Below are 70,689 nucleotides of genomic sequence, written 5' to 3'. Positions count from 1 at the left end.
AATAAGTCCAAGCACAAGTCACAACACTTTGAACTCAGAACGAGCGCCGGTTTCAAACAGAGGATATGACAATGAAATTGTACTGTGGCATTCTTTTTCCACTGAAAAACATTTCAAGTTGGGGTTTAAGCTGGGTTTTTTTGTCTGTAGAATTTATTTATTTTATCTTCTGATGTAGTTTGCAGAGAAATAAACATGAATTAAGTAAAATAACTGCCTTATGAATTTGACATTTAAAACAGACATAAGAATGAAGTTTAATTTAAGAGAGATGTTAATGAATTGGTGGCCTTCGTTAACTACATCAAAGTAAAACACAAAGTTTGTTCCCCCTTACTTCGCTTTCAGTTTCTGGCCACCTGGAACCATTTCTCTTAGCTCTAGTCTAGTCCATTTCAAGTGTCCATTCTACTGCATATGGCACCATGAAAGACCTCTTTCATCCAAAAAGCCGCTTTGAACATGGAAAAATAACTTGGATCTTCAATTCTGATCATTGTTAAAACATCTGTTGGACCACAATTTATGTTGAAGTTTTTGACAAAAACTGGGACAGATAAATGGCCTTTGGTCTGGAGTTCTGTTGCCGGGGTGAGGGGTCTCGCTGCCGGTGCTATGTGTTTTCACCAGAGCATGTTCTCAGGGCAGAGAAGCACTAGTGCTCTTTGAAACTCCTGGGATGGAAAGGAAAGTGCAAAGTGGGGCCCTCGCTGCACGAACTGCCCCCATTATCGCCCCTTAATCTGCCTGAGCTCTCCAACTCATTAGCTGTCAATCACGTGTCTGTTGGACGGGACCGAACGGGTTTACGAGAAGGACTCCTCCCCTTGTCATATGGCTTTGCCAACAGGATATGGGAGTCAACCCTCATCTAATGTACCTGTTATTCTCTTCTCTGGAATCTATTACACCTCCATCACCTGCGAGGCAGAGCTCACGTCATCCGTGTTACGCTTTTGAGATGGATATGTGTTTCCAGAGCATTGTTCCTTCCAGGATCACATATCATGTTAAGCTCCTCAGGCGAGAGCCAGAATTTTGTTTTCTTTGTCATTTCTCCTTCTCCAGCGCTGCATTATGTTTCATACCACAGGGCCTGTTTTCTTCCCTCTCCTTCTCCTGCGAGGACATTACACCAACCTCAGGGTACACAGCAAGTTCCCAGTTTGAGAAAATCAAAACTGAAGCACTGTTCCTACATGGCTATTCACAGGCACAGGGCTCCAGTGTTTTCCACAAGCTTTTTCATGTCAACATCCCCGTCCAACGTCTCACCAAATGAGAAAACACAAACGAGAAAGTGAGAGAAATACATCCCCTGCCCGAGTGACCGGCTCTGCAGCGTCGCTGAGTCTGAGCGCCCGGCGCTCCAAAAAAGCCTCTCATGACTGATAAATGGACACTACTACAATGTGCGCCACTCCGGGTTTGGCAGCCGCTGATAGCCCTGCGGCTGCAGCGCATTAGAAAGAGGGATCTCCATGGCGTCGCGGGGGAAATGTGCCCTCTCGGCCTCCCGGGGGGACGTTCAGGCTGTGCCCACTGCACTCGTTCCCCTCGGAGTCCCCACGGCCAGTTCTCCCTGCCCGCACGCACCAGCACGTCGTGGGACCGGCGGGAATGAGATCTGCATTGCAAATGACACCGGCCCTCACATTCCCATGTAGCCCCGTTTTGTCAGAGTGGACGGTGTGACAGAGACCGTGGACAATGGTCAAGGAAGCAAAGGGGGAAGGAAAGGAAGATTGATAGACTGGTGGATGGATGGGTGGCTAAATGTATGACTGGATGGATGGATGGATGGATGGATGGATGAACGATGAACAAATGGATGGGTAAGTGGCGCATGCCTTCCTGCAGCTCCACCTCCACTCTGCTCTGGAGGGCTGCTGGCTGTGTTGTGCTGTGCTGTGCTGTGCTGTGTGGTGCTGTGCTGCTGATCAGTGAGCTCAGGGGCCTCCACACTTCCTGCCGGCGAGCACCAGGTTGCCCCGGCCCCAAAGAAAGCATTCAGCCACTGTGAAATATGGGCAAGGTATTAGTATGGGCCCGGGCACAATGGCGGAGGCCCGCACACAATGCTGGGAAGTTGTGCACAGTAGCGCGAGATGACACATCCGGCCCGGGCCGAAAGAACACATCATCCCATTGTGTGCTGTCATTGTGAGGCCATGGGGGCTCTCGGGGGAGCGGGAGGCAGCAGATCCCCTTTGTCTTTGTCAACTGACTGTCTTAATCCTTTCTCTTTTCACTGGGAAGCCCTGGTCACGGCTGGGCCCGTGGAGCGCAGTGGAGAGCAAGCAAGACACCAGCCACCACCAACCCCCTCTCCGCTTCTCCTCTCCAAAGTCCACTCACTCTCCTTCCCTCTCCCTCTCCTTCTTCCTCTCCCTCTCCTTCTCCCTCTCTCTCCTCTCCCCTCTCCCTCCTTTTCTTCCCCGTGTCTCCACCCCCTGCCCCCCTAAAGCACTGCATTGTGGGTCCTACTTTCACACTCTCCCCTCTGAAAGGGCCACAACCTTGGCAGCTCTCCAAAATCAGTTAGTGAACTCTGACCACTGGGCCAGATCCTCTGCTTACTCTGCCAGCTCCCCCCCCCATGGCTCTGCCTTTGAAGAGTCTTACTGTAAGCGCTTGTGTAAAGATCACAAGAGAGGTTGCAACAAATACAGTAATTTATTATTCTAAAGATAAATAAAATAACTAGTGTGTGATTCATAGACAGTAGGCTATGCAGTAACTAGGCAGTGATTGTAAAATGATCCAAATTTGGTATTACAGTTATTGATCAATGTGATGTTGCCAAGCAACCTTGTCCAAGTGCGGGAGCTGGCTGGAGGTGCTCTTTGTATCATTAGTGATGAGTGTGTCGGGCGGAGTTCTGCAGTCCAGAGACATTGCCTTGGCAGGCTGGACATGAACTGGGCTTTTAACCTGTCATCAGACGGTGTAGCTCATTAACATTGGGAGAGCCTGCCGCCAGCTAGGAACTGCTGAGGAGTGGGTTTAGTGAGGCCATGGATATTGAGTTTCAAGTCGCACAGGTGTAACCGCTTGTGGGCTTCTGCAGGCAGTGGAGCTGTGTGTGTGTGTGTGTGTGTGTGTGTGTGTGTGCGCGTGCGCATTCGTGTATGTGTTTGTGTGTGTGTGTGTGTGTGTGTGTGTGTGTGTGTGTGTGTGTGTGCGCGTGCGTGTGTGCGTGCGTGCATGCGTGTGTGCGTATGTTCGTGCTCAGTAAGACTATGCATCTGTGATGGCCATTTGTTTTCTGGAGTTGGACGAGACATTGTGGAATTGTGGGGGAATTGCATTAGCACATGTGAGTTTGTCTAGCGCTCAGGCCGCCTGCAGAGCCACGGAGGAAGCGCAATATAAACTCCTCTTCCTGACACACCACAGCGGCCCCCTGACCAACGGAGCAAATGTGCAGGAGGCTCCTCTTAAAACATCTCCCATGTTAAACAATGTCCAGAATGCTGAGTGCAGAAACGGGGGTGGATCGCTCCCAATGTTCAACAGAACATCCTGGCCATAAAGGAGAAATGTCGCTCAGAATAGCTCACGTTGATCTTTTTCCCTGCACCATACTTACATAAATGGCAGTGTTTTTGGGTGTGTTTTGAAGACCAAGTCTTCTCCCTGCAGCACACAGCACATCTCAGCCTCGGCGCACTGGCTGGGTCCTTCTCCCTGTAACTGGAAATGTCATTCCTAAAGCTCCAGGTCACAGCTAATGATGTCTTTGGACTCACTATCTGGCCTTGACGCAGCCTCTCAGCCTCGAGTCCCCAGCCTTCCCTCAGGTGACAGCCTCTTCTCGCTCTTTTTTCTCCGGTAATAAAGACAGGGGCTACTGGTGGTCTGACCGGTTTTCCACCGACCAGGCGGTCAAACTGAAGAAGTGGTAGAGCACTCAGCGGGGGGGGGGGGGGGGGGTAGAGAGACAGAGGGAGAAATTGGACCCATGAGACTGGCTTTGTGCTGCTGGCAAGCGACTGAGAGCCGTTATAGAAATAGCAACCTTCACTGAACTCATTAAGACTTCCAGACACAACCCAAATGGCTTTTAAAGGATGCTTGTAAGAATGTACAAGTGGTACAAGTGGTGTATCAGGTGTGTTGCTTACCTTGGAAACATACTTACGTTTAACATTATATTAGTACTACACAAATGAGAGGGCAGCTAGCATTTTATGTTTTGAGGGGTAATGTATAATTGACTAATCTATTTCAATTAATAATTAATAAATCTCAGTGAGATCTCTTTCATAAAAGAGACTGGGCCAAGATAGCAGTGGTACAGACTGCAGGCTAACAACACATATAATATAATAAACACAATGACCCTTTGCTGTCCCTTTCTTCACTGGTATCTCCAGTGTTTGCATTGCTGGCTGTGGTCATTGAGTCTGCATGTCCGGCCTCTTGCCGCGTGCAGGCGGGAGGCTTCTCTCCGGGCGGCAGGCAGTGAGGGGCTCCTGATCGCTGTCTCTGGACGGGCTCCACGGTCAGGCCGGGCTAGTCCGAGGCCACACCAGTAATAATAACAGGAGGGGTATTGATCTCTCTGAGGTCCTGTTTTCTTTCCTCTCCGAGGATCCTCTGACCCGCCGACGCAGCTGTGACAACACCGCAGGATCCAACGCATGATCTGAACGGCCAAACACCGAAACGTACTACGCAATGCATCATTTTCATCCACCCTGCGTGTCCCGGCTCGGCCTGTGGCTTTTGACTGGCATGTCCTAATGGCCATTAATTTTAGCAATAACAGATAAAGCACTTAGGGTGCTTTTGCAAAATGGGTGGGAGGAATAATTGGGTATGTGTAATTTGTTTGAGTGGAGAAAGCTCTTGTCTCAGCAGGTTCTGATTCATTTCATGTGCGGGCCAAACAGGCCTGGCCCACCCTGAGACAGACAGGCCCTTAATTGCTCCCTGGTGGGCCGGGAGCTTCTTCCTCTCAGCTGCAGGGGCTTTTCCCAGGAGGAATCTCCTCCATCATGACCCGCAGACTGATGACCCCCAAGCTTCCCTGCGCTCCTCTCTGCGTTCCAGTCCATACATGAAAGGGGCATTGCTGTTCTACCTCCCAAAAGGCCAAAGACTCGAGCCATCTGATCTTATCAATGCTCTTGCACTTGTTCATATTAACTGTATCAAGGTTCAAACTTATATGTGTTGCCACTCTTACTATTAAGGGAAAAAACATAATTCTGGGTGCATGGCAAAATGAGTCATTACCAGCTGCTGTAATGAAAAATCCTTGTAGCTGTTTACATTCAGATGATGTTGAACTCCACACATTGCTATCACACTTGTTTAGTTATTGTAGTAGATAGATAAAGCAGCAGGGTGATAGAGTTCTTATCTCACTTGTGCTGATGTGTGCTTGCAAGTACATCAGGGACTGCTGTGAATTATGGCCTTTACCCCCAAATATTTCTCCTTAGTGTCAGGTGCATATAGATAGTGTTGTAAGATTGGCAGGGCTATACGACTAATACTAAACATGTAGTGAACCATGGTGCTTGAAAAGCTTGTTAAGATATACAACAATAAATGAGGTGTAAAATCATCATGAGTGCTTGTATGTGTGCGCTCTGTGTGTATGCCTTTTCTTCATTTTCACCACGATCAGTGTGATATATTGGAGAACATATATTTTGCCTCCCTTTCCTCCCAGCTGTAAAAATATTTTCTCTGTCAAACATCTGTTGGAGGAATGTAGGGCCAGGGCAGCAGACTTCCTGTGAGTGTGTGTGAGAGACCGTGTGTGGGTTTTCTTCTCCGTTTTATGGGTGGTGGTGGTGGTGGGGGGGGGGTTGCGGAGTGGGACACCTACAGCTGCCAATCGGCACCAGGGCCCTGGACCATGATACAGCAGGAGCAGGAGGAAACAGGAGGAGGGAACTCAGACACACTGCAGATGAACTCTGCACTCTACATCTGTATGTGTGTGTGTGTGGGGGGGGGGGGGGGGGTGGGGGGTGTTGCAGGGACACTTCAGATGAACTCTGCACTCTGAATCACAAGCTGCTCATGTTTACACTTCATCCTCCACTGCTGTGACTCATCCGGCTGTATCAGTGCTTGGTGAACCCCAGCCTGGGCCTCTCAGTCACAGCCCTTCCCCTCCTTCCCTTTTTCTTCTCTTCCAAACGCAACTGCTTTTTGTCACTCTCACTCAGTGGTGCAGCAGCCGGCCGTGCCCCTGATGAGCTTCCTCTTGCAGAAGGGGACTCCGGCGAGACAGGCGTGGGGATCATGTTTGCTCGTCTGCGCGGCTCTGTGATTGGCAGGCGGGTGGTGAAGCTCCTGGCGTTTTTATTACTTTAGATCAATAGATGCATTTCTGCCCGTCAGCCCCCGTGACGTGCCGGCCATTACAGGGCAATCTCCTTCTCCACTTCATCGTTAAAACCCCCTCAGATTAGAGACGGTGGAACTGCTCCAAACCAAGACATCCCCGATGATGCTGAAATACCACACAGGCCAACGTGAATCATCCAGATCCCCAACATCCTCTCCACACTGATAACAAACAAAAACTGTATCAGCTGCAGCATGCACACACACATACACACACACACACACACACACACACACACACACATACACACACTCAGATACACACACACACACACACACAGATATACACACAATCACACACACACACACACACACAGACAGACAGACACAAAACACTTTCCCTGCTCGGCCTCTTGGCTCCACACACGGCCGCTCTGCAGTCGTCCGAGGCCTCAGAGCGCACTGGAAGGGCACCTCCAAGGTCAGGCGGGGCAGGAAGCAGATGGGCTAAGGGGGTCTGAGCAGCTCCGCTCATGCACCCCCCATACACACACACACACACACACACACACACACACACACACACACACACACACACCCTCAGCTGTGGCTGGCGGGCGGCCAGTTTGAGTGGCGAGGCGGGGAGACTGTTATCTGTGCTGACACTGAGGCCCTGCTGTTCGCCGGGGTTCTGCGGAGGCCAAGCGCCAGCAGCTGGCCCACCGCTCTGACCACTCTTTCTTCCCGTTTGGGTCTGGCCTGCTCGTGCCCTCGCCCGCGCCCCTCCGTGCCCTCGCACCCACACCACCGCGCCAGTCATGCCAAACACCTTCCTGCTGAAGGGCATCAGCAGCACTGCCCACTGCCAGGGGTGAGGATTCTCCGCCAGAGCGGGCCGTGGTGCCAACCGGTGTTCTTCTGCTTCTGTAACTGCTCTCAGAGAGGCTTGTGTCATTTTCACCATTTTCCCATGCTGGCGAGTATGAGTGTGTGGATCTGCACTGATATTGCTCTTTGTGTAGGTAGATGATTGGCGAGTATGAGGGTGTGTGGGGAAGGAAGCCAACAGAAGAGTAACGCCTACAAACCAGCAGAGCTGAACCGCACAGAGGATCCAAACACAAAACACAATAAATGCTTTTGTTAACAATACAGCAAATATTGTAATCTCCTGCTCCTTTGGCCAGTGTAGACTGTAATACAAACATTACATAATCTTACTATAAAACAGATTGTGTGGAATGTAGTTCTATTTGAGGATACTTGTTACTTGTTTCCTGAACATAATTTCTCCCTTTAACTCTTCAATTGCATTTGAACACTTAAGGAAAAGCCTATTTGATTAGCTATTTCTGTCCTGTCAATGATCATTCCAGTTGTTATGGTCATTCATTCTGATGACAAAGTTCCAATCAGGAACCGAAAAGCTTTAGTTCTTCCAGCCACTTCCCCTGGCATGGGCCAATTCCATCTGGACACCAGGGCGCCTAATCGGACGTAATCACTGTCCATCTTTACCCCCCCCGGTCCCACCTCTCCATTTCTTACTCCAGTGAGCGATAATAACCTCCACCCACCCTCCAGCCATGATGGGGGAATCCATCTTATCTAGCTGTGGTTAAAGAATAATCCCATTAGTAGGGCACTGAGCAGGGGAATTGCTTGTAGCAGGAACCCTTTACAGCAGCTAATCACAAGTGGAACCGGTTGGAGCGCTGCCATGACAGGATCGCCACTAATATTGTTTGAGTTTGAGTTTGAGTCCTTCACATTCTGTGGTCGGATCAGGGATCACTGGATGGAAAAGACATGCGGCAGTCTTATGATTTATGGGTTGTGATGATACATTAGTCCACCTGAGTGATGAGGGACTCATTCAAAGTGTCAAAGAGTGGTTTGGCAGGTTTTCTACCTGTAGCTGTTGGCAAAAAAGAGCTAAAAAATAAGAAATGCAATCTAAAGCCATTTAAGGTGGCATTTCTGTCGGCTTTGCAGAAAAGGTCATTTGGCTTTTTTATGCTTAATTAAAAGCTCTCTAGCATGCGGTAGTTGAACATCTCAAAGCTCAAGTGTGGTAATAGGCAACAGCTGTGGCCGTCTTAATCTGGCTCTAACGTAGGAGGGCGGCCCACGGAGCACTGCACAGCTCCAGGCCTCACACCCAGCTGCTGCACAATGTCACACGCAACGCCTTTATGTGCAGAGTCCAGACCTCACACACACACACACACCACACACACACACACACACACACACACACACACACACACACACACACACACCACACACACACACACACACACACACACCACACACACACACCACACACACACACACACACACACACACACACACACACACACACACTCACACAGAAGCCACAAGACAACACATCGAGGCCTGTGATTCAGATTTTAAAAAAAATGTTTGTGTGGGTGGTGTATGTGCTGTGTGTATCTGTGTGTGTGTGTGTGTGTGAGAGAGAGAAATATACTTGACAAAGTGCACGTCCTTTTGAATGCTAGAACTGTACATGGTAGTATTAGTGTATCATTCTCATGGTATAGTCTCTATGGTCCACATGGTATATAGCACATTCTCATTCAGTCTGACACTGTAGTTGCCTTGATTAGCAGGAGAATGTGGACCAAGGGGAAACACAGAGGTATATTGCAGTCAGCACAGGGCAGCTATTTGCCTCTTTACACACACACACATCAACACACATGCACATACACACACTCACAGTCATTAACAAGCAGTGAAAAGGCTTGCCAAACCAAAAGCAGCAGGGCTTTAGTGCATCTGGCATCCTTTCAAAACATATTTAATTGAATAATGGTTTCATAAATCGCTAAGCTGCATATTTTGTTGATGTTTCTTAATAATATCAACACTGCATGAATAAACGCCTGCTATGTATTTTCACAAAGTGTCTCGTTACACGACTAGAACTCCAGGGCGAAAAACAAGATGGTGGACAGGACTGGCACATAGCAGGGAAAAGGAGAAGGGGAGGGGGCTCATCTAGAGGGGAGGGGGAGTGAGGAGGAGAGTGTGCGGAGGCAAAGAGAGATATCATCAGTCCCAAGTTTCTGCCATCCATCCTCGGTCAGTAGCACCACGCTCGGTCCACGCTCGGTCCACTCCCGCCGCCCCTGGCGCACTCTGGTACTGGGCTGTTGTTGTCGGTGAGAGCCTGCTGGGAGCTCAGCGGTGGTGACCTACTGTAACTGCTCCCTCTGGAAGTCTCAGCAGACTCAGACTTTGTCCTGTGTGAAAGGGATACTCACCTCTCGCTTTTCACCAATAAGCCGAGTGGATTGGCCTCAGCGCTGCATGGGCTATTCAAAGCAGGGCCCGTGCTTTGTGAATCAGGTCTGGTTAATTGAATCGGACTTTGATGTCTCTTGCTATGCTGCACAGACACATCACAACAGACAATATTTCAAGCGGCAGACAAAGTGGTTCATCAGACCTGATGCTTTGCCCTCCTCTGTCTCATCTGCTCTCTGCTCTGCTGTGCTGCTCTGGGCTGTAATGAGGAGCCTGCTGTGACTGGCGTGGGCCGCACATACTGCTGTACGTCACGTCAGCTCTCACCTGGACCAGGGCCACACTGCTGTACGTACGTCACGTCAGCTCTCACCTGGACCAGGGGTGCACTGCTGTACGTACGTCACGTCAGCTCTCACCTGGACCAGGGCTGTACGTACGTCACGTCAGCTCTCACCTGGACCAGGGCTGCACTGCTGTACGTACGTCACGTCAGCTCTCACCTGGACCAGGGGCGCAGAGGAACTCAGCAGGCATATAGGGACACCAGCAGACACATAGAAGTCTTACATATACAGTAGGCACTGTTGTGTTGTGTGTGTGTGTGTGTATGTGTGTGTGCGTGTGTGTGCATGTGCGTGCGTGTTTGTGTGTGTGTCAGAGAGAGATATATTATATGTATTATATGTATATATATATATATATATATGTATTATATGTATTCACAGATTTTGTTTTATGACTGTTATTTAGTCTTGAGTTCTAGACACTGTATGCTTTGGCAACACTTCTTCACGAATTGTCATGCCAATAAAGCGTTTTGAATTTGAATTTGAGAGAGAGAGAGAGAGAGAGAAAGAGAGAGAGAGAAAGGGAGAGAGTTATAACAAGAGGCAGAGATAAAGAGACAGAGAAGAACATTGAAAGAATGTGTGTGTGTGTGTGTGTGTGTGTGTGTGTGTGTGTGTGTGTGTGTGTGTGTGTGTGTTGTGACAGGACAGGACAGGGCAGGGTTTCTCCGTGCTGATCAGTATTCCCCCTCTGTGCCAGTGAGTGGGGAGGGGACATGCTGGAGGAGATGTAATCTGTGCGTGCATGTCTGATGCAGGAAATGAACACGTACACAAGCCTGGGTTTGTTTTGGGTGGGTGCGCCTCACTGCATCTCATATTGACTTTGTTCCCTCGTTCTTGCTGATGTTTGTTGTTTCTCTCCCCTCTTCCTCCTCCTCCTCCTCCTCCTCCTCTAACGAATCTCCAAACAGGACATATCTGTGCAGACATGATTGATGAAACACATCAGCAATTCATATGATATGCTCCGCCATTCGTCATGGCCGCCTCTCCTCTCCTCTCCTCTCGCCCCAACCCTGACCTTCCCTCTGCTGGTCTCTGCGGTGGCACGGCTGGAATTGGACGGGAGTGACAATAAAATATGTATTTGTCATTACGTGTCACACACAGACAGCCGGAGCAAATCTCCAGACAGTTATGTGTGTGTGGCGGGCCGGAGCGCTGATTTACTGCAAAGGACGCGGGGTGGAGTGGCAGCTCTGATGCAGTCGCGGCGCTCCGGCGTGATCAAAGTGCAAATCGCGTGCCAACTGCCTGCGCAGTGGCAGCATGGGCTCTCTCATGGGCCCTCTCTGTCACTGATGTCACTTCCTTGCATGGGCTCTCTCATGGGCCCTCTCTGTCACTGATATCACTTCCTTACAGTTGTGGGGGGTTGTGGGAGCAGAGAGGAGCATGTGTGGCGGGCAGCAGATGAAACATCACCCTTACAAGCCTTCACACAATTGGTTGCTTGAAATATTTCCGCAAATTGGTCACGGTTACTTAAGGCTCCTCCTGAGGTTCCTTTGATGGCAGTTTCTACAGAGCGCCATACACTGTTAGTGCATCTGTTCTGCTAAATCCTTCACTTCTGACACGCAGGAGCACATTTCTAACAAGCCATTTGTGCCAGGCGTGCAGATGAATTTGCTCTGTCCACGGCAAGGCAGTGGTGTTTGCCAAGCAATTTCCGACTCCATTCATGAGGTCTGGGTTTATTAATGCTCCGGTAATGTGCCTATATTACCAGACATCATGTGCTGCCCTTTGCTGAATCAGCAGTGCTGCTGCCCAGGTTTTTATCGTGAGTAATGTTGGAAAAATAGGATTCTTAGCCATTCAGAATATGTTAGCTCTTTTTTGGGGGTGGGTTGCTGGCAGGGGTCCCATGCTGCAGCAAGTGGGAAACAATAGATGGAGAAAGGCTCCTTCTTTCTCCATCAGAAAGCCTTGCACTCTGGACGCCACCGCCATGGGCGAGCAAGTGAAAGCGAGAGCAGCGCTGCCACCTAGAGTGTCTGAGTGGCCACTGCAGGCTGGTGGGAATATGTGGGCCAGACACACCACTGTCTGCAGTGGCCAGAGAGACGCACATCACTGCAGGGTGCGCTCAGGCTGATGAGTCCAGGCCCGGCTATTTGTCTGATGAAGCGGCGCCAGGGGAGGGACACGCAGATGAGATTAGATGTCTGCCATGTATATTAGCACCAAATTGGAAGTAATAGATTGCCGTGTTGATTTGAACTGTGAGAATACAAATGACAGGGATTTAATGGGCTTGTTGATTAAATCTTTAATGAGTAATATGTCAGTGATGGTGGTTAACTCGACAACTCAGAATACATGTGCAGACAAATGGAATGCTAAACTAGAGAAGTGCAGTCCACAGGCCAACTTAGTTTTTATGGAACCCAACAACCTACACTTCAACTCAACTTGAATACAATATTTCTGTGGATAAACTGTGTATGTATAGACTATATGTATCAGCCTAGCAATTTTATTACCCTAAACAAGATACACATTATTTAAAAACAACGAAAACAGACTGTTCAGCAATACAATACAGAATAAGAAAAATGTATGAACTAGTTGAAGAGAAAGAGAGTGTGAGAGAAAGAAAGAGAGAGAGAGAATATGCCAGGCCATATTTTTAAACATGCCAGTAAGCGCTGCTATTCATTAATATTTGATGTGATAATGTGTGGAGTGGAGTAGCTTGCATTCTGGCCTGTGTGCATACGTCCCCCTAATGAGAACATTTAGTTTATAATGTATGCTATGGGATATGGCATGCATGCAGAGAGGTCTGTTTAATATGGCCCTGCTTCACAGCCAGGGCAGGATGATTACTGGGGTGGAAAAAATACCTCAGAGATGATGGAAAATAGGACTTCCTTCTGCCAATAATCGCTCAGCAATTTCAGAAAATCTTTTCCCTTCATATCTGTGAGCCTGCATGGAAAAGACATTACATTATATTGTATTACATCATATTATATTATAAATGTACTTATGTAAATGAGCATGCTATTTCAGAGTATAATTGTCTTACATAACACACACTACTTTGAGATAGCCTGATATATAAATAGCTATGATACTATCACCAGAGGCACACATGCAATAATATCTCACAGCAAGTGTTGGAATGACTAATGGTGATGTGGGTAAAAAGTTAAAGGTGCTCTAAGCGATGCCACGTGTTTTTTAGGCTAAAACATTTTATGTCACTTACTGCAAACATCACCTAACCAGCCGCTAGCTGTCTGTGTCCTGAATACACTGTAAAAAAACACGATCTCTGTGGACAGCCCAGGCTCTAAGAACGGCAACAACAACAACCAGGGCAAACCTAGCCCATGAAAACATAACAAACTGTTCCAGCAAATCACAGACGAGATGCGCATTTAGGAGAGTTTTAATTGCACGGGAGCAGCACGGAAGGGAGGGGAGGAAGTAGCGAGCTAGCTCTCTGTTTTGTTTGAAAGTCAACAGAAGTGACGTTACCCAGCATCGCTTAGAGCACCTTTAAGGGACGTTCCACTGATCTCCCAGCAGTGCCTCTGTGACATGTTCATTCATTTGACAAGAGGGGCCTGAACTGAATTACTCTCTAGCTGACCTTTCTTCAAAGAATGCGGAAAGTGGAGGAAACATTTTTCCCTCCATCAGAAATGTCTGTGTATGGGGGGTGCAGGAACTGACAGGTCCAGGGTGCAGTGGCAGCTCTCATCCAACCTGATCAGATATGGGGCATGATCAGTCACCTGACCTCCCACTGGTGGGCGCAGACAGTTTGATCATGTCAAGCACTGAGGGATGATTCCTGTTGCTTCAGGCTCATGATGCATATGAATGTCATGTGTCATTTGGTTCTCTTTGAAGGTATCCCTGTCTAATTTTGACTAAATCTAATCAAGATGCCTCAGATGTGAGTAGTTTGGCAAGTTCATATAAGTCCAGTAGAACAAGTTCATATAAGTCCAGTAGAACAGTGTATGTGTGTGAGAGCGAACAGTGAGGAACTCTGGCTTGTTTTCGAACCTCCCACTTTCTCCTGCTTCCAAGTGTTTTATAAAATGTATTATTTAGGCAGTGTTTGGACTTGAATTGCCTTTTGATATAAGGTACGATGGCCTTTCACTGGTGTATGTGCTACCCATAGCCTAGAGCTCAGAGCTTCCTCTCCGTCACACAACATAGCTAACTATATCTGTGTACACAGCATAGCTAACTATATCTGTGTACACAACATAGCTAACTATACTCTATCTGTGTACACAGCATAGCTAACTATACCATATCTGTGTACACAGCATAGCTAACTATACCATATCTGTATACTATATCTGTGTACACAGCATAGCTAACTATACTATCTGTGTGCATGCTTAGTGTATCCACCTGTTTTTACATGGTCCCTAAAGACTGCAAGTATGCATGTCCTCATGGAGCTGAGATGTTGAAGGTCTGTTCTTACACGGTCCCTAAAGACTGCAAGTATACTGCATGTCCTCATGGAGCTGAGATGATGAAGGTCTGAATGAAAAGACATGTTCCATGTTCATATAGGTTGGGAAAAAGATAGGAAGTCCTCTCTTGGGTCTTTAAAAGAGAATTGCTGTGTTCATCACTGCAGGCATTGCCATTCACAGTGCTCTTTATGAACACCATAACTGGTGGACTGAACTTGAATTCAGAGGAAGATACTGTACCATCTGACAACTTCTTATTATTTTACTTGTCATTTTGAATCATTTCAGAAATATCCTGTGCTACCTCATCTTTATCATGATTGCCAATCAAAATTAAAAATGGAAACATATTTCCCAAGTTCTGCTATCAAATACTCTTTTTCTTACACTACAATGTGTAAATTGAGTATCCCTCATACTTTCAAATATTTGTCAGCGCTATCACGTCATTGTTATATCCCGACACTAGGGGGCCCTCTCTGAGCTATGTTCAGGTCGCTTTACCATAAGAACAAACCCGCTTCTACCACTTTTCCACATGTGTGACTAATACATGCTCTGGGTGTGACCTAGTTAGCTTGCATTCCTATATGAATTCCCTTAAACCTCAGTGTTGCATTTCATTACATCATTTTTACCCAGCAGGGTAGTAACCACTGCCATGCAATGCCCCAGTGAGCCGCTACTGGTGCGTGAGACAGGAGACATTTGAATTTTGGTGTGGAGAGATGAGACTTCAAAAGCTAGAGATCTCCATCTGTGATTGGCTGGATGAGACTTCACGTGCACTGCAGACAGTCGTTAGGCTTCGCTAGCTTGGCTGTTTATATCAAAACGACAAAGGAAACTAAAAACATGGCCGTACTTCATACACGCCTGCAGTCCACAGTTCACATACAGTAGGCCTACCGTACATTGGGTACCTCCCAGAGACCTACCCTCATGCCTTCTCTGTATCTCTCTCTCTCTCTCTCTCTCTTTCTCTCTCCCTCTCTGTCTTGTTTTCCCTGGTGTCTTTTGCCTCCATACCCAGTTTTAGCGGGCGCAGGGGTCATGGAGAACATATTAAACTTGTCATGTTCAGCTTGAGCCACTGATAACAGGATCAGCTTGTGTGGTTCACACGATGGGAGCCGGCTCTTTGTATGTTTGTGCTTGTCTCCAGACTACCACAGATGAGATTACGGTGGTGTTCGCATGCTGGTGGTCTCCCTCCCACCACCCATTTCCCTCCATCTCCTGTTTCGAGGGTGTTCAGGGTGAACACCATCTGTGCTTTGACACTCCTCCTGATAACACAGCAGTTGTGCTATAACTGAGGTATGCAGCCTTTACTGCATGGAGCTGTTACATGGTCTTCTAATGTATAATTGTCATCTTTCCCATGGCGACTGGTCCCAGCCACAAGGTGTCCTCCTTGCTACAGCTACCAAACTGGTGTGCGGTTGTGCACATTCACATGTGCTGATGCAACAACATTAGGCTAATTATTTGGCCTGGCCTTGCCAGGCTACATGTGAGCTAATAGGGACGTTTGCCATAACACAGGCAGAGTAAGGAGAGCAGCCCCTTCCTGTGGGGTACACACACACACACACACACACACACACACACACACACACACACGGGTAGAGATCATCTTTCAGGGCCTCAGTGACTCCTGTGATTAGGAGGCTCAGCCACAGCAGCTGCGTACAACAGAGGCTGCATCAGGCCCAACTCCGGAACCGCCGGATGGAGAGGAACATTCCCCAGCTGTCTAAGCCACTACTGCTGCTCTTCTCATTTAGCCTCGGAGACCTTCTGTAGAATTACACAGACCCTATAGCTCTGGGCGCTCAGCTGATGATGTACGAGATGCTGCTGTTTGCCCCTGGGCACTCGTATGGCCTTCGCCTGGCACACTTCATCTGGACTATCAGCAGGCTGGAGAAAGCCAGGCTACCAGTTTAAATAAAACATACTCTCCAGATGTTTATCAGAGGGTGGATACACCTCTTCACAGAAAACTACAAGCTACTATAAGGACCTACAGCATTCAGAACACATTTCACAATGCACAGTTTGTATCAGAGTTTGTGTCAAGAGTTAGCTGAAGTCATGCCTTGATTACATCTCAAAGTATTTTGTGTGGGTGGTTTTTTCAGTAGATATCAACATTCATTTTCCTACTGCGCACTCCCTCCCTTCTGTTAAAGTCTCTCTCTCTCTCTCTTATGTGAAACTCTCTCCACATCTGGTTCACATCAGCGTTCTCTCTCTCTCTCTCTCTCCCTCCCTCTCCCTCTCTCTCTCAGTCCCACTCCCTCTCTTCTCCCCAAGTCCTGATTCCCTGTAGGGGCCGCGATGCACAAACAGAGTTAGAGCATAACAAACTATAAAATGCACAATAAATAGCATTCTTTCCTCTCTATAGCAGGAGAGGAGACGGTATCCCCTGGGGGAAAGTCGTATCTCAACTGAGCAGATCAAATTCTCCCATGTCTCAGCTCTGCTAAAGGATCCTGTTTTATGAGCCAGCATGTCGTCCTGCTTGTATATAAATTAAGGCGTAACTTTATAGACGTCATTCTTCAACTACACCCACGGCCATCATGTGAAAAGGAGCAACACCACCCTGAATGTTTATGTGTGACTCCAAACAAAGTTCCTGCTGAGTACTGCAATGTAGGGGAGAAATATTCTCCTCACAGTTGGGTCTGTGCACAAGCTGGGTGGGACTGCATCTGTGCTTTTGGACCCAATGAACTAAACATTCCTATCATGTAAATAAGTCAATTGGCTGTTTAAGTGCTACTGCACCATCTGGGACTTCTAGACACTGCAGCAGTGAGTTCCAAAACCTCTATTAGAAACGTTTTCCATGTCCGGCTCCTGTGCACTGATAGGCATACTGTTTAGTTTTTACAACCCCCTTTAAACACGACTTATTCTTACAATTCAGTCTATATGATTCTTTAAAGCTTTTACTTTTCCCTGGCACGACTATCGGTTGAACCCATATGAATTTATTCAAAAGCATCATACCCTTGTCCAGTTAACTCTTGTGCAACCTCCAACCATTGGTTTACATGTACAAACCCACAACATCAACAGTGCTGGCACGAGAAATGTGTGGTTGATAAAGAGGATTCAAACATAGAGTACACACGACACAAAACCCCATAGTGTCAGATATCATAGGGCATGATCCCCGGAAATGGCTGGGACAGTTACAGGCAACAGACATAGCCACTAAAACCACTAGTGATATCATGTAACACATGTCAAAATGGCTGAATTGATCTAAACTACAAACATGGCATATTTAAATCAAAATGTGGTGTTCCTGTTGATACCCTCATTGAAAAATACTGTTTCTTGTCTTGCTATTGTCCCTATCTGTTTCTATTCTTTCAGAAAAGAGTGTTATATGATGTATGACCTATGGGGTTCAACTCACTGAAATGGACACCTCACTCCACTGACCCAAGAAGGCCATGTAAGACGGACCCAGAGCCCTGGGGTGAGCTGTCCTTGATGTGAAGAGTGAATCAGAGGGGTGGGAAGGTCAGCATTCATACACCCCCACTGTGAGACGGAGCACTGCCCCTTTTACCCTCCCTGAGTGACCGAGCGCTCTGGCGGGGAGCAATACGACCGCAATCATAACAAACCGACCTCCATTTTAATTACAGCAGCTCTCAGGCTGGCCTTGGTCCTCTGCTGCTCTGGGTGGTGTGCGTAGCCTTTTCCAGAGGTTAAGCAAATGTGAAATTAGCACTCTCTCAAGTCCACTTTCACAGGCGCCATTACTTCAGATTCCATTGATAGAAAAAATAAATAAATCCATGGGAACTACTACATATAAAGGAGAACAAGTTTAGCTAGCATGGTGAGTCAAATATTAAATATAAACTCGCCAGAGAGGTTCATGTGAGGGCAAAACCGAATGAATCAAATCAAATCAAATCAAATGAATCAAAATGTCAGACGCATCAGAAGCAATACTATGAACTGGTTATTAATGCTATGCGCAAACTCTAACTGCCAGTATGACCACTGGACCTCACACATCTCACACATACTCACAATTTCAAAGAGATCTACAAATTCATCCGAATAGTTACATTCCTTGTACAATTAAACATGTGGAAAACATGTGAAAAACACCTACAGAGTGCGCTTTCTTCAGTGTGAAGATGCATGAAAACAGAAATGAACTCACCTGTTAACAACATGCAACAGTCACAAAAACAGGTAACCTGCTAACAGCTTTATCATGCTAACAGGATGTTACAGGATGTTCCAGAACTTCAGAAATTAGCAGTTGAAATGCACTCAGGGAATTCACCAGAATAGAGTACCAAATGTTTCTGATTGCTGACTGCCAAAGCTTGCTGAAGCCCTTTATCTAAAGCAAATTAGTTAACAGATGATTAGCCTTGAGCTAGTTGCAATTTGTGCATGATACATATTAGTACATGCCATGCTGAGTCTAACTGGCTTTCTGATGTATGCCATATGCATTTTTGAACTATACTGTACATTTCCTCATGGATGACTGTTATCTTATGTGTTTAGAAAATTTCAAAGGGAAGGCTAATAAGCACTCGACCATTAATCAGGGAGTGTGAGAATTCCAACCTGCACCTCAGGAGGTCATACTATGGGCATTAAGTGAGCGGCTTGCCTAGAGGGAGTGTGGGACGGAACTGTGCTTTAGCCTCCCCTCCCTCGCACCATTGTGACGACAGTGCCATGGCGTTCACCAGGGCACAGCATTGTTCTCTGCCAAGGCCACAGGCAAGGTGGGGCTGGTGGAGGGGAAGAGTGAAGAGTGGGGGTAAAAGTCTTGGTCAGATGAATGCCTTCACTGTGACTGTTCCTCCCACACTTTGAAAGGGACCCAAGGAACAGTAAATCTGCTTCAGTCTCAACTTGAAAGACCAAGAAGGAAATACACTTTCTGACAGTGAATGACTTTAAAATGTTGGTCAAGTTTACAGTGTGTGTGTGTGTGTGTTTTTGTGTGTGTGCGTGCGTGTGTGTGAAAAAGACAAAGAGTGTAAAAGAGTGCATGTGTGTGTGGCTATCACTCAGTCTTCCGCCAATTTGAACAGGGCTGCACGGAGTGTTGATGTGCCCTGATGCAAATGAGGGGCTTTAACGTGGAGCACTGCCGACAGACTAGCCCAGCTCCGCTCCCCACTCAGCCCACTGTGTTTGCATACTGCTCACCCAAGCAGAACAGCCCCTCTGTCTGTGTGTCTGATGTAAGTTACTGCCTGCTCATGACAAAACTGTAAAACACAGAACTTGGTCTCAGAGCCACTCTGGAGGTGTGGAGGATAGGGGGGCAGAACAGGGCAGGATTCACATGGGTACCAGTGGTTGCTTTTGAGACAAAAACATTGTGGAGTAAACATTTCTGGGTTTGTACGTTTTTTTATCTTGTTCCTCTCCAGCCTTCAAATGACATCGTAACATGCATCACAGGAATGTGACGACTTGTTTATTGGTCATCTGAGACATATAACTTCCACATGGTCTCAGGGACGAGAGGTGCATAACTCAGACGCATTTGGAACTGCTAACAACATGTCCTTTGTAGGCCGCAGCAAAGAAGCTCATCCACATATAATCTAATGGCGGACCTCAGAGACAGTCCTTACAGTCATGTGTTTATGCATGAGCATTGTCACGTGCACACACACAGACACAGACACACACACACACACACAAACCTTTTTTTTTTTACATAAATGATAGTTGTCTTTCTGTGCTGAATGAAGGTCTTGTACTTAAAGATCTAGTACCTAACAGGGTTTTCATAAATGTAGCACCTTCTTTGAGAGCATGACCTAAGAAAACAAACCAGGCTAGTGGTGAATGGTGGAGCTGGAGAGTTGCACGGATGGCTGGGGTGGGGGGTGGAGGGTGGGGGGTAGGGGTTGGGGTGGTGGGCAGCTGAGAATTTGTTTCTTTTTTTTGCTCGCGGCGCAGACTAAGCTTTGCACAGTGGAGGGCGATGGGGGGGGGGGGGCAGGGATGTCCGCTGGGTAAGGTGAAAGGGTGCTACGAGAGAGTGAGCGAGAGAGAAAGAGAGAGGATGGCTGCTCAGCTCACACTTTGACACATCCTACACAAGAACACAACCAGACCGCTGACTGCAAATCCAAGGGGAACACTCTCTCAGAGGACTTTTTAATCATTTCTTTTTTTCCTTGTTTCTCTTTCTGTTGGACTTTTTCCAGCCTCTGCGTCCTCTCTGGGCTGAGCTCCCTCCAGCTGCATGCGATTTAGGGCTCGGGCTCTGGGAAGGGGCAGGGTTCGCCGCGCTAAGGGGGGCGCGCTGGGGTGGACGGGAGCGCAAAGGGGGGAGGGCCAGCAGAAGGAAGTCCATACAGTGTGTGTGTGAGGGAACTCTGGGCTGGGCTGGGCTGGGCTGGGCTGGGCTGGGCTGGGCTGGGCAAGTGCGAGTCCGCCGCCGCATCTGGAAGTCAGAGGGAACACTAATGCAACCGAACCAGCAGAGCACAGCGAGCTCTCTGCATCCCAGAGAGACCAGCCCACGAGACTAGCCAGGGCAGGGAGAGAGAGCAGCACCCTGCTGCACACACACACACACACACACACACATAGAGGAAATGGCTGCTAGAAGAATACTGCCCGTCCTATGCCTCCTCTCCATCCTCTCAGGAAGTGTCCGATGTGTTTTCTGGGAGGAACGGAACACAGTGCTCAAAGTAAGTGTGCTTAGTTCTCCTCATAACTCTGCATGGCTGAACTTCTAAGCACTGCTTTGCATGGAAAAGAGCTTTGTGAACTGTCAGCACGTATGGCACGTATCCCATTATTTCTGATTTAGACACTAACTTACTAAGATTTTGACATTCTGATGTGATTACTGTATACCATGCCATTAGTCTGAGCTAAAGAAAGACCTTAAGTGTAAGCTGTTTGCTTGATGTGATGTGGTACCTCACTGCACAGAAAGCAACAGATATTCTACTTTGCCTGTTCCTCTCTCCTTCTCTCACTCTTTCTCTCCCTCCCTCCATGGAGTTCCCTGTTCCAGCTACTCTCTCTAGCAGCAGCTGTAGTTGCAGAGCACCCTGTGCTAGGTCAGTGTTGGCTGATTCTGCCCTGAGCCCCAGATGAGGCTCGTCCTGTGGCAGAGGCTGAGCTCTTAGGCTGCGCCAACGCCCAAACACACACCGGCTGCTTGGTGTTGAGCGGCACTGTTGTGCATGGCAGTGGCTACAGAGATCATGAGAAGCAGAGGGGTGTGTGTGTGTGCGTGTGTGTGTGTGTGTGTGTGTGTGTGTGTGTGTGTGAGCTGGGGAGTTCATGGAGGACTTGCTGATAAGCGCTGCTAATGGCTCTCTTAGAGGGTGTGATTGAAGTGTGTTGTCATGGACACCCTTAAGAAGAAAGTGAAGTTTCAAAAGCTATAACATAGTTGCAACATACAGTAATAGCATTGACCTGAGATTGACCTGTGAAGGGCTTTGTTTATGGTCCAGGTTTAGTTATTGTGAACTTCCCAGTTTTCAGTTGGCTATGACAGAGAGCTCCCACGCGCAAGCGGACATGCAGTGAGAGCGTGTGTGTTTGTGAGTGGATAAGAGCCGGATTCTCATGACCTGCGCTAGTGTTTTGGGCCAGGCTGTGGAATGGAGAAACAAACAGGAGGGCTTCCTCTCCCGCTCCCCGGCCGGCCTCTCCACTGGAGTGCTGAAATGGTGGCAGTAAACCCGTGTCTGAACCCCTCTGCACCACGGCCAATGTAAACAAGATGTCCAGCACTCATTGTCAGAGGTGGGGGTGGGGGGGTTGTTCAGGAGGCAGACAGCAGTGCCCCTCTTTCTCTCTCTCTCTCTCCCAACACTGAGTGAAAGTCATGTACAGTGCTCACAGCACTGGTTTGTGTCTGGCTTGTGTTGACTTTGGTCAGTTTCACAGTCCAGAGACGGCTGTCTGAGCTTTCTGCGGCCCGCTCCAGAGCACTTATCTCCAGAGACTAGATGAATGGGGCTCTGCTTTAAAACATTTCACCTCCAACACCATCGGCCCGGGATCAACAAGGGCTATTCTGTGCAGCTCAATGTTGGAGTGGAACACGATGACATCGTCTTTAGGAAATGCAGCGTGTCGGACAGAGAGCTGCCCTGTCCAGGACCCTGAATGTGCGCTTTGTTCTCTACAGTAACGGGAACACTTTGAACTGGTCAGAAATAACTGACTGTCGGCCTCGAGTCCCGTGCATCGGTCTCACTGAACTTTATTGTTGTCTGTGAAGTGAACATTAGGCTGCAGTCGGCTGGGATGGTGAAAATAAAAAAGCGTTTAGTATCATCTGGTTTCAGAATCAGAGAAGTGAACATGGGATGTGCTTTCACATGCTCCTAATCAGACAGCAATAACTCTTATGCTTAGAAGGCATTCTGGACTCTAAGCATTATACAGATTTCCTCGCCGACGTTTGCATGTAGTAATCACACAGCTGAAACATCTGCTCCAACTTCCCACGATTCCATGCTCTGAGGGTCCCCAGTGTATACACTGTCCAGCTGTTGGTCACTTTGAGATGTACACAGACAGGCCTGTGGTAGTCATGTATTTCATATGCTTCATTATACCACACTATAAACAAAAACTCTAACTGTCTTTAGAATAAATGACACAATTAATACTAAATCCACTACAGTTCACTCTCTAGAGTTACCTCATTCTTTGTGTTAGTGTCAGATGCTGTTTCAGAGACGTGCATACTGTTTTGGGTTTGGGTTTTTGGTTTGAATTGGGTTGACCTGTAATTGACTTCTTCCTTCCCCAAAACACACATGAAAAAAAGAACTGGTGACAGCACCTCATGGATGATAATAAGCACTCTGTCTATGAGCTAGCGTCCAGATGCACACCAGATGAGTAGACGCGCAGGTCTGCTCACCGTTTACTACCAGTGGCTCGGTACAATCACAGCGGGAGCCTCCAGAGAGCACTCCTCTGACCATGAAAACAGCCTTGTTGTCCAGCGCGTGTTTCTAATTTACTCGCTGGGAAGGCCGGGCTCTGGCTCCGCTGCCCTCTCTGGAGTAAATCACGGCGTTCCCATCCCACAGGAATGTGTGAGAACGGACCACACTGGACCCAGCGGCCCATGAACAACTGATAAATTAATGGCCAGGGTGGGGAAGCCGTGGCGCTCGGAGTCGACACCAGAACAATGGGCCTCCGTGGGATGAGAATTTCAAATTTGCATTGCAGTCCAGTCAGTAGTAAAGGAATGAGCCGCAAATTCCTTCACTGACAACACAGGGTACAGTTTACTAGTCTCCAGCAGATTATATATGTTCTCTGCTGAATGGGAGGAAATGATGCTCTTTGAAGTAAAAGCTTCAGACAGAACAGGTGTTCATCCTGTTATTCCCTCCAGTGGTCTCCCGATTTGATTGTTAAGATGCCTTCTGACGCTTCCCTACATCAGAATCAGTGTTGCGCGGGTTTGGTCACAAGCGGCCCGCGGTCGCCCGATATTTTAATCAACCCGACCGCAACTCGGACCGCGAATATTAATTGGGACAAAATTATACCCGATCCGACCCGCTTATTTACAAAATGTGTGCTTTTGGTTATAGCCTGCATGCAGTGTGACAGTAGGCCATTTCTGTAAAACAAACTAATTTATTTGCGAAACTTTATGCAGTAGAACTACACGCAGTATAGGCATGCAGGACATAATGTTTGCGCAGGAGAGAGAATGAGAATAAGAGCGCAAGCACGCACGCAACAACCAAGGATTAGAACACTAGGATAAGATTTGAAGGCCATGGACATACATCTTTCTTTCGAAAACAGAAATTGTGAGGCAAGGTAGGCAAGACAGATACATTGCTGGTCAAAACGTTAGCGTAAGAACTGGTTTATAATGCTGAATGAAGCACAAAGCTTTACTAAAGCACATCCACTGTTAAGTCACAAACACAACGAACTAAGGTAACTTTTATGCATGCGCGAACCTATGGCTGTGTAGTCTGTGCCATAACATTTATTCCTGCAAGCTGCCCGTTTTGGCTGTAAATGGCTTCGCAAGAAGTAGGCCTAGACCATAACTTGTACTACTGTCATCTTCTTTAACAACTTTTCTTTATTATTTTAACTCGCGTCTTGCTTCTTTACTGTTGACTTTACTGTATTGATGCTAGCCTTCTCGTGATATTTTAAGTAGGCCTATTTATAGAAAATATATATTTAATTAATTTTAACTGACCCGCCCGCAAATGACCCGAATATCATTAAAATATTTTGTTTATGACTCATAACCGCGGGTGACCGCGGTCATCCGCGGGCGACCGCTTAATTTCGGGCAGACCGCGCAACACTGATCAGAATAGCATTATTGATGGCAACTCTCTTCTGAATAAATGAAGCGTAGAGTTCTGAGGGAAGAGTTTTAAAACAGCATGTTCTCAAGAAAAATCTCAATCACACCAACCACTTTTTGCAAAGTGGACCCAGGTGGTGGCTCAGCCAAATTACTTGCACATGATTGAATAATGTCTCTTTGGCAAAAGAGGCTCTTGGGAAAGTTTGTTTTTTGTAAAGCCTGGTTTCACTTAGAAGACCATTTAACAGTTCCTTTCAACTTTCCATATCTTGGAGGGAAGAGAAAATGACTTGTAGCTGTGGTTGTGATTGCCCTGTCTGATTCCCTTTCTCAGGTATGCTCCAGGGGAAACTTCCTAAGCGAGCGAGGGGACTGCTTGCCATGCAACTGCAGAGGCCACGCGGACACCTGTGAAGATATCACTGGAACCTGCATTGTAAGTCTCTCCAAATTCAAGTTGCTTATGATTTTCCAGTGGTGATGACTCACATTGTGCAACGTTGTGGAGGGGAAATGCCTACCAAAGAATGTGGTGGTTTGTCAAGAAATGATTAAGGTCTTGTTTTGTTTTAGTTCTGCTGCTAGGGCACAGGGCATAGAACAGCAGCGTCATAGGGTTGATTCTCAGGAAGCACAGAGAGTAGGTGTTTTTCTCAGACTGAACTGAACTGGCTTAGATGTGGCCTTGACATTGTCCACATCCATCAGACCAGCAGCAAACCCACAGATGAGGGAACTAGGAATCTGGGAGATAAATCTTGTTTTCCAAAACAAACAAGCTAGATGCTGTCTGGCAGCGTTCATTTCATTTGTCTATTTAAAAGGGCAACAATGCAGAGCACACAGTGAGTCATGGACACACACAAAGCTAGAGCAGTGGGCAGTCACTGCTGCGCCGTCCAGGGAGCAGTTAAGGGTTAGGTGGACGAGCAATGTTCAACCACTTCCCCTGCCCACACTTTTCCTACCAGTGAGGGATGGAACCGGCCATCTTTGGGCCCTACCCGCCAGGGCCGCCAAAGAGTTGGACCGTGCATTGGCATGGACATGAAGTTGTTCAAAGATTTGCTGTGTATCACCCTTTTTGCGTTTCTCATTCCCCCGACAGTCCTGTAAAGACCACTCCACTGGCGAGTTCTGCGAAAGCTGTGAGGATGGATTCACGCCAGAGATCACGCGCAACGGTCGTCACTTGTGCACCGCCTGTGCCTGCCCTCTCCCAATGCCCTCCAACAAGTAAGTGACCAGGGGTATGAGGGTCCGGGTCATCCTATTCTGGTTCAGTGTTGGAGTGAGAGGCAGACGAGGTGTGTGTTGTGGCAGTGTTTTGGTGCCCAGACTTGACTAGAATTCCTTCCTCTGTGTGTCTCGCCAGCTTCGCAGAGTACTGTGACCGGAGGGGGAGTTTTCTGCGCTGCGTGTGCCAACCAGGCTATGCTGGACACAGTTGTGAGAGGTGGGTGCCGACCAACCACTGGCCAGACTGCTCTCCAGGGCCACAATATAAACAAATATCCTCTTCTACGCCAACTTCTTTCCATGCAATGAAATAGTGTTAATTTGCACAAAGAGCAACAACAACCTAATCTCTCAAGTTGTCAGAGTGCTATTTCTTTCAGGGTCCTTCAAAAGGTCTGGAGGTGTTCTTATTATTTAGTGATATACTATAACGATATCACTGTTTAAAAAACATTCTAACAGTAAACACCAATATACACTTCAACAGATGTGCGCCAGGTTACTATGGGAACCCTATGAAGCTAGGAGACTCTTGCAAGAAGTGCGACTGCAATGGAAACTCTGATCCCAACCTGATCTTCAACGAATGCAGCAACGTCACGGGCCAGTGTCTCAACTGCTGGGGAAACACAGCAGGTGCCAACTGCGAGAGGTGTGCGCCTGGCTTCTACGGGGACGCCGTCAACGCCAAGGACTGCAGGGGTGCGTGCCAACAGTACATTTAGACATCACAGCCCTCGGGCCAACGTTTAGCCAGCTGGAAAACACGCCAGAGACGCAGCTAGATATACTCATTCACATGACTCTCCACATGCTGAGGAGCTGTTGAGGGAGGCCTGTGGAAAACAAAGTCTCATGTCACCGAGGGGGATACAGTAATACCCAAGCTTTGCTTCAAAAGGCTCTTTGGGCTATGCCAGATTTATAATTGGTGTTATGAGCATATTAAGCCCTGTTGGTAGAGGTTAGGGAAATTCAGCCATTGTTTACACAGTTGGAGCTGCAGGGTGGTTAGGATGGCGCTCATGCCCGTGTGCTCCCAGCTGGCATTTGCAGCTCTACAGTACTGCGCATCACAACTAGCCCAGCAACTCCAACACATGAGCAGGAGAGTAAGAATAGCAACATGGTGTCATTGTTGGTTTGTTTACTGTCAGCATAACATGGACAGGGACTTGGAAATCTTTCCATGGCTTATCTGGAGATGTAAATATAGTGATCTCCAAGTCTCAATACAGTGTAGAATTATCTGGAGATGTAAATATAGTGATCTCCAAGTCTCAATACAGTGTAGAATTATCTGGAGATGTAAATATAGTGATCTCCAAGTCTCAATACAGTGTAGAATTATCTGGAGATGTAAATATAGTGATCTCCAAGGCTCAATACAGTGTAGAAACAGTGACTCATTTCTGAACCACATCACCACATTTGTTTTTCTGTACAGTTTATTGTATTTATGTGCAGTATATTATATCCAGCTGCTTGTTTATTGTGTACTTTTCAGAGTGTCAGTGTAACAAGTGTGGCACGGCCTCATGTGATGACCGCACTGGTGTGTGCCACTGCAGGCCTGGGGTCATCGGCAGGTTGTGTGACCAGTGTGAGGTAAGAGTGTGTCAAACATGCCCTCAGAACAATCACTTTGAACTTGAATGTTTTCTTCACCTTTCATACCCTCACCCAGCAATTAGTTCTGTATTCATTGCCATCCAGACTATCCAGTTTATTACTTACTGGTACTTACTTACAAACAGAACCTTAAACCGAAAGTAATCACAGTCAGAGAATATGTTTCCACCATTGGTTCCACAACCTCCATGTCCTAATGACCCCCCCCCCCCCCTCCCCCCGCAGGAGGGTCACTCAGGCTTCTCCAGCTGTCAGGGCTGCCGGCGGTGTGAGTGCGCTCTTGCTGCCCACAAGCCCACGTGCCACCCTCTCACCCACAGCTGCAAGTGCCGTCCTGGAGCCGGAGGCCGATACTGTGAGCGCTGCCTGCCAGGCCACTGGGATTACAGCTCCTCAGGCTGCAAGAGTGAGCACCTTACACACTACTCCTGTGCCTTACACACTACTCCTGTGCCCTACACACTACTCCTGTACACACCAGTCCTGTGCCTTACACACTAGTCCTGTGCCTTACACACTACTCCTGTGCCCTACACACTACTCCTGTACACACCAGTCCTGTGCCTTACACACTAGTCCTGTGCCTTACACACTACTCCTGTACACACCAGTCCTGTGCCCTACACACTAGTCCTGTGCCCTACACACTAGTCCTGTGCCCTACACACTACTCCTGTACACACCAGTCCTGTGCCTTACACACTACTCCTGTACACACCAGTCCTGTGCCCTACACAATAGTCCTGTGCCCTACACACTACTCCTGTACACACCAGTCCTGTGCCTTACACACTAGTCCTGTGCCTTACACACTACTCCTGTGCCCTACACACTACTCCTGTGCCCTACACACTAGTCCTGTGCCTTACACACTACTCTTGTGCCTTACACACTACTCCTGTACACACTAGTCCTGTGCCTTACACACTAGTCCTGTGCCTTACACACTAGTCCTGTACATACTACTCCTGTGCCTTACACACTACTCCTGTGCCTTACACACTAGTCTTGTGCCTTACACACTAGTCTTGTGCCTTACACACTACTCCTGTGCCCTACATACTAGTCCTGTGCCTTACACACTAGCCCTGTGCCTTACACACTACTCCTGTGCCTTACACACTAGTCCTGTACACACTACTCCTGTGCCTTACACACTACTCCTGTACACACTAGTCCTTTGCCTTACACACTACTCCTGTACACACTAGTCCTGTGCCTTACACACTAGTCCTGTGCCTTACACACTACTTCTGTACACACTAGTCCTGTGCCTTACACACTAGTCCTGGGCCTTATACACTACTCCTGTGCCTTACACACTACTCCTGTGCCTTACACACTAGTCCTGTGCCTTACACACTAGTCCTGTGCCTTACACACTACTCCTGTGCCTTACACACTAGTCCTGTGCCTTACACACTACTCCTGTACACACTAGTCCTTTGCCTTACACACTACTCCTGTACACACTAGTCCTGTGCCTTACACACTACTCCTGTACACACTAGTCCTGTGCCTTACACACTAGTCAAGTTCTAGGCATATCATTAAAATTTGGTCTCAGGCCCATATCATGCTCCCCTAGGAGTCGTGAGACAGTGACCTCCAGTCGTGATCCAGACTATCCTCTGTAGCCCCACAGCACAGATAAGGCCCATCTGACTGTAAGTGCTAACACGTTCTCAAGAGAGCGCCTCTGTCTGCCATTCCCACACCCACTCACTGCTGATGTCATAGCCGGGGTATCCGCTTACTGACGGCCACCTGGAGGCGGTTGTGGGGATTAGCCGTGGACCGCTTCCTCTGACATCAGCACCCGCACCTTGTTAGCCCAGCTGTGTTTGGCCCCGCAGGCCAGCTGCTGTAGCACTGCCAGGAGAGAGCCTCATGGAGTGTTGTGTGTCTCTGATGCGTGTTCCAGAGTGTGACTGCACCAGTGGCCATTGTGACATGGACACAGGAGAGTGTCTGCCCGAAGCCTCTCAGGTCAGCGAGTGCAACATCGGTGAGTAGACTTGCCACGGCCCACAGTGAAGGAGAGCACAGACACAACACAGTTCATGCCAGCATGGCACACCACTGCCCAGCACTGCCCAGTCCAGTTGACAAAGCTATCAGCCTCAAAGTAGTGTTCAGGACAAATGATGAAGCATAATATTCATTTTCCATTCATTATATAGGAATAATACAAAAGGCAAGGTGATCGCAGAAGACTAAGTTAGTGACATGAACATGGGTATCTACATGAACGAAACAACCGAGGTGTTGAAGAGGGAAAACAGCATAGATTTTTTTTGTATGAATTACACAAAATAATTTAGATCTGTTTAAGTTCTACATGTAAAAGCCAAAAACAGTGTAGTGAAACAGCACAGACACAGCCAGTCTGACCTTTACTGGACTCTCCCAGTCTGGAGGGCATGAGAGGGTTTATGTGCTGCTCTGCCTCTGGCCACAGACTGCGATGAGTGTATCTGGCACCTGATTGGAGACATCCGGCAGTCCAACAAGACCCTGGACCAGCTGAAGGTCAGCGTGCTGAACATCTCCACTGGGGCTGCGGCCAACGACCGCCTCAAGTACTACAACTACACAGCCCATCGTCTGCAGGTGAGGGTCGGAGCCCACCTCTCTGGGCCAGCCATGCTGCCTTCACTGTTTCCAGGGGGAAACAAAAGCAAATTACTTTGGTTATGTTTTGTTATTCCTGTGTCAGTCTCTATAACATGGAAACAACTGTTACACTGCAAAAACTTCTAATCTAATAAAAATCTAACCAAGTTTCATGAATTTCATATCAAGATCAAAAAATCTAGTTGATATTGTTTTCAGTATAGAGAAACTTACCTAGTGCTTTCTTTTAAAATCATTTGACTTATGTAATTATTACTTATGTTTTATTTATTTTAAAACAAGCAAATTGGGCTGCCAGTGCATTGAGCAAATTCGTCTTGATAAGACTCCTTCAAATAAGACAAATTCTTATTAAATTAAGTCAATCAATGATCTTACAAGAGAGTACTAGGTAAGAGACTTTATACTAAAACAATACCAAATTGATTTTTTATCCTCTTAATATGAGGTTAATAACACTTAGATTTCATTAGATTTATTTTTTTGCAGTGCCAAAAGTTGTTACTCAGTCTCCTTTTTAATATTTAAGTTATTAACACAATGGATCACTGGTTTAGGATAACGTTAATCTGACTGAGTTGGGGCTTTTTTTCATGTTTTTCTCCAGATGCAGTTTGTTGGCTGGAGAAATAAGTCAGCTCTGATGAGATCACAGACTGATGAGCTTGAGGAGGCCACAACTGACCTGGTCGAAAATGCACTACCTTTTTCAGACCAAGTAAGACCAGCACTCTCTCTCTCTCTCTCTGTTTCCAAATGTGGAAGCAGGACCTGTAGTACCTGTCAGCACTAGATTAATGTTTCTAAATGTTTTTAAATCCCAAAATGACCTATGGGTTTTCGTAAGCCCCGAGCGTAGTAAGTTGTGTGAGAGTGCAGAGTGACCTGAGCGCTGCCGCCGAGCTCTGATGAAGACATGTATTGATTGGGTGTGCTGTTTGTGGCGGCGTGCCAGGAGAGCTCTGTCCAGGCCCTGGGAGAGAGTGTGGAGGAGGACACCCAGCGCAGCCTCAGCCTGGCAGACGAGCTCACCACTAATCTCACCGCACTCAACGCGCTGATAGAAGGTACACTCCCATTGCACTGCCACAGTTTCGCTTAGTAGCTTTTTGAAGGTTTTGTAGGCTTAAGCTCTACAGTTGAGCAATGTTAACAGTTTGTGCTAATCTTCATACTCAAGGTTTTGGAGATTGTAATGAAGTTAGAAATGTGATGTTGTTCCCTCAGCCAAAGCATTGCAAAATGACTGCTATGGCTGGGCGATCTTAGGCATGCGATAATTTTGCAGCTGTTTCACAAGTCCATGCTGAGCGTTGAGGAGCATTTGGGGTGAAACGGGAAAGGAAATGGACCGTAACAAGAGAGCACTCTCTCTCACACACACACACACACACACACACACACACACACACTCACACACACATGTCTTGTTTCTGACCTATCAGAGATGATCAGTGACTGGGAGCAGTACAGTGAGCAGCAGGAGGTGGACCCTGAGACAGCCAGGCGCAACACCATTCAGGCTGAGCGTATGGTCAGCCAGATGAGGGAGATTGACCTGTCCCCGAAGGAGCCCATAGCAACAGATGAAGCAACTGAAGCCCATGACTGTGAGATTCGAATGCCCCCCCCCCCCCCCCAATAATGCAGCAAATACTGCTGTTCATGTAGTAATCATAATCATATAATATTTTCTCTACACAGAAGAATGATGTACAAAATGTGCAGTGAGTTGGATTTTTGTGTTCGTTGTTAGTGCTCCGGCGTGTCAAGCAGCTGGAGAAGCGTCTGATGTCCACCGAGGGCCGCGTCTCCCCCATGAGGGAGGCCGTCTCGCGCTTTAGCTCTAGACTTTCCCAGGCCGAGGAGCTGCTGGCACAAGCTCAGACCACGAACACACAGACCAGGCAGAGGCACCAGGCCAACGTCCTGAAGCTCCAGAGGAACAAGGTAACTCCCCACTGAACCCAGCACTCCAGACGGCCGAGCACAGCATGAGTGCCTGATCCTCTCACCCCCCCCCCACCCTGCTCCTCATCTACCCTCCCAATCCCAAGCTCTGCATTTGTCAACAGGGTTTAATTGAATTATATTTCATTGAATGCTTCAGGGGTTCAGACAGTCAGTGGAGGAGTTGGGTTATGTTGAGTTTGGCAACAGTCTTCCTCCCCTCCCCCGTTATGGGAGTCCAGCTTAGCCTTTTATAAGCAGAAGGAAATTGTTTCTTTATGAACAAGCTAATAAATAACTAAAAGTAATGTAGAAATGGAGCTGGGAGCAATAATGAAGGTGCCAATTAACCTGGTGCCTTTCTCTACCAACTGTTCTCAGGGTGCGGTGTCAGTTTGAATTTGAATGTCACTGGACAATTTTCTACAACCAATGCAAACTCTCTCAATCTCTTTTCAATGTTTTGTACCAAGTACCATGACACTTATAGTGTTCCTTAAAGCTCAAACGGGACCTACATTGAGGATGGTCACACTTTGAACTTAAATGTTGACATGATAGGAATGTATCATGGTTAGATGCTATGATAATGGTGACAAAACTCTACATCTCTGTAATTGTTTTTCCAAACATGTCATAGAGTTTAACTCAAAACAGCTGCTGGAAATTATTATTACAAAAGTATTGCAATTCCAAAGGCAGAAGGCTCTGCTGTCTTGAGTACCTTGGCAAGACTTATGTTTTAATGGTCCTTATTGTTTATTTACACAATCTGGATACATTTTCAATAGAAATAAAATAAAATCAACAAGATAACACTGGCTGCTTTACAAAACCAAACGTTGCAGGAACTGTGTCAGAAATTGGTGTTGTTCTAATATGCCATAAATAAATCAGGTTGGCGGCTCCACACATGTGGGCATCTGAGAGATTAGATCCTGTTTGTTATCCTCCAATCGGATCTGAACTGCCTCTGAGATGGCTGGGTTGTTTTCCCATAAAACCAAAATATAACATGATGACATGCCACGGTAGAATAACTATGTATGTATGTAAGTTGTCTCCTTACAGACAAACCCTGGTAGCAAGTTGAGTTTAGATTAAAGATGGCACCTTTACTTAGCTGACATGATCTCTGATCCTTGGTGAGTGAGTGATGTAGAGATCTGTCTATTGTGTGTGCTTAGGCGCAGCAGCAGAGGCTGGGGGAGAACTATGAGGCTGTGAATGAGACCCTCAGCGTGGCAGCGGACATCATTAGTGACGCAGAGATTGGTGTGGACGAGCTGGGCATCATGGTGAAGGTGAGCATGTTCGCCATTGTGAACATAATGTAAAGTGTTAAATACACATATCCACAGTTTGGAGATTGGAGATAGATACCATCAAAATGAGGACTTTCAGTTTGAGAAGATTTTCTAAAGATTTATGAGAGCAGGCTTGGTGGAATGATGTCATTTTAATCTACCGATTTAAATCGACCAATGTATTTTAAAATTCGGTGTCTGGCAACAATATAATTTTCCACAGTTCCCATTGATATCTTAAACAGCAAATTATATTGTCTTGGGGTAATGCCATTAAACATGACTCTTTTCAGAACGTTAGCCAGTACCATGCTTCCATTGATGGGGCCAGCACACGGCTGATGGACAAAACAGAGAGCCTGTCTCTAGCTGACAGGGACCTGGTGCAGAGAGCCACAGAGCACGCTGAAGATCTCGAGAGACAAGCTGAGCAACTGGAACGGTACGTCCCACAACAGCATCTTTTCCAAATGTGGACTACCACTACTTTTTACCTGTATTGTTGAGTGCTACACTATACAGATTGTTTTCAGATTGTTGAAAATCGATACATTACTTTATGTCCTTGTGGAAGGATGGAATCCTTCTAATGACTTAAAGGAGAATTCCGGCGATTTTTGACATAGATCTCTGTTTCTCGAGGTCACCGAGTGCTGTCGGTACGAAAAAAAAACCCTGAAAACAATCGGTTATAGCTCGAGTTGCTGCAGCCAACTGCCAGGCAGCTACAGTGCTACACTCTGGGGGCATGCACATGGGGGCTATGTGAAAAATCACTGGAATTCTCCTTTAAGGCCTTCACTGTATGAAAATAACATAAAATCCTGTGTTAAACATGCCTTTTGACAAAAACTAATTGTAATATGTTCGTTTCAGTAATCTCAAAGAGAGTGATGCAAATGGGTTTGTCCAGAAAGCTATAGATGCGGCCAATGTATATGACAATATTATCAAATACATTGACGATGCAAATATAACAGGACTGACCACCCTGGACTTGGCTACACGCGCTGAAGATGTGAGTTTGTTAAACATAGTGGAAAAGGTTAAACAGTGTAATCATTCTACCATTCCGCATTCTCAAACTCATTTGACAACTGTGCTTTGTGCTGTGTGTCATTTATCAAAGGCAATCGATGGTGTTGGTACACAGCTTGACTTTCTGAAGACACAGAGTGATCTCTACTTTAAGGAGTCTGTCTCCCTGCGCTCTGAGGAATACGGTAATATAAAACATGCTTGGGGATCAATAAAGTATCTATCTATCTATCTGTCTATCTATCTATCATTTGTCCTGAGAAACCTCAGTCAGCCCTCAGTCAATGAAAACACAGTGATGTTGGCTCTTTTATGTTATGTTTTTTTGAACTGAAGGATATATATAGATCATAGCAATAGCAAATGTTGGTGGACATTCTGGGCCCTGAGTTGACTTTGTTTTTCAGAGGTGAAAAAGTTGGTCCACGACACACTGACTTACATTGAGGAGACAAATGAGACACTGACTAACTCAAACAGGAAGCTTGATGCTATACTGGATGACCTCAATGCATTGCAAAAAGGTAACACTTATTTTTCCTTTTGTGTGTATTTCCTAAATAAATATATTAACTCAGTTTGTATTGAGAATACTGTAACTATGGACATCTAAAACTTGGAGGCGTATGGTGAGGCATACCATGTGTCTGGTCATGTGTTGCAATCCAAGTCTTCTTCTGTGATTCTGTCCCCGTCAGACCGCACGAGCACCCGGCTGGAGTTCTCCCAAGAGGTGGCTAAGAACACCCTGAACCGCTCAGCAGAGGTCCTGGAGACCATCACCCCCATCAGCCAACAGGTGCAGGAGTGGTCCAACAACCTGCACAACAATGAATACTCAGCAGAAGCCTTCGACCGCGCAGTAGTCCAGGCTGGAGAAGCGGGTAACCCAATTCATACAGACCTAAACACCAAAAAGAACTTTGTTTTTTTACTGAAGCAGAATAATTCAGTCCAAGGAGCACTTTTCACTCCAAAGGATCTTATTAAATTGTAGCATTACTATGTGATGTTCCACAATTCCTCACATGGTGCAGATGTAATGATGTGTGCCTGATGTGTCTGTATGCAGTGGAGAACCTGTCGGAGATTGTTCCGGAGCTTCTGGATAAACTTCGTGTGGTGGAGGAGAAGAAACCTGTCAACAATGTCTCAACCAACATCATGAAGATCAGAGAGCTTATCGCCCAGGCCAGGAGTGTGGCCAAGAAGGTACGCTCTAGCCAGAGGACTTGCTTGGACCATGCAGCCAGATTTAAACAGACTTTTGCACATAACAGCATCTCAGTCCTTAAAGATGGAGTTGGCAAGATTTTTTTGATCATATTCACTGAAACCGACACTATGCTCCGACAGAACAACATAAATCAGCCGGTTTTAGAAAAAAACCTGCACTTCTACCTCCACCTAGAGCCTGTTATTTGTTTTGCAAAAGTCCACAGCTCCCGGTTCTTCTGGTCCAATCAGAGCAGGGCTCTCTAAAACCTGACTGTCAATCACAGTCTGGTGCGCACTGACGAGCACAAACTCGATGAGAGGGTGGTAGTGGGGGAGGGGCATGAGAGTTGTAAACATTCAAAATTTTGGCTAAGTCCCCTCAATCTGTCAGACTTGCCAACTGCACCTTTAATGTGCCAAATGGAGCACAGTGCTGAGAAAATGTACTCTGCTGGTGGCAGATGGCTGATTCAGTTTTTATGTGCCATATGCGCATACCATACTCTGAGACTTGGACAGTCTGAAGATACCATTGTCTTCATCTATTTTACAATCTCTAAAACTCAATATCAACTATTGAACATTTTTTTTCCACAAATCACATATTTTGTCATGACTCAAAGATATGGATGTTAACTTTCTACTAAAAGTAATGCCCAATGTCCAAAATGCAAGCAAAATGACCAACTGCAGACAGTAGCAACAACACTGTTTTTAAGATCAATCATAATGTATCTGTGCGCAGGTCCAAATCTCCATGAAGTTCAATGGCCAGTCCTCTGTGGAGGTGCAGCCTCATCCAAATGTGGAGGAGCTGAAGGCCGTCACCACCATCAGCCTGTTTATGCGGGTGGACCCCGACAAGGACCCCATCGAGGACCGTTTCATCCTCTACCTCGGAGACAAAAATGTGAGCAAGATGCAGAGAGAGAGAGAGAGAGAGAGATGAGAGAGAGAGAGAGAGAAAGAGAGAGAGCGAGAGAGATGAGAGCAGAGCTGGCACATCACCCAGCACCGCCTCTCGGGGCTTATATAAGGCAGAGCAGTACAAAGCACCAACTTCACAAACTCTCTGTTGTCTGTGTGTGTGAAAGTGTGTGTGTGTGTGTGTGTGTGTGTGTGTGTGTGTGTGTGTGTGTGTGTGTGTGTGTGTGTGAAAGTGTGTGTGTGTGTGTGTGTTTTGCGTATGTGTGTATACGTGTGAGAGAGACTGAGAGAGCTTCAGTTTTACCACCGAAACTTCAGAGAGTTTGATCTTGAGGGCGGCACAGATGAAAGGCGCAGCAGAATCATGGGGAGATGAATAGTTTGTTGTGATCATGTGGAACAGGAAAAGCCTTGGAGAGCTGACAGTTGCCTTTTTCAAAAGGTTTCCAAGAGACGCCTGCAACAATGGCTTGTGTGCTTTCAAAGTGGCAGATCATTTACATAAGCATCAGAGTGCCCCCCACACACGGGGGCAGCGCGAAGACAGGTCCTGTCTGGGCCTCACGTCACGTCGCTTTAACGATGCCTCTCTCGGAGACTCTGACGGCTTCCTGCATTATTAAATGACGGCCATGCCGCAGTGAACTGCTAGTAAATGGGGAGAGAGAACGCAGAAACGCTTAAAGTGTTTTTCTGGGTGTCTCTGCAAATGTGTGCTTGTTTCATTTGCTGTATTGCCGTATGAGAGGGCTCATGTTTGTGTTCTATAGGTGCAGTATCTTTACAGAGGGAGTAGGCTACACCATAGTGCACTTACATGTTCATGCATGAAGTATTTGAGCTACAGAATGCTGGTGGTATTAGTTAACAGTCTTTACCTGCCTCCTCAGTCTAGAAAGTGGTATCAAATGTATGTTTTATCTTCTACAGGGGGAGAAGGACTACATGGGTCTGGCCATCAAGAATGACAATCTTGTGTATGTGTACAATCTGGGAAAGGAGGATGTGGAGATCCCACTGAGTTCCAAGCCCGTTAGCTCCTGGCCTCCCGTTTTCAACCTCATCAGACTGGAGAGGTGACAAGACACTTCTGATTGCTTCATTAAACACTTATTGGCCCCATTCCACACAGCTCTCTGCTACTCTCTAAAAGTGCTTGCCTTTTACACAGGAAAAGCTGCAGACAGGAAGTTGGCTAATGCTCCTTATGCCGAGGAGAACTCTCCTTTAGTTATTTATTTTCTTCCAATCATCCCAGACATCTGGCTCAATCCGCTGGTGGGAGTTGTGTTTTGAGATGTTCCCAGAAAGTTCTTCCTGGCTTATTACTTCACAGTGGCAATCTGCCAGAGCGCTGGGGTTCAGAGCATGTCATGTGGACATTAAGGCATTGTCTTCATAATTAAACTCCCACTGCTCTATGCTCCTGCTACAGGCTGGGTCGCCATGGGAAGATCTTCTTGACCGTGCCCAGTCAGAGCAGCACAGCTGAGCAGAAGTTCATCCAGAAGGGTGAGGCTGTTGGGGCGGACTCCCTGTTTGACCTGGACCCCGCAGACACAGTCTTCTTTGTAGGAGGCGTCCCTCCTAGCGTTAAGGTAGGCAGAGCACGCATCAGGAGGGCTGCATATTCTCCTGGCTGCACTGAATTCATTTCTTGGAAGAGGGTCTCATCCATCAGCTCCTCTTCCCAAATAGTTTGGATTTCACACATGACCCAGTTCCACAGCTGAGAATGCACTGAATTTGTTTAGGCTGCAAGCAAGCAGCAATAGTGAGTTTTGTATCTGGCGGCAGTGCTTTGCTATGGCAAGCCTGTGGTATGCCATTGGAAAAGTCAGTCTTGCGTAGTATGGGTTTGTTGTATTTTGAGGTACATTTGTTGCTCATGAACTAAAATACTCTTATCATGTTTCTCGACAGCTCCCTCCACCCCTAAGCCTTGCACCATTTGTGGGATGTCTAGAATTGGCCTCTTTGAACAATGATGTCATAAGCCTTTACAACTTTAAAGAACTCCATAAAATGGATGTGGTGGCTTCACCACCTTGTGCCAGGTATGTCATTTTGTCGATATTATACCAACTATGTTATAATGATGCATTAAAAACAGGTGAAATACTTAAACGAGTTAAAGAGACACTGAAACTTCAAAGACTATCACTTCATGAATCAAACAGCAGTGCCGTTGCCACCCTCTCCAACTTCTAACACGGGTCGTTTCTTGTTCATCTTATTTCCAAACCGTGGTATTTCTCACTCTATGTCCTAAACAACCTTTGCCCAAAAAGAGGCACCAGGTCACACCCTGTCAAGACGGACTGTTCACACATATGTGTGTGTGTTTAAAAAGGCCTCTTTCTCCGTTGAGGCCCAGTTTCCTGTGTGTAAAATAAACCATCTGAACTTTTGCACTGCAGGAACAAACTCGCATTCTCTCAGAGTCGAGTGTCCAGCTATCTGTTTGATGGCACTGGCTATGCCCTTGTCAGTGATATCGAGAGGAGGGGTCGAATTAGCATTGTCACCAGGTTTGATGTTGAAGTCCGAACTGTAGCCAACGACGGCATCTTGCTTCTGATGGTCAATGGGGTAATTAGTTATTTTTTTTCCCCTGAATGCTTGGAGGTGGAATTGTCATCACTGAACTTATACAACAATAATTGTACAACAATAATTATAATGGTGGATAAAGTAGTGTGTATATTTTTTCCAGTCAAATTACTTCTTGCTGGGACTGAAAGATGGGTACCTACATCTCAAATATGATTTCAACTTTGCCGGAGGACCAATTGTCATGGACAGCAAGTCACCTAAACTTCAGATCAATGATGCACGGAACCATGAGGTAAAGCTTCAACAGCTGACATTTCTTTCCTTCCAGCAGCATTATTCACCTGCAACGGAAATAGACGCCCTTTCTAAAAATATCTCTTTTCTCAGGTGTCTGTAATCTACCACCATTCGAAAAAGATCATTCTGTTGGTGGACAGGAGTCATGTGAAATCCATGGAGAATGAGAAAAAAGCCTTGCCCTTCTCCGATATCTACATCGGAGGTGCTCCCTCCAGCATTCTCAACTCCAGGCATGTACAGTTAATGAACTGCACACAGTCCCACTCACACACAAAAGAAATGTCCTTGAGAGCTGCCCAACCTTGTCTCGCACAAAATTAGCTTCCTAACCTTGGAGGTGTAACATTGAACAATTGTAATACAATCTCAGTGGAGCACAGAGGCTGGGATTAAATAGCATTACACAGGCACGTCCTTAGTGTCCCATTAGGCTTGTCCTCCGTTCCTTAGGAGTGTATTATCTTCTCCCCATGCGCAGGCCAGAGCTCTCCTCTCTGCTAGGCCTGAGAGGCTGTGTCAGAGGCTTTCAGTTCCAGAAGAAGGATTTCAATCTTCTTGAGGAACCTGGAACCATTGGTATCAGTAGTGGCTGTTCAGAAGAGTCCTTTGTATGTATTGATTATACAAATCTTATTTTTGATAACATGTAATGTAACAAAGTCCACTTTTCTGATGTCCTTTCATTAACTTTAAATACAATGTAATGCGGTGTATAGGTCTATTTAGAACTTCCACAGGGTCCTTAGTCTATTGTAACAATGACACTAATATCAGTAAACAAAAACTAACTCTTTGTTATATGTTGTTATCAATTGTCTCATTATCATCATTGTATGGACAATATGAATAAATCTGAATTTCAAAGCAATATTAACTGGTAGTAGAACATTAATATTGCAGAAGAACTATTCTATAAGATTTTTAATTTGTTGTCTGACACTTAAATAGATGTCTCGACGAGCATACTTTACTGGAGAGGGCTACCTGGGATCCACAGCCAAGATTACGCCATTTGAGGCCTTTGAGGGGGGTTTCAACTTCCGAACAGAACAATCTGCTGGTCTACTGTTTTACCATAATGATGGGGTAAGCGTCTTGGTTTTAATATAACACTGAGTTTGAAATCATCTCCTACATTACAGTACAACAGATAAATGCCCCTAAAGGTCACAGTATGTGGAAGATGCAATTGACTCTATATGACTGCATGGTTTGGGAAATGATCCATTTTGTGTCCCTCAGAGTGATGAGTTCTCAATCTCACTGGAGAATGGAGGAGTTGTGATGAATTCTAAAGGGACCAAAGTGAAATCACAAAAGAAAAACTACAATGATGGAAGGCAACATTTCGTTGTGGCCTCTGTGACCAATAAAAAGTAAGTCAGTCGGTCAAAAAGTAAGACAGATTATGGTTAAAGAGATTATTCTAAAGAGATGCCAAAATAAAGAAAGAAAAAGAAAAATAATAAAAATGTAAAATGTTATCCTCTAGGTATGAACTTGTCATTGATGACAGCGACAAACAAGAGAAGAAACATTCACCAAGCTCAGCTATATCCTCGGCTACCACACCAAAGAGCTTCTACCTTGGGGGCTCTCCTACAAGCAAAATTGTGAACTTCACCGGCTGCATCAGCTATGCATACTTAAGCAGGTAACTACTCATATCACCTCAAGACATCAACACTGCTTTCATAATAGGTGCTTTACCTGAATAATAATGATTGTATTTCAACCTCTGATTTATAGAGAATCTCGGATACCACTATTAACTGCCCTGTGTTAGCAGTTAATCACTGATAGAGGGTCCACTTATGCCCAAAAACACTGCTAGTGAAGTGAAATGACACGTGAAGCTCTGTCTCTGTTACTGAATGTTAAGCTCATTGCTCCTGTGTTACACCTCTACAGGCATGACAGAGACATTGAGGCAGAGGACTTTCAGAAGTACTCTGACAAAGTCCAAGCCTCCCTACAAGACTGCCCCATGGAGAAAGCCCCTGCTGCTCTGCGCCACAAGCCAAGCAAAAATTCCTCTAAACCCAAACAGGGAGGTTCCCGCAAGGTAAATGGAAGTGAAACAGTAAAAAAACACTATACACATCTGTTTATATATACTATAAGTAGGTACCTGCAGTATGGTCTATAGGAACATGATCATATTCATATTTCTAGGTTTATCACAAATGTTTTGTAGAGGTGCACATTTGTGATAGTAATATGTGCAGTTGTTAAATGATCTCTCTGTTAGTAAATGAGTATCTTTCCTCGCAGGTTGGCAGAGATAAGTCCAGCCTCCCTCAGGGTCTCCTGGGTTTGAAGAGTGAACCCTTGGAGGCTCCACAGACAGAGGTTGCACCCTGTATCCTCTCCCAAAGGCCTCGGGCCACACGCCATGCTCACCAATATGGGGGCACAGCAAACAGCCGTCAGGAGTACAACATCTCGGAGTCCATCAATCAGAGGTTGGTCTCTGATTAAAGGCTTCAAAAAACACTTAGCAAGAGAGAGTTCTCATCTAACAAGACGTGTGGTTCAGGGGTTTCATCTAACAAGACGCATGTTGTCTGTCTGTTATCCCCAGGTCTCACTTCTCTCTGTCTCTGAAGACTCAGTCCAATTTTGGTTTAATCTTATATGTGTCAGATGAGACAGAAGACAACTTCATGGCACTTTTCATGACCCAGGGGAGGCTCATGTACACCTTCAACGTGGGCCAGGAGAAAGTCAGGATCAAAACCCAGGAGAAATACAATGACGGAGCTTGGCACAATGTAAACACAATCCACACATCTCTCCCTCCATAACCACCTCTTCACACGCCATAACATCATCTCATGAGTTTACATCTTCATCACAACGCAGTGATATCACAAGCCAAGGATGTTCTCTTGTTTGTCTGTGGGTGGGAAACAGTGACATCACTAGATGCACTCATTCAATTTCAATGTGAAGGCTAACAGAGGCACCACCTCTTCTCCTCCAGGTCATTTTCACCCGAGATGGCAACATGGGCCGACTGATAGTTGATGGTCTGACTGTTCTTGATGACCGAGTCACAGGCATCAACGCCTCATGGCATGTCAGTGGCTCTGTGTATGTGGGAGGGGTACCTCCAGAAAAAGCCCAGAAGAATATACAGGTAAATAAATGCACTAAACATATATTTTGTAGTGAAGGTGCAGAATATATTTAGCCCTTCTAACAGTTCTTCTCAAGGACACAGTTTATCCTATTTTAATCAATAAAACTTTGCCTAAGCTGTGGTAGACCTCCACCATGGAATCTTTACAACAGTATCCATATTTTTCACTCTTATAATGTGTTCCACACACCACAGTATTCTTTTCCCTTTTCTTATAATTATTCACTTTGAGGCCTTTCTGTCTTTCCTTTCGTCCTTTAGAGGAACTCAGCATACAGTTTCACTGGCTGTGTGAGGAGCCTTCAGCTGAATGGGCGGAGGTTGTCCTCAGCGTCCCGAAGCTTCGGGGTTGTTCCATGCTTTGAGGGGCCCTCTGAGCCGGGGGCTTACTTCTCCGAGGAGGGCGGATATGTGGTTCTGGGTAAGACACAGCTCCTCATTCACTTCTCAAAAGCCAAATACATTCCATGATCACGTGTAGAGAAAAACAGGAAGGGCAGACATGCTTCTCACTGAAGAAATCCTGTAATGTGCCTCACTCCTTCCCTCTGACCTACTCAGATATAGATAGCTGTGTAAAATGTTTGTGATTTTAGCAAAGGAGGAACAGCTTTTGGATGCATGGTGCATGTTTTTCACACTTCATATATGACATATTCTCACAGTAAAACAAGAGGGTAGAGTTTTAGGTAGGTTTCCTTCACTTAATGTTAACACTTAACTTTAGGGTTCTCCACTGCAGAGAGGAGACAGAGGCTCCTGTAACGGCAGTGGAACATGATAGCCCCAGTGTGGCTGTGAGGGGCGACGGGATTGGAGGAGAGGGCAGGGTGGGGGGGGGGGGGATACTATCAGACACCAAGGTCTTGGGAATGGCGCCACAGCTGTTAAATAAGCAGGGAACAATTTCACACCCCGGCGTGGCCGGCTGAGTTTCACACGTGCACATGCCACAGTGCGTGGAAACGCAGCAAAACATTCCAGGTCGGAGGCGGCCGGTGGAGGTGAGGTGCTGCAGTGCAGAAGGGGCAGACTGGAATGACCGTCTCTGTCTTTCCCATCCTCCCCCACAGATGATTCATTCAGCCTGGGCCTCAAGTTTGAAGTGGTGGTGGAGGTGCGCCCCCGTGTGGCTACCGGTGTGCTACTGCATGCTTACACAACAGAGAAGGAGTACCTCTCTGTGTATATCCATAACAACCAGGTAAGGTTCAAATGTCCACTAGAGATTCATTCAAATGAGAGTAGTGATTTAGTGGACCTTACCGAATAACCATTTTCCGTGCGTTTTTTAAGGTTGTGGTCTTGGTGAACAATGGCATCCGTGAGTTCTCCACTGTTGTAACTCCAAGGTTGGGAATTTGTGATGGCAGCTGGCACAGAATTACAGGTATCATTTCCTAAAATGTTTTTGGACAAAATATTTCTAGTGGTATCCAAATGTCCAGAGGTATCCAAATGATGTCCAGTGTTATTAATATGTCCAGTGGTATCCAAATGTATCTGGAGATCACAAACTGAAATGAAATGTAATGCTATAGATTTTATTTTCATTCTTTCTCTGCATTGTAACTTACAGTGATTCGGGATGCCAATGTTGTCCAGTTGGATGTAGATTCAGAGGTTAATCATGTGGTTGGACCCCTCAACCCTGGGGCCCAAATCTCCAGGACTCCTGTGTTTGTGGGAGGAGCTCCATGTAAGTGAAAGGACTACGCCACAAGACCAATATTTAGCATTGACCGAGTAGTGCAGGGTATTTATTTCTGACTGTATTTATGACCTTACATGATCCACAACTGTTGCAGTACAGTTGCAGTACGCATGAAATCTTCATTGGAAGTTCACACATGCATACCTTTTCTCTCCTGGTTTGTGTTATTTCCAAAACTATACATACCATTGGTAGCCATGTATAATACATAAAGTATAGTACAATACAATACAGTACCATATAATAAAACATTTGTTTGTTTAAGCCATATGCTGTGTATTTCACAGTTAGTTAGGCTACTATGTGTACATATTCCTACAACATGTCCTTATTGAGTTCCTGAATGAATATGAAGTGAAAACAGCCTAAAAGTATAACAATGCCAGTAACCTGATCATTTTTCTCTGCTAGCATCATTGCTCTCACAAAGAGTTGCAACCAGGAGATCTTACACAGGCTGCATTAGGAATCTGACTGTCAATGAGACTCTCGTCAGCTTCCGGAAAGCAGCTCTGGTCAGTGGAGGTGTCGGCGTTAACTCTTGTCCTGCAGCCTAACAACAACAACTTCATCACAACAAAATCTTCCCATCCCATAGCAACAAGATGCTGAATGTCAACAACAACATGCTGATTATCATGTTTGAAAGGTGTTTTGTATTAAATGCCATTATCATTCTTGTGTCCTAATGGGAGTGTCTGTTGTGTTGTCAGTATGTTGCATAAAACACTTTTGTCCAAAACCATCTTGTGAGTCACTTATGTTATGAAATCTATAAACAGAAATATTTTTCACTACTGAAAATACCACAACTGATATGACAACCAAATTAAGTTTCCCGATTAGAGCTCAAGCAGTAGCCTACACTAACCTTTTTTCTCTCACAAATATCGCCCTTCATATCTAATAGCATATTATGCTGCATATCATTTTATGTATTAACAAACTTTCTATCCTTTGGAATTATATTTTTCTTTATTATGGAAATTTGGTTCTACAATAAATCCTGACCATGTACGCGTCTGGTTATCCATCTGTACAGATATGCTTGCAACTTTTAAAACTCACTTACAAACTGCAATTTTGAAAGTCTCAAAGAATATATATATATTTATATATAATATAGTCAAGAAAATAGAGACTGATGGAGAGAAATTGTAACCTGACTCCGCCAGATGGTCTCACGAGGCTAGAGAAATTGGACCAATGTCCTGTGTGTGTGCGCGCGCGCGCGCTACCTTGTTCTGCTAGGTCTAGGATGTTGGTCTGGTCAGATTTTGGAGCAGCCTGTATTCGTCTCAGCGTACATACCTTAGCCCAATTATGCTATTTTATATCATGCTGTCCTAGAAGGATATGGAGGTGCCATTAAAAACATATAGGCTAGGCTATTAATTACAAATGTATAAAACAGAAAACAACAAGGTTGAATTTACGATAGTATACAGATAATACTTTAGGGATATATATTTCGTCTGCGTGTAGTTCTTTACTTCTTGACGCCAAACAATAAAAAACTGGAATATTTTAGTGTGATTGGTTGGTCCCATACATGACGTCATCAGGAAGCGTCAGTTTCAAGCACTGGCGCGGAGCATAGCGGCAAATTTCACCTGAGTTTGAGATTTATGGAGAATATTAATATGACATACTTCTATCACCTCACGACTAAGTGATTTCTCTCGACATGACACAGTCTATCGTTGTTCAAGGTAATATGTTAATAGTTTGCCATAAAACATCAAACTGTCAAACAGCTGAAGAAGCAGCGGCATCTCCAGCGATAGCAATAGCAAAGATGTTGTTGGTCGGTCAGACAGGGACATCGATTAGTCTGTGTATATCAATAAAATAATTTTCTGTCGTGTTAGAACATCTTATTCTAACCAGTTGTTTTGACAGTTGGACAGTGTGGTAATCAAGTTGGCTGCAGGTTCTGGGACCTTGCTCTGAGGGAACACGCACATGTAAATAAGGTAATACGATTGCTGGTCAAACACCCCGAAAGTACCCAACTTGGTATGACAGAGTCAAGAATAAGATAAGCTAAGCTCAATGCAATGAAGTGTTTTAAAAAAATGTTCTATTTGATAGCCTAGCAATGTAGCATTCCATGTGTGTCAGAAATAGGCTATATATATTTTGGGTGCGTTCGTAAATTTCCACTCCGAGCGCTCCGAGCACACTTAACCGTTTGTGAATTCGGAATGAGTGTTTATGGTTTATTCAGAGCTTCACACTCTCGGAGCATCCAGAGTGTGTCAGATTAAATTTATGAACGCACACTTTGTCAGCTATTTAAGTATACTGAAGATGTGACCTAACATTTGTCTATGTCTATGCAACATTCCCTTTATGACAGACGTGACAAAACATTGGCAAATGTCATTGCACACAATTGTCTGTGTCAAGTCGAATTCCCTGTCGTTTCACTCTGTTGTTAGGTACTGTTGTACCGATCATGTGGTCTTTCATGCCGTTTGATTGACAGCTGTGTCCATTAATTTGTACATCCAACTGCATCAATCCTTCCTTATAGTCTATTTGTATGTCCTAGTTAGCCTACTTCAGGCGATTACATTTTTTTTTTAAAAGTAGCCTATTGTTGAGTGCTGTCCTTGATTTTAAAGCCTGAATGATTCAGCACCCAGTCTAACTGACAATAAAATTGTATTTCAATCCATTTATTTACTAGCTAGCCTCGTTAATAGTTAGTGTATCTACCGGTATACCACTCTAAATACATTAGGATTAGGATTACTTCATAAATACAAGTCACATTGTTTACCCACATCCAATTTTTTCTTTACTATTCTGCTTACAATAAATAAGCATAGCATTTTAGTGCCTAAAGGTCCAAGGTTGATGCTTGGTTGATGTGCAAATTCAATGAGATGACATGAACACACCTGTCAATCAAACAGCATGAAATACGACATATCTGATCGATACAACACTGTCAAAGGACAGGGAAGTCGACATGCACAACATCAGAGTGAAACAACAGAAGTCAACACAAATAACAGCATATTTTCTGCCAACCTTGAGCCGACCCTCTGATAAGCGCTCGGTAGCCATACAGACGGAACAAGACCTCAACAACTCGGCCAAACCAAAACACTCTATAAAAAGCTGAAACAGAGTCATGCCGAACCCCCCCTGCTGTAGGGCCCACTGACAATCACCCAGTATGTTATCACAAAGGGTCTCAATGTCTCTACAACAGTTAAAGACCTAGCCTTATCCGATCATTTCTGTGTGTTCTTCAATGTGTCTGTCACCACACACTGAGAACAAATCTATGATAGTAAAAAGAAGACGCACTTTGGATATAGCCTATCGTTGGATTGTGAAAAGCCCAATTTCGAATAACTACAGTACAACAGATGAGGTAGGGTGCATCTTTTGCAATTAGAATTTCGTGTTGGTGAGACCTGTTGCCTATCAGTAGACATGTCATCTCGAGTTCCACGACAGCTTAGCTAGTGCCACCGAAATATGACACTATGATAGAAACAGCTGTAACGTGGTTAGGACACTTTTGCTGTGGAGTGGAGACGCCATAAGTTAGGTGTGATTTTGACAATCAGAAAAGCAATATACTGAAATAGTTTAATGATGTAAAGTCAAGTGCTGGTCTGGTGTGTGTGCACGCAGTTTTTATTGATGAGTCGGAGTGGCAAGGGCATTATAAAACGTCTCGCTCTTAGGCCTACTCATACACTGCGTTGAAATGGCGTAGCTGTCTAAATTCAAATCATATCATGCTAGGGGAGAAATCGTTGGACATCCATTATTTTGTTATTCAGCACCCATGGTCAAAAATATGTTCCCGCGCGCCTGCATGGGGATAGTATGCTTTTGGAAAAAAAATAAATCATGAAAAAACTTCACTGTTATGTAGTATTTTGTTTGTTGCTTAAAAACGTTGTATGATGGCCTTGAAGTCTTGAGTTAGCCTACTGAATTGGCTGGTAGCCTACCATAAAGTGTGTGCATGCTCTCTCTCTCCAACGCAAACCAGATTCTGGCACATAACGTTGAAAACAGATAAATGTGTTTACTTGAAGCACACGTACAAATACTGTATCTATGTGCGCACTTACGTGACTATCCTACTTCAAGTATTACGCACAATAGATTTCTCTTCTTTAGCCTATAATGCATAGGCTACACTTTGTAAACAAAAAGCAGCTGTGACAGGCAGCGGCCGCATATATTCTGCGTCATATATCTCGCATCTTGTGAACTCTAAGCCCCCACCCCTCACTCGACAACCACACGGAGATTCTGTAATGTGCGTGTATGTCGTTCACACATACGTCCGTATAAGGTCAGTATTAGGTCCGCAGGTTAGCATCATATCTGAATCATCCGAAGGGTAGGACCTCCGTTTGACAAACCTCCGCATGTACTCCGGAGGTTATATCTGAAAGCGCTTATTAACAAACACACAAGTGCTCTCTTTGAGCAAGCGCTCTCACAGACATCTAGTGAACTCTCATAATCAGTAGATGATCTGTTGGATCATTTTAACTCAAAAATGGGTGATATTGCTCCATTAAAATTCAAGACAGTTAAGGACAAGCAGAAAGCACCATGGAAACAAAATCCAGCGGTTAAAATCCTAAAAAGAGAATGTAGGAAGACCGAAAGAAAATGGTGCAAATACAAACTTCAGATCCACTATGAAATCCATAAAGACATGCTCCGCATGTATAATTCTGAAATATGCAAAGCAAGACAGTCTATTTTCTCAGCAGTAGAATACAAATAACTCTCGCATACTATTTTCAACTGTGGAGAAGTTAACACCCCCTCCCCCTCACAATTAGCACCTAATCAAACTAATAAATGCAATGAGTTTGCATCTTTTTTCAAATTGATAAAATCAGACTGAACATATCTTCTCAACATCTGGAACCCAGCTTCAAGGGAAGGGGAACTTAACTTGATGTCAGAGTTTAGTTTGATAGACTATGAAACTTGTAAAAACTGTCCAGAACCTCAACTCCTCCACATGTGGCTTTTATTTGCAAAGTTATTGAAAAAATTGTCTCTAATCAAGTAAATATGTCTATATGCGCTATATAAGTTGACTTGACTTGACAGAATCAAAGGACAAGGACGACGACATGCACAACAGCAGAATCAAGCGATACCATAGGATAAGCAGTTTATGGGGTTCCAAATGAGGTGTCATTTAAATTTGACTTGACACAAACAATGGTTTTGTAAGGTGAGCAATAACAAACACTTCAACGTTTTGTCACGTCTGTCATAAAGTGAATGTTGCATATACATAGACAAATGTAAGGTCGCATCTTCAGTAGACAAAAACAGTCGACAATTAATATTTCCTATCTGGTTCGTTGTGTGTGTGTTTTTTTTTCTTTTTCTTAACTGTATTTCTCTGAAAGCTATTTAAATCTATATATCTATATTTTTGTGTTGATCTAGAAAGGAATATATGATGAAGCCTTGAGTAGCTTCTTTCGAAATGTTGACACCAGGTAATAATGCCAACCCCTTTGTGATCCAGTCATTAATTTGGATAGTTTTGCATAATTCCCAAAGACTCTGACATGGGAGCATATCACTGTCTATTGATTTCCAGGAGAAGCGACGGGGGAGCGGCCCAAATCACAGGGGGGAAGATTAGTACCCTGAAAGCCAGGGTAAATTCCTGAAGTGATATATGGGTCACTGTGTTTGGGAGTGACCCTTCATCTCAGCAGGGGATTGTGGTGTTTTTCTGCAGGCTGTGCTGGTAGACATGGAGGAAGGAGTGGTGAATGAGATTCTTCAGGGGCCACTAAGGGAGGTGTTCGACAGCACACAGCTAATCACGGATGTCTCAGGATCAGGGAACAACTGGTGAGGAAATATTAGAACATTCCAGTACCAAATGGAAGGGACGACTAATTTCTATGACATCTGGGATTATCACTTATGCTGTTAATGGAAAGTATCACAAAATAACCTAGGATTTATAAGTGCAAACATAGGTAGTAAATAACTCATTAATGATTAGTACACCACAATTTGTTTACATGTTTTGTTGTTGTTGTTTCATGTAGCTCTTGGAGGACATGAAATGATCACTAACCAAAATGCACAGAGCACAAGTCAAAAATGAAATATAAATTAGAAAACTGAACTCCGCTCCATAAAATCAGAATGACAAATGTCGGAAATCAGATGTCACTACTTACAGTAATGCACATGCGGAAGCTGAGAACGATCATTTTTTGATTTTCTCAAGATAAGCTATGGTTATAAACAATTTAATTTTCTCTGGATAATTAGGGAGAATTAGACTATTTGGTAGATGGCTTCTCAGATTTCCTGTACATTGATACAACTGTTGGTTGTTCCAAACATTTCCATTTGAGAATGATGGAGGCTACCGTGCTCTTGGACACTTCCAATGCTGCAGACATTTTCTTGTACCCTTCCCCAGATCTGTGTCTTCACACTACCTTGTCTCGCGGGTCTACGGACAATTCTCTCAACCTCGTAGCTTGGTTTTCACTCTGACATACACCATCTACTGTGAGACCTTACTGTATATAAAGAGATGTGTGAATTCATTTAGGCACAGGTGGACTCCAATCAAGTTGTAGAAGCATCTCAAAAACCATTGATAGAAGCAGGATGCACCAGAGCTCAATTACAAGCGTCATAACAAAGGGTCTGAATACTTATGTAAATGGAATATTTCAGTCTTTTTTTATATGTATAAATTTACAAAACACTTAAAATACTTGCTTTTTCGTGGAGTGTTGGAGTATTGTGTGTAGATTGAGGAGGAAAAAAATTGAATCCATTTTAAGATGAGTCTGAAACATAACGAAATGTGGAAAAAGTGAAGCGCTGTGAATACTCTCCGTATGCACTGCACATATAAATTCCAATATAGATGGGGAAATGCAGACATACGAAAATAAGAATTAAGGTGTTCTTTCTGTCTGTGTATGAGGATTTTCCCTCTTTTTTGGTAAAAAAAATACAGGCCTCTGCAATTGTGTAAGTAGATACATTGTGTGTGCTAGCAAATATGGTCTCAAAAGTGAAAGCCTTGAGTCCTCTGTTGTTACTCATGTAGTCAGATGCATGGCTCAATTCAGCACAATTCAGCAAGAACTGGGAAAGCATCTGCTGTGCTCACAGCAGGACTTCCCTGGGAAGCCATATAATGCAGACAGTTGCTGTCAGCTGTCAGAATGATCTAGACCCACCCTATACGTCCCCTGCTGTCCTCACGTGGATTCAGGCTGCCACGTTTCACAACCAAACGTTTCACAACAGTTTGAACTTGCTTAATACACATATTCAGTTGATGAGATTATATACATTATACATGTAAACAATAATTTAGTTACTTAAAAAAACGAAAAGTTAAAAAGTTTCCTGTTGTCGATGTGCATAGCATGTCCTGATTGTAGATTATTTAAAATTAAATGCAAACAGAAGCATATGTTTCTTTTTCACCGCTACTGAAAAGCCAAGCACCAGGTGCAAGGACTCTGGATAGAGACATACAGTGTCTAGTAAAGGAAATAAATTAGAGGTCTCAACCTTGACCTTCAAAGGCTCTACATGGCATATTTACCCTTAAGGGCATGTATCTCCAAACAGATAAGGACATTTAGGAGAAGCGGCATTGTAAATTAAGTCACATTGACAATGACCTCGAATTCTTATATTTTGAGTTAAAAGCCAAATCCCATATCCTAAATATAAGTCACACAGCTATTCTAGTTTTTGGTCTTCTGCAGTTGAAACATTTGACACATGTTTTACACGTTTACTTTACACATGTTGTCACCCTCAGGGCCGTGGGGCACTGGACGTATGGCTCGACCTACCGGGAGCAAATCGTGGAGCAGGTGCGGCGTGCAGCGGAGCACTGTGACTGCCTGCAGTGCTTCTTCCTCATTCATTCCATGGGTGGAGGTGAGCGCAGCATCCTACCCCCTGCAGTGCTGCACCTCTCAAACAATAGCTCTGTGTAAACCTGAGATCTGTACACCTCAGTCTAAGGCAGACCTGCCATAAGTTAATCTCTCTGCTGATTGGCTGTGCAGGCACAGGCTCGGGCCTGGGCACATACGTGCTGAAGCTTCTGGAAGAGGAGTTCCCTGAGGTATACCGCATTGTGACCTCAGTGTACCCCTCCGCTGAGGACGACGTCATTACCTCGCCGTACAACAGCATATTGGCCATGAGAGAGCTAACGGAACACGCAGACTGTGTTCTACCTGTGGAGAATCAGGTGTGTGTGTGTGTGTGGTGTCAGTATGTGTCTGTTTAGGATGTTCAACAATATAAAGTAAGATATAAAGCTGTCATGTATTTGTGTATGTTTATTAATTCCTCTTTTCTGTATCTTTCCTGGCCAGTCTTTGGTGGACATTGTGAATAAAATCCGGCACATGTCCCAGTCCGGTAAAGGCGGCTCTGTGATTAAGAAGGACAGCACGGTCATCTCCAGTAAGGGCGGGGTCAGTGGGGTGGAGAAGCCCTTCGATGCCATGAACAACATCGTGGCCAATCTGTTACTCAATATCACCAGGTAGCTGGAATGGATCTGTTCTCCTTCTCACAAGTCCTGTGCTGTTCTCACCACAGCTTTTATTTCATTGTACGTACATTGAGTTTGGGCAAGAACTTTGAACGAACATGAATAACTTTGAATAACACTGAAATCAACCATTGCACAGTACAACATTAGAATTACATTTAGGGTTATTTTATGCTTTTTAAAGTGATACATTTGACCTGTTATTTTCTGTTTAACACATGGTATTGATTTTTGCCAGACCTGTTGTTATTTCAAGTCATATCACCATGGTTTATGATGAACTCTTTTAAACAGCTCAGCACGCTTTGAGGGCTCTCTCAACATGGATATGAATGAGATAACCATGAACCTTGTGCCCTTCCCCCGCCTGCATTACCTGGTGCCGAGCCTCACTCCACTCTACACTCTGGCAGATGTCAACATCCCCACCAGAAGGTACAGACTCCGCAGCCGCTGCTATTTTCTACCACTGCGTGTTTAGACTGTCCCTAGAAATCAGGATATTACGTTTGGAGCACTTCCGCCCAGGCATCGTGAGAAGGGCTCCTGTGTTGCGGTCTCCTGGAACTCGTCCCAGATATGATCCCAGCTATCAGACTGAGCTCATGAGTCCTTAGAGAACTAGTGACCATTTGATACAGGAGGTCAGTTTTTTTTGTTTTGTTTCTCAAGCCCAGGGTTATTCCTGGCCTGCACTGAGGTATTAGTGGCTGTGAGTGTAAATAAGTACATACACTTTTATTCATTTAGCCGGGGCTTTTTATGAAAGGGGTAAGGTATACATCAAAATAGTGCTGTCTCTGAGTCTGAGAAGTGAGTAAGCCTACATGACCCTGAAGTTGCCTGTCTGATTTGCTCTTCAATCTGTCTGTTTTTTAACATATTTTTTTATGTTATCAGAAGATTTTCTCAAGATAAGCTATGGTAATGAGAAAATTTAATTTTCTCTGGGTAATTAGGGAGAACTAGACTATTTGGTAGATGGCTTCTCAGATTTCCTGTACATTGATACAACTGTTGGTTGTTCCAAACTTTTCCATTTGAGAATGATGGAGGCTACCGGGCTCTTGGACACTTCCAATGCTGCAGACATTTTCTTGTACCCTTCCCCAGATCTGTGTCTTCACACAACCCTTTCTCGCACGTCTACGGACTATTCTCTCACTCTCACCAAAAAAGTTTTTCTTTCAGTTGCTTGATTTTTGTTTCCATATTTTACCAGTTTTATGATTTTTGCTCAGTAGGTGGGTTTACATGGCCAGTTTTTTTTGTCATTCCGATTGAAAAATTTGTGCTGTCTGTTTACATGGGGTACGTTCTATTCCGATCAGGTGCTCTCAAGAGCTTTAGAATCTTTGATCGGAATAGCCGTTGTTGCCTACTTTTCTTTGAGAAGATACAGCAGGCAATCTGATTGACCGTATACATGGCTGTTCAATTGGAATAGAAACAGAATACACCACCTCTTTCATGTCGATTGAAATTCTAATTCGGATCAGGCATTTTTATTCCGATTGAGGTGTTTATATAAGAATTTCTATTCCGATTGAGCTGTTATTCCATTTCTAAACGGATTAAAAGTGTTCATGTAAACGTGGCTAATAAAATATAAAAGTACATAAAGTGCTTCTTCACTCCAGCTGTTGTGCTGAAGCAAGCAATGGCATGTCTGAGAAAGTCCTTTGGTAATATACTATACTGTATCTTCTCCTACCATGAATACCACAATTTAATCCTCTTTACATAAGCAAGCTTGACTCTGGGTAGGTTTCTAATAGCAGTCTCAAGTGATTTTGTGTCAAGAAGCTGTGCTCTAACTTGTGCTAACTGTATCACCAAGAGTAAAGATGAATTCTTTTGTTGATATGACAGAAGCTCACTTCAGCTCTAATATGAAGGTGTTCATGTATGAAAAAGTGCTCATACACAAGGTGCTCGTTCTGATGAGCACCACAAGTGTCAAATCTGTCCAGGAGCAGAAATGTAAAAAGTAAATACTAATAGAATCATACACATATCTTTCATATTCTGGAATAGTGAGGAGTCCAGTGAGGCTTTGTGTATGGGCAGTGTATGAGTCGTCATCATCCGTGCTAGCTGTGGTCATTTCCACCTGACGTGGATTTACTGCGTCTTCCTCCCAGGCTTGACCAGATGTTCAGTGACGCCTTCAGTAAAGACCACCAGCTGATCCGGGCAGACCCCAAGCACAGCCTGTACCTGGCGTGCGCTCTCATGGTGCGGGGCAACGTCCAGGTGTCAGACCTGCGCCGGAACATCGAGAGGTGAGTGTCCTCTTTAGCGCACGTGATCAAGCACTGGTTATGGCTTATTCATTATGCCCTGTGTCTGCTCTGTTGGGTCCATTTCTCTCCCCCTCTCCACATCTCTCTCCACATCTCTCTCTATCTCTCTCTCTATCTCTCTCTCTCTGTCTCTTTCGTCCTGCCCTTTACACACACATTATCTCAGTCATCTTTATTTCTTAGTCCAACTCTCCATTATTTCTTTCTTCTCTCTTCTCAGTCTCTCTTTTCCCCATTCTCTTGCTCCTGTTTTCCTCATAAGCCTGGTTGTCTTCACCATGTCCAGTCTTTGAGAGCGCTGACCCCGCCTCAGACCCATCCCTTGGAGAGGTTCCACTCACAGCATGATGTCTGGGGGGGAAACGGTGTGATAGATTTCAGTTCCCCCACCCTCACCGTCCATCCTACTCACATACTGTATGTTTGTCTCAAGTGCAATGCTGTCAAGAGCAACAGAAACCTGACCGGCCATCAAAAGCGGGCGGACTGCATCTGGCTGGACTGTATATCATGGGACAGGCAGCCCACTCGCACACACGCACACCCTGCAGGGTTGCTCGGCAGCCAGATTTAGCTGTTTATTTTAATACTTGTCATAGGTAATGGCATGTTACTCAGTGTCATCTGAGGAATGTCCTGGGTGAAGACACTGAGTCAATGCTGTGGTTTAAGTCTCAATTACCGTTGGATAATTGAACACCAAAGTGTCATGTAATCTGCTTCACTTTACTTTTATTTAGTTCATAACACTGTCTGTGCACCCAGTGCTCCTTTACTGTCAAACCTAACATCCGTTGACATCACATTTATGAATCTTTCTCGCTCCCTCTCTCTCTCTCTCCCTCTCCCCCTCTATCTCTTCCTCTCTCTCTCCCTCTCCCTCTCTCTCCATCTCTCTCCCTCTCTCTCTCTCCCTCATTCCCTCTCTCTCTTCCTCTCCCTCCCTCTCTCTCTCTCCCTCTCTCTCGCCCTCTATCTCTCCCTCTCTCTCTCTTCCTCTCTCTCTCCATCTCTCTCCCTCCCTCCCTCCCTCTCTCTCTACCTCTCCCTCCCTCCTCTCCCTCTCTCCCTCTCTCTCTCTCTCTCCCTCCCTTCTCTCTCCCTCCCTCCTTCTCTCTCTCCCTCCCTCTCTCTCCCTCTCTCTCCCTCTCTCTCTCTCTCAGGCTCAGGCCCACGCTGCCCTTTGTGTCGTGGAACCAGGAGGGCTGGAAGACGGGCCTGTGCTCGGTGCCTCCCGTGGGCCACACGCACGCGCTGCTGGCCCTGGCCAACAACACCTGTGTGCGGCCCACCTTCAGCGAGCTCAGGGAGCGCTTCAGCAAGCTCTACAGGAAAAAGGTGAGGAGACAGCAGGCCAGCCACTGGACAGACCAGCAGCTCAGCCTCCCAGCAGGCCAGCCACTGGACAGACCAGGAGCTCAGTCTCCCGGCAGAACTAAGTAGAGCCTCTTTTGGAGAGGAACGCTATCAGTGGCACACAGGGTTGTTGCGCAGGGCTGGAGAAATGCGGGTTTTGGTTTTGCTTATAGTAATTCATGCATAAAAAAAGTTGACAATGCACAAAAAAGTTTTTTCAAAAACTACAGAAAGTAAAAAAAAAATTCAGTTTAAGTCTGGAATTTTTATGTGGAAAAGTGGATAGCCTACAGCTTTGATCTTGTAAGTGTATACACTCCCAGTAGTCTGACTGCATTGTTTTCATAATTGTGAATTTGTGATCTTGAAATAAGCATTTAATGTCCAGGAGGTGTCAGACACTGGTCATGAATGGAGTATTACAAAATGGCATAATCTATAAGCGTTTGTGTCTCGATTTCCAACTCTCCAACTGTTTGAGTTAGTGGCAGCCTGTTGTATGATGTGTGCTTCCTGCGGTCATCCTCTGGGTTTGTGCCTGCAGGCCCATCTCCATCACTACCTGCAGGTGGAGGGGATGGAGCAGGCGTGCTTCTCAGAGGCTCTCTCCTCGCTTTCCTCCCTTATCGAGGAGTACAGCCAGCTGGACGCCACCAAGGGCGCCTGCATGCCGGACGCCCCCAGACTCAGCATAGCCACGTGAAGGAGCCCTCCATCTGCACCGGTTTGCCTTTGTGTGTGTCTGTGTGTGCGTTGTGTGTGTGTGTGTGTGTGTGTGTGTAAATGCTTTGAACACATGTCGAATAACTACACCAAACTTAATTTATTTACAAATCTCTTTTACACTTTATCTACTTTAACAAAACTTGTTATGGAAATAATTTTTAGTGCTATGAGATTGGTTATTAGTCATTGGCTCATAAAGCAAAAATAAATAATAAACAAGACATTTTTGTCACAGATTTGTGAAGGTGGGTGTAATAAAATGATTGTTGGAAAATGTCATACAATAAAAAAGAAAATCCAAGTTTGTACCAAAAGCAGTTTTAAAGGTTGTCATTTACTATACAGTATTCTATGTGTGGCCTCCTTGTCATAGAAGAAGTGGAAGTGGAAATGATCTAACCAGACAATGTCTTTTTTGCCTTTGAAGGTCTAATGCAAACACTACAACTCATTTTATAGAAATTCTTTCAATGCTAATCTATGAAGGGCTATGTAAAAATAGCAGATTTACTAACTTGGGGCAGATTGGTTTGAGTCTTTGAAGATAAAGAGGTGCATGTTCAGTGTAGTCAGTTAACGTGCTTCATGACAATGTCCCAACACTCCCCGCAAACCTGGCTGAATACCATCATTGTTTTCTCTTCAAGGACTCTGCAACGCATGAGGCTATCTGAGACCCTGTGCTATCTCGGACAAACCCTAAATTCAGGGCCGATGTAATTTCAGAAATGAGCTTGTTCTGCTGCCAACAGTGGGCCAGGAGCCGCCCCGGGGGGTTGTTTGTGACGGCGTGTGGCGGCGTGGGCCTGGAGGTCCTAGAGTAGGTACAGCTCTGAGAACATGTCCCCCGGGTCGCCGCATTTCCTCTGGCAGACGCAGGAAGTGATCCACTGCATCTTCCACTTGACATTGGTGCCGTTCTTGCACTTGAAGGCCACGGTGAGCATGCGGGACTTGTTGGGCACGCAGCAGCGCTTGTCCGTGCAGACCCCGCAGTAGGTGGGCCGCAACTTCTTGGTGCTGGAGCAGCCCGACAGGTGCAGCTTCTCGGCCTTCTTGGCCTGGAACTTGGGCCGACAGGTCTTCCCTCGTGGCATCTGAGTGCAGAGAGAGGAGAGTAACAAGGCTGATGTCTTCCACATATTACTTTGCTCTCTTACTGTAGTGGAGTTCAGATGTACTGCTTTAGTACAGCAGTAATAGCTGTATTACTTACTGTAGTGGAGTTTAGATGTACTGCTTTACTACAGGAGTGGTAGCTGTATTACTGTAGTGGAGTTCAGATGTACTGCTTTACTACAGGAGTGGTAGCTGTATTACTGTAGTGGAGTTCAAATGTACTGCTTTACTACAGGAGTGGTAGCTGTATTACTGTAGTGGAGTTCAGATGTACTGCTTTACTACAGGAGTGGTAGCTGTATTACTGTAGTGGAGGTCAGATGTACTGCTTTACTACAGGAGTGGTAGCTGTATTACCTTAGTGGAGTTCAGATGTACTGCTTTACTACAGGAGTGGGTGCTGTATTACTGTAGTGGAGTTCAGATGTACTGCTTTACTACAGGAGTGGGTGCTGTATTACTGTAGTGGAGTTCAGATGTACTGCTTTACTACAGGAGTGGGTGCTGTATTACTGTAGTGGACTTCAGATGTACTGCTTTACTACAGGAGTGGGTGCTGTATCTGTGTCAGTAGGTTGCATTCATGCCATCTCCTGCCATGCTCATACAGTACATGCCTCCTGATGTAGTTAGTGGCTCTGGTTACAGCTTGCCATATAGATAGATGTGTGCCTGCATTTTAAAGGAGTCCCAAAGCACTAAATTGTGCCTGATGTGACATGATGTCCTGCTTGGTGTTCTGTGTAATAACTGGTATAGCGCTTAAAGGCCCTATTTAGTCAGTGTTAGTGTCCAACTGAGCTCAGTTGTGTGTCCCCCTTTAATAGGCCATGATTGTGGGTTGGTGTAGTGTTGTGTTGTGTTGCCTGGTTCAGATTAAGGTGTGTGTCTTCATAGTGGGTTGGTGTAGTGTTGTGTTGTGTTGCCTGGTTCAGATTAAGGTGTGTGTCTTCATAGTGGGTTGGTGTAGTGTTGTGTTGCCTGGTTCAGATTAAGGTGTGTGTCTTCATAGTGGGTTGGTGTAGTGTTGTGTTGTGTTGCCTGGTTCAGATTAAGGTGTGTGTCTTCATAGTGAGTTGGTGTAGTGTTGTGTTGTGTTGCCTGGTTCAGATTAAGGTGTGTGTCTTCATAGTGGGTTGGTGTAGTGTTGTGTTGTGTTGCCTGGTTCAGATTAGGGTGTGTGTCTTCATAGTGGGTTGGTGTAGTGTTGTGTTGTGTTGCCTGGTTCAGATTAAGGTGTGTGTCTTCATAGTGGGTTGGTGTAGTGTTGTGTTGTGTTGCCTGGTTCAGATTAAGGTGTGTGTCTTCATAGTGGGTTGGTGTAGTGTTGTGCCTGGTTCAGATTAAGGTGTGTGTCTTCATAGTGGGTTGGTGTAGTGTTGTGTTGTGTTGCCTGGTTCAGATTAAGGTGTGTGTCTTCATAGTGGGTTGGTGTAGTGTTGTGTTGTGTTGCCTGGTTCAGATTAAGGTGTGTGTCTTCATAGTGGGTTGGTGTAGTGTTGTGTTGTGTTGCCTGGTTCAGATTAAGGTGTGTGTCTTCATAGTGGGTTGGTGTAGTGTTGTGTTGTGTTTCCTGGTTCAGATTAAGGTGTGTGTCTTCATGGTGGGTTGGTGTAGTGTTGTGTTCTGTTGCCTGGTTCAGATTAAGGTGTGTGTCTTCATAGTGGGTTGGTGTAGTGTTGTGTTTTGTTGCCTGGTTCAGATTAAGGTGTGTGTCTTCATAGTGGGTTGGTGTAGTGTTGTGTTGTGTTGCCTGGTTCAGATTAAGGTGTGTGTCTTCATAGTGGGTTGGTGTAGTGTTGTGCCTGGTTCAGATTAAGGTGTGTGTCTTCATAGTGGGTTGGTGTAGTGTTGTGTTGTGTTGCCTGGTTCAGATTAAGGTGTGTGTCTTCATAGTGGGTTGGTGTAGTGTTGTGCCTGGTTCAGATTAAGGTGTGTGTCTTCATAGTGGGTTGGTGTAGTGTTGTGTTGTGTTGCCTGGTTCAGATTAAGGTGTGTGTCTTCATAGTGGGTTGGTGTAGTGTTGTGTTGTGTTGCCTGGTTCAGATTAAGGTGTGTGTCTTCATAGTGGGTTGGTGTAGTGTTGTGTTGTGTTGCCTGGTTCAGATTAAGGTGTGTGTCTTCATAGTGGGTTGGTGTAGTGTTGTGCCTGGTTCAGATTAAGGTGTGTGTCTTCATAGTGGGTTGGTGTTGTGTTGTGTTGCCTGGTTCAGATTAAGGTGTGTGTCTTCATAGTGGGTTGGTGTAGTGTTGTGTTGTGTTGCCTGGTTCAGATTAAGGTGTGTGTCTTCATAGTGGGTTGGTGTAGTGTTGTGCCTGGTTCAGATTAAGGTGTGTGTCTTCATAGTGGGTTGGTGTAGTGTTGTGTTGTGTTGCCTAGTTCAGATTAAGGTGTGTGTCTTCATAGTGGGTTGGTGTAGTGTTGTGTTGTGTTGCCTGGTTCAGATTAAGGTGTGTGTCTTCATAGTGGGTTGGTGTAGTGTTGTGCCTGGTTCAGATTAAGGTGTGTGTCTTCATAGTGGGTTGGTTTAGTGTTGTGTTGTGTTGCCTGGTTCAGATTAAGGTGTGTGTCTTCATAGTGGGTTGGTGTAGTGTTGTGTTGTGTTGCCTGGTTCAGATTAAGGTGTGTGTCTTCATAGTGGGTTGGTGTAGTGTTGTGCCTGGTTCAGATTAAGGTGTGTGTCTTCATAGTGGGTTGGTGTAGTGTTGTGTTGTGTTGCCTGGTTCAGATTAAGGTGTGTGTCTTCATAGTGGGTTGGTGTAGTGTTGTGCCTGGTTCAGATTAAGGTGTGTGTCTTCATAGTGGGTTGGTGTAGTGTTGTGTTGTGTTGCCTGGTTCAGATTAAGGTGTGTGTCTTCATAGTGGGTTGGTGTAGTGTTGTGTTGTGTTGCCTGGTTCAGATTAAGGTGTGTGTCTTCATAGTGGGTTGGTGTAGTGTTGTGCCTGGTTCAGATTAAGGTGTGTGTCTTCATAGTGGGTTGGTGTAGTGTTGTGTTGTGTTGCCTGGTTCAGATTAAGGTGTGTGTCTTCATAGTGGGTTGGTGTAGTGTTGTGTTGTGTTGCCTGGTTCAGATTAAGGTGTGTGTCTTCATAGTGGGTTGGTGTAGTGTTGTGTTGTGTTGCCTGGTTCAGATTAAGGTGTGTGTCTTCATAGTGGGTTGGTGTAGTGTTGTGCCTGGTTCAGATTAAGGTGTGTGTCTTCATAGTGGGTTGGTGTAGTGTTGTGTTGTGTTGCCTGGTTCAGATTAAAGTGTGTGTCTTCATAGTGGGTTGGTGTAGTGTTGTGTTTTTTGTTGCCTGGTTGAGATTAAGGTGTGTGTCTTCATAGTGGGTTGGTGTAGTGTTGTGTTGTGTTGCCTGGTTCAGATTAAGGTGTGTGTCGTGTCACACGTTAGCGTCTGCTCACCTTCATACTCTTCAGCGCTTTCTTGTCACATGGCCGGAGGAGGCACAGGCGCCGGTCTTTCCTCATCTCACACTTGCCGTTGTCGTTGGAGACGCGCACGGAGATCCCCATGCCGCAGGTGCGGGAACAGGGGCTCCAGGGAGTGGACTGCACCAGGCAGTTCTTCTTCCAGGCTAAGGGAGGATCCCTGTAAGCTTTCAGTAATTACAATTAAAGGGTAGCGTGTGAACACCCAGTGCACAGGCCAAGCCCCCGGTGTCAGACGCCAAACGCTTAAGAGGGGTTTGCCCATGCAGAGCCTGGGGCCTAGATGTGTTGATCTATGTGATGTGTTGCAAGTGGACGTTGAAAGGCCCAGCCAGGATTAGGCCATGTGTAAAATGGGAGGTGTTATCAGTAACCGTTTGTCCTCACTGGAGAAGAAAGGAAGGGGGGGGGGTTCTAGGCTTAGGGTATCTTCAGACCAGCTGACCCTGCTCACAGGTGATTAACGAGAGCATGTCCAGTGGCTTTTTATCTGTTGGCTGCGTATGAATTCACTCACACACGCTGTTATCGTCTCTGTTAGACCACATTAAAAGGAGAGATGTTCCCTGGGCCGTTGGTATCCTGTGTTATTTGAACGTGTTGATTCTAGTTATTAGATATATTTTGAAATCAGCTCTGCTTTCACATTTACCTCAGACCCTGAGAAACCACACTTTCTTTTAGCCCGTGCCAAGTAAAGTATGGCTAATCTTAGTGCCTCAAGGAATGATTTTGCGTTCTGTGAGAGGGAGGGATGAATAGCAGCTCTCTGTAAATGCTTGGCTGTTACTACCGGAGCCCCATGAACTGGGACACCACTGATGTGCTGACCACAGTCGCCTACACCCGACTCTCTCTACGTGCCGCTGGCCAAGCCAAGCAAACCTCCCCTGCTCTCGGTCCCTGCTTTTCGGCCCGTGTCTACCCAGCACACCCTCACATTCCACTGCAGTTAAGCGGGACAAGTGGCCCTTTCTCAAACTGGTTTTCTGTGCAAACACACACCTGGCATGCTCCTGTAGATTGTATCCTGCTGGTTCTTCCTGGGGTGCTGTGCGCTGCGGAGGCCGGCCGGGGCGTTGGCCTGGAGCGACGCTGGACCCAGGAGGCCTGTGGGCTTCTGGATGAAGACGGGAGTGCAGCCGATGGCTCCAGCGATGCACGTGCACTTGTAGAGCGGGCTCGGCTGGAAGGCCTGGCCGTTCTCGTAGTGCTTTCCGTTCAGGTCACAGCCCACTGCCATCATGTCTGCAAAGTATAGCAAAGGCAAATTGAGATGTGAGTTTTTCATCTATCATACAGTCTATCATTCATTGATAGGGGACTCCTTTCTTGACCTTAAATGCTATTTCAGTGTATATTGTATACCTTACAACAGTGACTGAGAATCTCCACATTATTCATAAGGGAATTATTTTCATTATACAACTTTTATTTACAAAGTAGCTGTTAGGTCATTAGCCTTTTCAAAGCAGTGGAAACAAACACACACAACAGGCACAAGCTTCCCATGGAACTGATAAGAAACTGTACTTACAGGCACAAATGCCCACCTCGTAGTGGGGCTGGTCGCGGGAGAAGTCGCAGTACATGCCCTTGTGCGGGTCGCAGATGTCCCTCTCGTTGCAGGCCTCGCCGATCTGACGGGCGCAGCTCTTGCAGCAGCCACAGCCGTCCAGCACGGAGCTGACCCCCGGGGCACACTGGGGCTTAGCGCGGCACTTACACGGCCACTGGCAGAATTGCTTGCGCTCGACGGCGCCGCCTGCCCCCCGCACCGCTGGCAGCTGGGCATGGTTCTGTGCCCTGCAGAGGTACTGTTGGCGCACAACACAGGAGGGCATGTAGGCAGGATGCCATTTTAGAGATGAGGCAAATAAGTAATGTTACCCTGGATTGACATTGACTAATTATACAATAATAATGTACATTCCTCTCAGTTATGTTCAGGTCTTGTTTGGTTCTGCTTGAACAAACATGTCTCTTCAAAGCTCACTCATAAGATTTTCCAAGTTATCAGCATCTGCTCGGCATGGTTTTATTTTATATCTTTATATCTTTTATTTAGAAATTATTATCACCCAAAATAGCAACCTCAGATCCAGTTAAAGTACAAACAAATGTTACCCTGGCCCATAGGGCAGCAAGTGCTTTATCAGATAGCAAAACATTGCACATTAGACTTGTATTCCCTGCTATTTTTATATTTTCTACAAATTTGCTTGAATTTCACTGCTGTTTTTTTTGGGGCTACTGAAAAGTCCCACAACCTCACATGTACACAAGCAGCGTCTTTATACAGGAGCAAAGGCTGCTCCTTCCCCATTCATTCAGCTATGAAAGGAGGCCGTTGAGATTGCAGCCAAGCCCATGGAAAACACGGCACTCCGGTCATACGCACAGACAGGACAGGACAGGACAGGACAGGACAGGACAGGACAGGACCGGACGTAGATGGAGCAGGAGAAGAAAGATATGGCTGATATTAGTAGCAGCTCCCACTGCTTTGGGAGGGACTCCGTCAGGATGACAGAGTGATTCTGACACTGTGCTGCTTCCAGGGCCACGGGAGGCTATGCCAAAAATCTGAAGCCTTGCTGTCAAGTTTACTGAATGAGCTCAGCTCAGGGTGTGAGAGCAGAGCTGACTCCTGTCTCCCTGCAGGATCCCCTATGGAGTAACAGTTAGCCGCGCAAGATCAGCAGATAACACGTGCATGGATCAGAACAACAGTGAGGCACTTGTATCATGTTTTCCCCTCATTATGTGATGACTACTACTGTAGATGGAATGGGTCAAGGAAAGTCCAGACATGTACTGAAACTTTTCGGCTCTTAAACGGCAAACATTCTCAGTACACCACTACACAAACACACACACACACACACACACACACACACACACACACACACACACACACACACACACACACACACAAAGGGGCCCTTTGCTACTACAGTTTAAACACACTTCATAAGTCAATCAAAGCGATATATCTTACAGGCTGTTTAGAGTACATGGATTTTCGGAGAGCATTAGTCCCAAATAGCCGGTGGTGAGCTCTTTCCCACGTGCTACCCAGTCAGAGTGGCCCTGTGGGGGCCCTGGCTCTACCTTTGTGAAGAGAGCATGAATGGAAGCAGCAGCCCTTACCTGGTGAGCTAGAACGATGAGGAGGATTCGGCAGTGTGGCGATAGCATCTTATAAGTGCTCGAGCTTGTGAGCCAGCGCCGTGTGAGCGCCGAGAGAAAGTGAGGGAAGGCGAGTAGAGGGAGGGGGCAGCGGGCGGGCGAGGGAGCTGGGAGAGGGAGAAAGAGAGTATGGGAGAGGACTGACCTGCTGGAGAGGGACACAAAGCTCCCCTCTGTCTCCTCTCCAAACACCTTTAGTCGGCGCGCAAATCCTGTGGAGACATTTTTCTTCTCATAACCACTGCTCGCCTGAGAAAAAGGACACGTCCAGCTTTTGTTTACTCTTGTTGCATGCTCCTGCTGCTGACCACTAAAAAACGTTCACGTCAGCACCACCCCCCGCCCCTCCAAAAAAATATTATTTTGATAATCATTCCCATTTTTCAGTAACAAGGGATTTCGTTCACATTTCAACAAATCATGCGTCTTTGGGACAGTGTCAGTGGACCGTGCATGCACATGCACAGCACAGACTCCACAGAAGTAGCTGACCAAAAGGCTGTCTAAGTAGGTCCGCCTTTAGTCACAAACATGATCACTCTCCCCAGTAAGGGGGTGTTTCTTGTGTCCTTGTTTTGGTGGACTTGGATGTATTTGAGTTGACATTTCTTAAGTGTTTACTCTGGTTCAAGAGGTCTCACATGCAGTTCACTTTCCTCTCTCTCTCTCTCTCTCTCTCTCTCTTTTTCTCGGCCAAGCATTGAATACCAGTCAGTTATACAGCACACTGTGAAGATAAACAATGGTGTTTAACCAAGTTCTGCGTTTCTGAACAGCAGTGTATTTTTCAGTGTATTTTTTTAGTGTATTTTTCTAGATTAATATACTGTTAAGACCCAAAGGGATATGTGTGAGAGGGAGTGTTTCCACACAAGGACACACAAGCCCAGTGGAGATAGACGTGAAAGCCTTTGTAGCTATATCAGCCACAACACTTCTGTTGGATTTAGATTTTCTAGGATGGTCACTGAAAAGAGCTGCAAAATTGGGAACAGACACCACTGTTGAGCCCTCTGGAGGTGTCTTATAATTCAACAAAACACAAATGAAGGAAGGTGCCTGCATGATAACCTCAGTGAAATGCTCTTTAAGGCTGCTCTTTTGGTTATTTGTTTTTTATATATATATTGGCTAGGGCTGTCAAAATAACTGATTAATTAATTTGAGAAAAAATAACTGATTAAAAAAATAACGCAGATTAATCGATTCTATATGACCTTTGACCCTGAGCCGTTGTAGTCAGTAACCATTAGACTGTAAAATGAAGAAGAGAGAAGAAAATGTGCTGCCTAGATCATTGATTGGAACATTTAAAAAAGAGCCTGATGGTGTTGATAAAAATGTGCATATCACCTGAGTTCATCAACTCTAAAGTCGCACATCAATGCAAAGAAATAGTGTTGACAGAGAGTGTTTATTTATTTTCATTGTGTCCCCTAGGTTATATCTGTGGCCTGAAATACCTTGTATGTAAAAAAAAACTTCTTCCCGAAGCACTTTTGAATTTATTTCCTCAGCATATTAGGTCATATCATAGACTGCCCTAATATTGGCCTTTTTGCCTTTATTATGATAGGACAGTGACGAGGCAGACAGGAAGTGAGCAGGTGAGAGAGAGATGGGGTGGGATTGGGATATCTCTTATCGGACTCTTATTATTATTGGGTTAACATAATTTAAGTAAGACCGCTTAAGTAAGTTGCATCATCGTATAATATGTTTGGCTGGTTAATGTGTGTACTGTTCGGTGATAGGCTGTGCTACCTGGGCCAATGTTGGGGTGCCACCCCTTTTCCATGCCTGTGAGAAGCGAGTTTTGTGTCTGGTGTGTGCTTGAGTAAAGAGGTTGTGAGGCGTGGTTGTGGCCAGCAACAACCATAATAAACACATATTTGCGTCAAAGTTTCTTTGCATGTATTTAAATACCAGTGAACGCTACAATGTTTATGGAAAATGTGTTGGAGTGGACAAGAACTGTTTGAGAGGAATCTTCTGTTACCTAATTTAATGCTTATCAGAAGTTTTCCTCTGCTAAACAAGTTCAACCAGTTCAGCTATGCTTCGGAATTTATGTTTGACTGAAGAACCTTGTTTTGCTAAAGCGTTTAATTGAACTTTTATTATTATTATTATTATTTTTTATTTTTTATTTTTTTTATTAAATTTGCATTACTATTCACACCAAAACCGTTTAGTATACAGTGTCTACATAATATAACATCAAATATTTTTTGATAATAGACATATGGCTATACATCTTTGATAAGTAAAGCAAAAGGCTGTCAGGAAGAGAGGCAGTGGTGTCTGGTATTGTGCCTGGCACCCGTGCCAAGGCCGGCCCTCACCCCTGATTAGCAGGGCAACACATACAGCATGCCCTACGCAGGTCTGTGGCCTTCCTCTGCTGCTCTGTGTGTTGAACCCAGTGTTTCTGCTGATTGCACTTTAAATCTGTTTCCATTCTGTTTTTATTTCTACCCCACAAGAAATTTTGGCTTGTTTAGGTTAAATTTCGAAATAGCAAAAAATGTGAACTCACCTTTTGCTAAGAATGTACTCTTTCACAAGTCTACAACTAGGCATCGCCCCGAGAGAACATTGCTTCCCCACAAAATGTCTGAGATGGATTATAATAACAAGTGGCTGTAACTTAACCTATGTCCTCCCTAGCTCCAGGGCAGGGATTCTAAGCAAAGGACACTGTTGTAGGAAAGACTGATCTCATCAAGCCAAGTGCTGGAGGCCATGAATGCTTAGGGAAATGCATCCCTATGGACTAAATATCCATTTTAACCATTTTCTACTTAATATCATTTGTCATTCGACATTCATCTGACTGGAATTTGGTTCGGGAAACCAGACTTGCATGTCCTCACTGGTTTTGTTAACTGATAAATCTAGATGTTTTCAAATGCGGCTTTCCATTAATAGCAGTGTGTGTGTCATCAAACCCAGATGACCAATGTAGGGGGCTGGGGAGTAGATGCACGCCACAACACAACCCTTTGAAACTTACATAAGCTGCACCCATAGCTCCTCCTCTTCCTTACACAAGGCCAGTTGCATGTATTTCCAGCAACTCAACATAAAACTGACTCCATCATTCAGGCACTTACAGACGACCTTGCGTAAGTCCTGTAATCTAGTTGCATAAAAATGCAGTTACTACATCATGCCACACTGGGGCGCTTCACTGCACTCTCTCAACCCAAATCAGATTCTTGGAACATTGACCCATCTTAGTAATACTGTACTAATTGTTACACTACATCAAACACATACATGATTGCAGTATAGATATTCTGATGAAATGAATTTCCTGATTTAAGATTTGGTTGATACATAAATGGTCAAGAATCATTTTAGTTGACTAACACTGTATCTGAAAAGCACTCAAATCAAATTATCAAGAATATTATATTTGTCATGTACTACCCTTTTGCAGTACCTTAAATGAATGACTGATTAATCCTAAACCTAAGCTGCATTAATCATTATGAGAGTTGGGTGCATTTCATGGCCTCAGGAGAGAGGTAATGACAGAGACAGGGACACGTGACCAGTGGGGGTGTCTATCTCCCCTGGCATCCTGGCTACATGCAACAACCTGTATAACCAAACCCACTGAACACTCACCTATCTGGATGCAGTGCAAACACAAAAGCTTGTTTCAGTAGTGATCAAAGAGCAGTAGTCGTTACGGAGACACATCTTGAGCCGCAGTTCTAAACTGTTGGAAGGTTGTAAACAGACAGACAATTGTTTCCTGACACACTGTTTGGTAAGATAAGATCTTGTAAACAGGTCTGAACTGTCTCAGTTTAGAAATGCGGTTTAACCTTTTACGCTCCACTCAACTTAATTCTCAGGGTCAGATCCTAATGGCCTGAGGTCAGTACGGTGGCCTTCTGGATAGGACTCAATTGCCTTCTTTAGGTTTGAGTCAAATAGTTGGGTTTGACTCATGAGCTTGCCATAGTGGTCTATATAGAAGACCAAATGGTAAAGTGACCAAAGACCAAATGGCGAAGTGATCGCAGATATCTCAGTCAGTCTAATGAAGGATGTCCCCCTGACCCTCTAGTGGGCGGTCTATGCACCCCGATGCATCTGTTTCTCATTCTGTGCACTATAGTAGGTGCACCAGGCTGTCCTAATACTGTGGTCTACAAATGGGCTTACAGCAGACTCCTAGTTTCCACTTTGGTTATATCATTGGAAATTCCCCCCCTTCAGTTCCCCTCCATCTGTCTCAAAACTCCCTATAGTAAATTACCACTTTTGGCAAAGACTTTCCTGGCCTGAACCACCAGCATACTTAGCCAGACCTGCCAGATTTTACCTTGTTACCCCAGGCTCAGACCTTTCTAACACCATTTCCATTGATTCACCCATGACATGCCATGCTTTCACACTGGGGAAAAACATGCTGTTCTTTATGAACATTATAAACACTATGAACATATATAGTTTAAAACAGAGATTGACATTTGTACAACGTAGCTGGCCATTGTGGCATAATCAGCAGATAAGTCTTTACCTCAGTCTGTAATGGTGTTCAGCTTTTTAAAGTTTTAAAACAAAATTTTGGCTGGTGTTTATGTCACATAATGCATTTCACCCCACATCATACATACACAAGTACAATATCATACAACAATAATAACGCACAAGTACAATATAATAATATGTCTATGTAGGTTTCTTGAATTTCCCCTTGGGGATCAATAAAGTATCTATCTAGGTTTTTTTAATGTCAAAAATGCAGAGCGCCACTAGAGCACCACTTATTATTAGCAGGGTGACGGGCACAGTAATTTCCAGGCGAACGCACACATTGTCCATTCTGCCAGTGGCCTGAGATGAAGTAGGAGGGGTGTGTGCTGCGAGCTGTTTGTGTGTATTGTTGTTGCTAGCATGTCAAATCCCCACACCTCACTGAAGAATGCAAAGTTTCAGTCCTCTCCAGTTACCCGCACAACCCAGCGGCCATTTTGGTCAAAAATCAGGGACGTGGGCTGTGGATGACGTCATGTGACCTTAAAGTGGTCCACCTAACACCAGCATAAAAAGGGGATGTGCTGATGATTTGGGACAAACAAACGCAAAGCGTTATGTGATGTTTGTGCAGGGGAACTATGCCCCTAATCCCCTCCAAGGGAGCTTCTCTGCAGCCTTTGTCCCTGAGGCTCAGGCCCAGTGCTGGCATGATGGCATCCCAGGGAGTACTGGATCAGTGTGTGAGCAAAAGGGAGCATTTGCATTTCTTTAGAGTAATGTCAGTTTCCTACAGAGGCGACTGACAGAGTGGTTTGTTGGTAATGGAGGTGATTTAAACGGTCTGGTCTAAAAGGGTCTGTTTTTATTTTCTTTATTCCCATGTATCTATATTTGAAAGCCTGATGGCCAATACAAGAATGGGTATGTGAGTTCAACCAACTTTCTTCAACTCTCAGATTTCAACTTGATCCATTTTTGCCCGTTTTTTTTTTTTTTTTTTTTTTTTTTGCCTAGCTTCACAATTTTTACTATT

The 70,689-nt window shown here is 45.3% G+C and overlaps 3 protein-coding genes across 4 annotated transcripts; 2 read left to right on the top strand and 1 right to left on the bottom strand.

Moving 5' to 3' along the window:
• Positions 1-20,829: 20,829 nt before the first annotated feature.
• lama4 (laminin, alpha 4) lies at positions 20,830-45,451 on the top strand. The gene is made up of 40 exons (XM_076273148.1): positions 20,830-21,129; positions 25,108-25,209; positions 25,882-26,009; positions 26,149-26,229; positions 26,500-26,714; positions 27,520-27,620; positions 27,870-28,050; positions 29,569-29,652; positions 30,106-30,257; positions 30,889-30,999; positions 31,237-31,348; positions 31,727-31,891; positions 32,038-32,231; positions 33,419-33,535; positions 33,832-33,980; positions 34,415-34,556; positions 34,668-34,761; positions 34,984-35,100; positions 35,275-35,460; positions 35,649-35,788; positions 36,540-36,704; positions 37,652-37,797; positions 38,157-38,319; positions 38,645-38,778; positions 39,142-39,313; positions 39,438-39,569; positions 39,665-39,807; positions 40,056-40,185; positions 40,526-40,663; positions 40,820-40,953; positions 41,070-41,231; positions 41,489-41,642; positions 41,852-42,042; positions 42,162-42,351; positions 42,564-42,719; positions 42,984-43,143; positions 43,796-43,926; positions 44,019-44,112; positions 44,302-44,421; positions 44,848-45,451. The coding sequence occupies exons 1-40, from the start codon at positions 21,031-21,033 to the stop codon at positions 44,991-44,993; spliced, it is 5,631 nt and encodes a 1,876-aa protein (XP_076129263.1). The 5' UTR covers positions 20,830-21,030; the 3' UTR covers positions 44,994-45,451.
• A 575-nt stretch (positions 45,452-46,026) lies between these two features.
• Positions 46,027-57,725, top strand: tube1 (tubulin, epsilon 1). The gene is made up of 12 exons (XM_076273160.1): positions 46,027-46,148; positions 46,339-46,412; positions 49,897-49,949; positions 50,054-50,114; positions 50,198-50,313; positions 52,274-52,395; positions 52,527-52,714; positions 52,842-53,014; positions 53,318-53,458; positions 55,168-55,308; positions 56,493-56,667; positions 57,230-57,725. The coding sequence occupies exons 1-12, from the start codon at positions 46,124-46,126 to the stop codon at positions 57,386-57,388; spliced, it is 1,428 nt and encodes a 475-aa protein (XP_076129275.1). The 5' UTR covers positions 46,027-46,123; the 3' UTR covers positions 57,389-57,725.
• Positions 57,726-57,828: 103 nt separating this feature from the next.
• On the bottom strand, positions 57,829-65,192 carry ccn6 (cellular communication network factor 6). Of its 2 annotated transcripts, none has more exons than XM_076273165.1 (5): positions 65,118-65,192; positions 63,502-63,781; positions 62,970-63,212; positions 61,938-62,131; positions 57,829-58,508 (listed from the first exon to the last, which is right to left on the bottom strand). In XM_076273165.1, the coding sequence occupies exons 1-5, from the start codon at positions 65,163-65,165 to the stop codon at positions 58,227-58,229; spliced, it is 1,047 nt and encodes a 348-aa protein (XP_076129280.1). In that variant the 5' UTR covers positions 65,166-65,192; the 3' UTR covers positions 57,829-58,226. The 2 variants fall into 2 exon arrangements, with proteins under 2 accessions (XP_076129280.1, XP_076129281.1); XM_076273166.1 differs by having other exon boundaries at positions 61,938-62,110.
• Between the last annotated feature and the right edge of the window lie 5,497 nt (positions 65,193-70,689).

Source organism: Alosa pseudoharengus, unplaced genomic scaffold (assembly GCF_046254945.1).
Source record: "Alosa pseudoharengus isolate Yale_2024_CS ecotype anadromous, Long Island Sound unplaced genomic scaffold, YU_APseudo_1.1 YU_APseudo_1.1_scf_7, whole genome shotgun sequence".
Lineage (NCBI taxonomy): Eukaryota > Metazoa > Chordata > Actinopteri > Clupeiformes > Clupeidae > Alosa > Alosa pseudoharengus.
The sequence above is the reverse complement of the archived record's forward strand: the minus strand, read 5'-3'. Positions and strand labels throughout refer to the sequence as shown.

What these genes read in the sequence shown, in the direction of transcription:
- ccn6 (XM_076273165.1), bottom strand. Translation starts at nt 65,165, where the DNA reads ATGCTATCGCCACACTGCCGAATCCTCCTCATCGTTCTAGCTCACCAG. An exon ending in TCATCGTTCTAGCTCACCAG is followed by an intron (nt 63,782 to 65,117) that starts GTAAGGGCTGCT and finishes GTGCGCCAACAG; the next exon opens with TACCTCTGCAGGGCACAGAA. An exon ending in AATCTACAGGAGCATGCCAG is followed by an intron (nt 62,132 to 62,969) that starts GTGTGTGTTTGC and finishes AATTACTGAAAG; the next exon opens with CTTACAGGGATCCTCCCTTA.
- lama4 (XM_076273148.1), top strand. Translation starts at nt 21,031, where the DNA reads ATGGCTGCTAGAAGAATACTGCCCGTCCTATGCCTCCTCTCCATCCTC. An exon ending in CCTGCGCTCTGAGGAATACG is followed by an intron (nt 34,762 to 34,983) that starts GTAATATAAAAC and finishes TTTGTTTTTCAG; the next exon opens with AGGTGAAAAAGTTGGTCCAC. An exon ending in AAGCCCAGAAGAATATACAG is followed by an intron (nt 42,720 to 42,983) that starts GTAAATAAATGC and finishes TTCGTCCTTTAG; the next exon opens with AGGAACTCAGCATACAGTTT.
- tube1 (XM_076273160.1), top strand. Translation starts at nt 46,124, where the DNA reads ATGACACAGTCTATCGTTGTTCAAG. An exon ending in CATTCATTCCATGGGTGGAG is followed by an intron (nt 52,396 to 52,526) that starts GTGAGCGCAGCA and finishes TTGGCTGTGCAG; the next exon opens with GCACAGGCTCGGGCCTGGGC. An exon ending in GTCAACATCCCCACCAGAAG is followed by an intron (nt 53,459 to 55,167) that starts GTACAGACTCCG and finishes TCTTCCTCCCAG; the next exon opens with GCTTGACCAGATGTTCAGTG.